Below are 72,089 nucleotides of genomic sequence, written 5' to 3' on the forward strand. Positions count from 1 at the left end.
GCACGGCTGAGATACACTTCGGCCCTCTGTCTTCCCCCTTCTACACGCTTCAGAGCATAGGCACCCCTCAAGGGTCCGTCCTTTCCCCCTTTTTCAGAATCAGAATATATTTATTGAACATCATGGCGATGTTGGGTGCACCGGCAAAAAGCCAGTGGCAAGGCTTGAGGAGGCCGGCGCTCCCTACAGAAGCTTGGCAGTGATACACTTGTTCACGTTAACAAAACAAACCAAAGAAACAATACGAGGGCACTTTCAGAGAAAAAAAAACGTACAAACACACAAGACATATAACAGTTGTTGGCAATATTTAGCTATACATTTATAAGGATTTCTTATTTAATAAATGTGGGAGAGTAAAGTTCCACATTTGATACCCGTAATTTGTGCGGGTCTTAGGTACAAACCAATTGAAAGCTGTTCGAGTAGAGTATTTAGACTCTTTATTTATCAGTCCAGACAGCTGTAACATAAAGCAATTGTTTTGTTTCATACCGTCTTAAGAGCAACGTTTCATACAACTGGGGAAGGGGGGTGATGCCGAGTGCCTGAAATATCGGGCCACTATGCTCTAGTCGCGGAGCATTCATAATGCTACGAACAGCTTTTTTTTGAAGAAGGTGCAAACGATTAATGTTGGTAAAAGACGTAGTGCCCCAGACCAAAAAGCAATAGTTAAGAACAGAAGAAAAAAGTGCGTTATACAGCATTTGCTTTACACGCTTCGGCATAAAGTACCTTAGTCGACATAAAATACCGACAACCTTGGACTGTTTTTCATGAAGTTCTCATGAAAAATCACACCTAAACTTTTGATGACTGGAACAATCTGGATGAGTGACGAGCCCAATCTTAAAGAAAGTGGCGATCCGTTAATAGGCTTATTGCGAGGTCTGAAGAGCACAGCTTTTGTTTTCTGGGTGGTAATGATTAACCAATTTTATTTAGACTATTCTAAAAGCGAGTGTAGACAATGTGATGCTTGTTGCTGAAGATCTTGTAAATGTGAGGCTCTAAAAAATAAAGTGGTGTCATCTGCGTAAATAATGACAGTTGGCAGCTTACTAATGCAGACGACGTCATTAACATAAAGGAGCAATAGGAGTGGTCCCAAGATACTGCCTTGCGGAACGCCTGAAGTGATATGCCTAAAATCTGAGGAGTAATTGTGTATGTTTACCTGTTGTACTCGAAAACCTAAATAAGACTGAATTATTTGAAGAAACTTTCCGCGAAAACCATAGTGCTCGAGCTTAGCTATCATTATTCTGTGATTCATGCGGTCAAATGCTTTCGAAAAATCAATGAAAATGCCAAGAGGGAGAAGTTTCTGTTCAAAGGACTCTAAGATTAGTTCTTTCTGAGTTAGAAGCGCGGTTTCCGTCGAGAAGTGTTTTCTGAAACCATGCTGACTGGGCGATATTATGTTAAGTTTGTCACAGAAACCAGATATTCGTCTAAACAGGATTTTTTCAAAACACTTTGAAAAAACAGGAAGAATGGATATTGGTCGATAATTTGACAGAATATTTTTGTCTCCGCCTTTATGTATAACCGTGACTCTGGCAATCTGCATTCTTGTTTAACATTACCCTCATCCCCCTCGCCCGAAAATTGGCAACTATTCCTCACCTGAAACACACTCTTTATGCTGACGATATCACCCTGTGGACCACCCATGGCAGTGACGGCGGCACAGAGAACACCTTACAGGAAGCAGCCACACTCACACTTATTTACGCACGGACCATCGGACTGTCTTGCTCTCCAGAGAAATCCAAACTCTTCCTCATTCAGCCTAAGAACCACCGCTGCCCCCGCTCACCCATTGCCAATGAACTGAATGGTGACCCGGTACCTGAGGTTGGCACCCTCCGTGTATTGGGCCTGCACAGCCAGAACGATGACAAAAACACCACCACCCTCAAGAAACTCAAGCAGGTTGCAGGCGCGATATCGCACCTCATCCTTAGGGTTTCGGGACGTCATAGAGGCATGAAGGAGCTCGACCTATGTCGCCTCATTCATGCCTTTGTCCTCAGCCGTGTGCTGTACAGTACCCCATACTTACAACTATCCAAACATGACATAAACGCTTTGGATGCTTTGATTCGCAAGGCATTCAAAGTAGCACTTCATCTTCCCCTCAAAACACCCACAGACAGGTTACTAGGCCTGGGCCTCCACAATACGATCGGAGAACTGATGGACGCCCACCGACAGGCCCAATACATCAGGCTCACATAAACCTGCACAAGTCGGTATATCCTGGACTCCCTCGGAATCAAAATACCAGCCAACGACCCAACCCTCCTCGCCATCCCACGATCCCTTCAACCGGAGCTCCTCATCAGGCCGCTCCCGAAGAATATGCACCCGTCCATGAGCAGCGCCGCAGAGCCCATGCGAAGGCACTCCATCGAGCGTACGGCCCCGAGCCGGACACCGTATGGGTAGACGCTGCCTGCACGGGTGATGAAGCGACAGCAGCTGTGGTGGACTCCTCTTTATCCGCCCTCCTCACACTACCTCTCCCTCCAGACACCTCCCCAGAAGCTGCAGAGGAAGCCGCCATTGCACTTGCTATCGCCCGCACGGAAGCCCGGTACATTTTAAGTGATTCTGAAACTGCGATTCTAAATTTTGCTCGAGGCCGAGTCCATGTCCCTGCTTTTGGCATACTGGACTCGCCCGGTGCACCCCCGCCCCGCCAAGTGGAGCTGACATGGGTGCCCGCGCACACCGGGAATCCCGGAAACGAGGCCGCCAACCTTTTAGCCCGAGGTTCTTTAAACCGGGCTCAGTTGTCCTCGGATCGGGGATTCACGAATTCATTCAGCGAGCTGACGCAGGCCTACAGAGCCTCACGCCAGCTCTACCCCCCGCCCCACTCCTCCCTAGATAATAATCAAACAACACTCTGGCGCAGACTACAGACACACTCTCTCCCCTCTCCCCTCACCCCTTACCCTAGCCCACTATCATTCCTCCTTCCCCACTCCGGCATGCGCCCTATGCCCAGAACCCTTCGCTTCTTTCCTCCACATCCTTTCCCTCTGCCCGGCGGACCCTGCCCCGCGGGACCTAGAGAATGTCAAAACCTGGGAGGACTGGGAGACCCGCTGCGCTCGGAGGACCCGGGTGTGCAGACCATCGCCACCGGCCGGGCTGCCAGTGTTATGGACCCTGGGAACATAAACACTTGAGTGCAGTGGGGTCGTGCGGGGGCACTGTGGCGTGCCCCAAATTCCTCTTCAAATAAAGCTTTTCTCTCTCTCTCTCTTATTCTTGCGCTGGTTATTTCTTGCCCTCCTTCGTCTGTTACAACGGTGATCGTTTTGCGTTGGTATCGGTACTTTGCTGCGTCCGTGTAGACTACGTTGGGATTGTCGCTGAGTTCCCTGCTGAGGGCGCGATGCCTAGCCTTTTGAAAGCAACGCTTTTTTGAGGAAAGTAAATGGCCCAGTAATTCTCTGTCATCTCGGTGGACACCCGAACCGCACCGTACAGGAAGGGAGGAAGTGGGAGTTAAAGAAGAAAGAGAAAGAGGGGCCGTAATGTAGAAACTGAAAATTGTATTTGAGGAAAGGAAATTACGCAGTAACTGTCTCGCATATCTCGGTGGACACCCGTAAAAACGAGGACACATCTGCCAATACGGCTGCCGACACGGCTGCTAACGACAGTATGAGGCATTAAAGGCTTCCGCCTTAAAAGCTTTCGCCTTAAAAGACACATAATTGGTCCCCTGGGACAGTGGGCACCCGAGTCGTGCTTTAAGCTAAGCGGCGGTAGTGGCAGGTACGCTCTGCATGCGTTTGCATTTATAACGCTGTGGCAGAAACGCAGCCGTGAGGCCGTCGGCGTTCATTGTGTTCATTGGCGTTGGCGTTTACAACGTTCTCCACTCCGATATTTTAAGGAAAGGAACTGGAATCCTAAATCGCGCTTTGAGGTACGTGAGGTGGTGCGAGAGAGATTTGGGCTGCATTGGTTAGCGCTGACAACGTTGTGGCATGCACGCGGCACACACGCAATGGCGAACGGCGGCGGCTATGCATTTCTGTTTGGGCGTGCGGGATGGCGCCAGGAGCGCGCACAGACAGAGCAGTGCGCTTCCCCGGCTGCGCAGCTGGTTACGAGGGACAACGGCGACGCCGCGAAACGCAGGAACGGGCGCCAAAGTACCCGGGTTTGAACCCGACCGCGGCGGCCGCGTTTCGATGGAGGCGAAACGCAAGAGGCGCCCGTGTGCTGTACGATGTCAGTGCACGTAAAAGATCCCCAGGTGGTCGAAATTATTCCGGAGACCTCCCCTACGGCACCTCTTCCTCTGTTCCTTCTTTCACTCCCACCTTCCCCCCTTCCCTTACGGCGTGGTTCAAATGTCCGCCGATATATGTGAGATACTGCGCCATTTCCTTTCGTCAAAAACCAATTTACCAATTTATTACCAAAGAACTGCTCTCGAAAACATTCGGCATGGTTCAAATACTCTTGAATCTGGTCATATAGCGAAAGCTATGGCGTATAGGCGTCTATAACGTTGAGTGCGTTCCGCACACTGTATAGGCAGCGCGCCCACCCTGCCGCCCTGGCAGGGGGCAGTTACAGTTGATCGCGAGAGTTTGCTCACCCAGTGAGCACTGCGGCCTATTGCTGCAGTGCCGCGTCCCCGCCACAACATTGTCAGCGCTAACGCTTGCAGCCCACATCTCTCTCGCATCCCCCCATGTACCTCAAAGCGCGATTCAGGCGTCCAGTTCATTTCCTTAAAACATCGGAGTGTAAAACGTTGTGAACGCCAACGCCAGTGAGCACAGTGAATGCCAGCGGCCTCAGGGCCGCGTTTATGCAGCAGCGTTGCAAATGCGAACGCATGCGGCCCACACCTCTCTTTACCGCCGCGTATCTTAAAGAACGACACTGGTTTCCACTGTCCCTGGGGGCCAGTTATGCGCGTTTCCTTTGCTTCCGAAGCTACCGCTCTTCATCGGTTTCGTAGCTTAAAGCGCGTCTAAGGCTAATGTGTCCACTGCCCCAGGGCGGCCATTTATGCACCTTTCCTTTGGTTTATCTGAAGGTGATAATCCACCGGTCCGTGGCCTTGGCTTTACATGGCGTAGAGGCGCTTTTGCTTCAAAATAAGTAGAATGGTCTTTGATGTGCTTATAAAGCACAAACATAGAACCACAACAGATGTTGGTCAAAGGAGGAAGGAGCCTCAGGGTAGTTTCCAACGCTACCAAGCAGCCCGGGGCTCCCTGCTCCCTAGTTCACTTAGGGCTGTCAAGAAACCCATCGATCCGTTCTCTCTTTTTCGTACACCGTAAATATGAAAACAGTTGTACTGGTCGGCTAATCTCGTCCTAGCGATTCAGTTTTTTTCGCATAAGCTAAAAGACTAGGGCACTTTTCGAGACCTGCATTTGGGTATTCCACGCTTCGTTCTTATTGCGGTTAGAGAGCGTTGGCCGCTCTGCCAACTCTGTTAGCTCACTCGCCGTGTCAGCCAGTGGTTAAGCGTCAATATTGGGGATGGGGTTTAGTGTTACCAACATGTGATTAGGCTGTGCTTAGCTTACGCGCGTGAGGACTGACGCAAGGAGAACCAGTAGCAGCGGCCACCAGCTGCAAAAGGTTATCTCCGATTATGATGTCTGCTTTGCGCTGCGAATGGCATTTAATGATGCTCCGTGCTTCACAAGCCTCTCTTTACCAGCGTTCAGTGAGCAAGGGAGCAGCTGCAAGATGCAGACGCATCTAAACTGGCTCGTCTTTTTTGTGCAGGCTTTTGCTACATGCGGCAGTCCCTTCTACGAAGATGTTGCTCCACCGGAATCACCGTGTACCTGCCCCCCCAGTTCGCGTGCACCTGTCTTGACCATCATCACACGTCACAGTTCAGCGTTGAATTCGAGCGATGCGAACTTATCGGAACTTTTCCGTGCGCCTCATGGACAAGGCAGAGTGACATCGACATCGTTGGATGCGTCCGGAAACGCCCCTCAGGCGTTCTTCGTCAGTGAGCAAGGGAGCAGCTGCAAGATGCAGACGCATCTAAACTGGCTCGACTTTTTTGTGCAGGCTTTTGCTACATGCGGCGGTCCCTTCTACGAAGATGTTGCTCCACCGGAATCACCGTGTACCTGCCCCCCCAGTTCGCGTGCACCTGTCTTGACCATCATCACACGTCACAGTTCAGCGTTGAATTCGAGCGATGCGAACTTATCGGAACTTTTCCGTGCGCCTCATGGACAAGGCAGAGTGACATCGACATCGTTGGATGCGTCCGGAAACGCCCCTCAGGCGTTCTTCATCAGTGAGCAAGGGAGCAGCTGCAAGATGCAGACGCATCTAAACTGGCTCGTCTTTTTTGTGCAGGTCAGTAACAAGCAACACCCTGAATTTAAAAGTGATTCTTTATGTTTGGTCGTGCTCCCTTGCTCAGAAGTGCTATGTGAGTGTGTTGCGGGTTGCTTTGACTCATTTTGTCTACTGGTGCTCTTGTTGAGTGGCGATGTTGAAACCAATCCAGGCCCCACCTTGTCAATGTCTGATCAGTTGGAAACCATCATTGAAAATCAGAAAGTGTCTGCAACTGAGCTGAAATCTATCAGGGAGAAGTTGGATGGTCATATATCAGAATCAAACCGAAGGCTGGCTTCAATTGAAGGGAAAATAGAATCTATCACGCAGACATTAAAGAAGGTAGAGGAATGCGAGGGTTCAGTTCTGGAGCTACGAGAGCAGATTGCTTCACTGAGTAGCAAGGTTGATGACCTAGAGTACCGCTCTCGGCGTAATAACTTGATTATCTTTGGGGTCAAAGAAGATAGCACGGAAACTCCGAGGAGCCTGAGGGATGCTGTGTTAACAGAAGTGTTTGAAAAAAAACTAGGTATTACGGTGGGGAGCGTTGAACGCATACACCGCTTTGGCAGGCAAGTAGAAGAAAAGAATCGACCAGTGATAATGCGGTTCTTCGATTTTAATGAAAAAATGAACCTTCTTAGGAATGCGAAGAAGCTGAAAGGTTCAGGAATGTCATTATCTGAGGACTAACCGCTTAGAATTCAAAGAGTGCGGAAACTGCTGTGGTCAACTGTTAAAGATAATTGCAAACCTGAGGATAAGGTATACCTAAAGTTTGATAAGCTAGTTTTCAACGGTGAAACATACATCTGGGACGAAGAAAGGAATGGAAGACGGAAGCTTGCCGTTTTAAATGAGCGCAAAGATGATTCCGAAGGCGAAGATTCTGCCAGTGCGAATGCTGCCACATCACCGACTCGTGTTGTCACACGGAATCAGAAGCGAAAGACATAAATGACCAGCTGATAATGTCAGATCGTTGCGACTCGTTTGCTTCAACGCTCAAAGCATCGGAAATAAGACAGCCGAATTCGAAGGACTTCTTTACGACCTGGACCCGCACATTACGTTTCTGACAGAAACATGGCTTCATTCTGAAATCCCTGATAGCTTAATTGTTCCCCCCGCCTACCGAATATTGCGATGCGACAGACCGACACGTGGCGGAGGAGTCGCGATAGTACTTAAGGAAAGTATATCTGCTGTGATGCTACCGGGTATTCCAAGCCATGAAAGTCTTTTCTGTAAGATCGATTTCTGTGGCCACACTATTGTACTAGGTGTAGTATATCGACTTCCTAACGCGGATGTCGCCTTTCTTGAAGAGCTGTGTGACTATGTTCAACGCTTCCGGGGCGACCGAGTGAAGTTGATTTTAGGTCGCGATTTCAACTTGCCTGATATAGATTGGATGCACATGTGTACTATGACGGGTTCCAATTCTGGTCATTCTGAGCTCCTTATGGACACTGCCTTCACGTGTAATCTGACCCAGATTGTTGACAGACCAACCAGGATCTGTGCCTCTGCATCCCACATTTTTGACTTAGTGTTCATTAGTTCTGCCGTTAAGTGTATTTCTGTTGATGTTTTGAAGGGTGTATCTGATCAAAATCTTGTTTCCTGTGTTTTTTCCTTATCAGTTTACGTTGACAACAAAAAGCGTCCCATTGTTGTGAAAAATTTTAACAGAGCTGATGATGTAGAAATTTTGGATTTTCTAGAGACCCACCTTGACAGCTTTAGAGCTGAGGAGAATGTGAATGTGTTATGGTGTATGTTTAGAAATATATGCCTCGACTGCTTGACAATGTATGTCCCTAGTGTTATTAAGAAAAAAAAAACATAACCCATGGATTACGCGGGATATTATTCACGCTAAACGTCGGCTAAAGCGAATGCGGCGTTCACGTAATCGAAATGAGTCTAATGAGAGCATGCTAGGCAGTCTATTAAGAAACAAGATCAAGCAAGCTAGGGATTCCTTTTTTAATATTACGCTTGGGCGCTTTCTGAGTGAAGCACCGGAGAAGTTCTGGCGATACATTAATGGCGACAAACAACGCAATGTGTCACTAAAAGTTGATGGTTCACCTGTCACAGGGTCAAAAGATACTGCTGGTGTGTTTAATGAGTACTTCCAATCAGTGTATACCGATAAAACCTCGAGTTTTCCTTCTAAGCCAGACGACTACATTTCTTTAATGCCAGATGTTACTATCTCCCGCGAAGGTATTTTGAATCTTCTTCTGAAACTTGACGTAAAAAAGTCTAGTGGGCCTGACAACATCCCTCCAGCTTTTCTCCGCCGTTACGCAGAATGGTTATCACATTACTTACATATTATTTTCAACGCTTGTCTGTCTCAGTGCGCAGTCCCATCGGAATGGAAAACCGCACGTGTCGTACCTGTTTTTAAAAGGCAGTGACCCATCTCGCGTATCTAATTATGGCCCAATATCTTTGATCTCGACCAGCTGCAAAATGTTCGAGCATGTGATCTGCCGAGCTCTGACGGAATTTTTGGAATCGACCCATTTTTTATGTGATGAGCAGCATGGATTTAGGCGTGGTTTATCTACGGTCTCACAACTGATAACCACTTGCCATGATTTTTTTATTGCAGTTAATAACAAACAACAAATAGACGCTGTTTTTCTTGACTTCGCCAAAGCCTTTGATAAGGTTCCGCACACTAAACTCATTCAAAAGCTTTACACTGCCGGAATCAATCCTAATATTATTGACCTTATTAGAGCCTACTTAGAAGATATATTTCAATATGTTCGTGTTAACGATGAGTACTCTGATGAACTTCCGGTTTCATCTGGTGTTCCGCAAGGATCAGTTCTGGGGCCTATCCTATTTTTAGTTTACGTAAATGACATAATTAACGTGGTTGATTCCGAAGTTAAAGTTAAACTATTTGCAGATGACTGCGTTTTATATTCCTTAGTTAACTCCACACCGGACCAAATTAAGCTTAACAGTAACCTGCAGAAGATCTCAAACTGGTGTAACCAATGGGGTATGTTTCTTAACGTTAATAAATGTTCCGTACTTAGAATTTGTAAAAAGAAAACTGTTCTGATACATCCATATTGTATAGCTGGCGTACCACTTCCAGAAACCTCGTCTGTGAAATACCTTGGAGTTCAGAGAACTAATTGCCTAAACTGGGATGCTCACATCAATATTACATGCGGGAAAGCTCTGAAGACTCTGTGGTGTTTGAGGCGTAAACTGTCAAAGGCCCCAAAACATGTCAAACTGGCAGCGTATAAGGCTTTGGTGCGGCCTCGTCTGGAATATGCTTGTTGCTTATGGGACCCATTTACGGCCAAGAATATCTCCAAATTAGAAAGAGTGCAGAGGACAGCGGCCCGTTTCATTTGCAATCGATACAAACGAACAGATAGTGTATCAGCTATGATCAATTCTATTGGCCTAGAATCTCTTCAGACAAGGTGCACTGAAGCAAGATTGAAATTTTTGTTCCTAATATATAATAATCTGATTAGAATAAACACCCATGATTATATTACTCCTGTTTCACGAGCAAGTACGCGTTATAACCATGTAAAAATGCTGCAAGAATTTCGTGCATACTCTAACACAGTAAAACACTCATTTTTTTTCAAATCAATAGCAGAGTGGAATGAATTGCCGAAGTGTGTAGTGAACAGCCCAAATGTGGAAACCTTTGTCGATAATTTCAGAGCCTTTTCTATGTGAAACCCATGTCTTTTTGGTTTCTTTTTTTCGCATTATCGTTTGCTCTTGCATGAAGTTTGTGCATATCTTGTGTTTTTTTATTTGTATCTGTGCCCATGCCCGTGCTCATGCCTGCTTGGAGTCGAGCGACTCTGCAGTATGAAATAAATAAAAAAAAATAAAAAAATAAAGACTATGGAGCCCATCTTTTGTATCTCTCATGTGCTCAGTTTGCGCTCGTTCATAAGCGTTAATATTTATGATTACTGACTGTCGACAAGACCATGTGCACTTGAGAGCTTCATCGTGTATAAGGTATTTGGAATATGCAAGCTAGGTCACCGGATTTACAATTCACTCTAATCTGCGAACCGCTGAAAGCAAAAACCGCGGAGAGGTGACTTGTTACCAAACGTTTAGGATCAATTTTGGTGTGTGAAGACTTTGCATAGGGAGTGCAGTGTACAAATCATACCCAAAATACTAAAACGCACCAAACAGTATGCCAGCACGAAATAATGTTTTGTTTATAGTGCATCTACGGTCTACCGACCGTCTACCATCTACCGCGTACCTACCGACCGTCTTATCGTCTAAATGCCAATATAAGTTCAACGAAAACCAACTTTTGTAACCATGTTATGAAAACTTATTAATTTTGGGAAGCATTGAACACACGTATCTAGCGGAACAAAGAGATGCAACCTTGGCTCAGCTACTTTTATAACAGCACAGGAAATTTCGAAGGTTATTTGCATGCCTAACCACACTCACTGCAGCGCAAGCCTTGTCTCTAACATTCATTACCTGCTTGAGCAATTCTGGCTTTAGGAAAGGGTTCTAATTAAATTGAAGATAACATGGCGGGCTATGGAAAGGTAAGTGATAGGCGTAAAATTAAGAGACAGGAAAAGACACGGGAAAGCGGCCGCCGTTTAAGCGGAGGGCGACTTGCGGTTGCTCCTCTATATCCGCTGGAAATAAAGTTTTACTACCACCACAGGAAAAGAGAGGATCGGTAAGGGAATAGACGCGGATTAATGATATCCTTTCCGAAACCAAGAACAAGGAATGGGCTTGGGCAGGGCATGTAATGCCAAGGCAAAGTAATCGATGATGTTAAAGGAAGAAAAAGCAAGCATAGGCGGGAGCGGAAAAGGTTAGGTGAGCGCATAAGATAGTTTGCAGGGATCAAGGAACCGGAGCTGGGACAGGGCCCGGCTAGTTGAGGGGATATGGCAGATACCATTGTCGTGCAATGGGCGTAGTCAGGCTGATGATAGTAATTATGAAGATGATTAACAGTTGACTGTCTTTGTCCCATAGCGCGGTTTCCCAGCGCTCTAGACCAGCGTGCTCATGGCTGCGCTCTCGCACCGCCGCAAATCTTTCATCTGTTAGTCTATTAGTGATGACATAGAGTAAATCACCTACGAAAGCGTTTTGTACACCAAAATACCAGTCAAAGTGTTGCGTGCAACGCAAGCCTGCGCCCAAACAGCTTTATTCTAAAACATTTTCCGTCTTCAGTCTAATTATATCGATGCAAATATCATCAAAAACATACAGGTAGTTTCGTGCCTTTTCGTGTGACTATCCATCACCACAATGTACACCTGTTCTTCGGGTCCACGTGCATTGCTGAACGTGGCCTGCATCCGAAGACACGAGAGAAGGCTTTCATGTTTTTCATTGGTATATTGATCCTGAAAGAGAATGACCATGGATTCAGTGTTAAGAGGTAGTGTGCAAGACAGAGATACACGAGAGGTGACAGAACCAGTCCGTTTTCAGTTGCATGCTTGGTGACGTAGCACCAAGCAACAGCGGTTACATTGTAGGGAAGCTGGGAAAGCAGAGCCTACAATATACGGCCAAGCTTGAGGGTAATGCGGCCAGGTATTAAGCACACCGAAATTGTTGCTATTGAACACTGTCCTGCGGACGGTTCTTTTGAAACACAGCGCTGGCGGACAACGGACGAGAATGAAGACACACAGAAGACCCACAATGCGCTGTTGTCTTGTGTGTGTCTTCATTCTCGTCCATTGTCCGCCAGCGGTGTGTTTCAAACGAATGCTCCACCAACTCGCCCAGCATCGTGCCTTGCTCCTGCGTACGCGGCTGTCAAGAACAGAGTTTGCAAAGCGAATAAAAAATAAATCACACTATAGGTTCTCAAATTTGAGACGGATAAGCAAAATACCCTTCTTGGATTGTGCGTTTAAGGAACTATTAGGCGGCAGCGCACAGGAAGAGCGGCTATAGACAAATACGTTTAGAATAGGTTTATCCCATCTGTTTGGGCCAGAAGATTAACGGGGCGCCAGTGCGCATGCGCAAACGCAAATATATACCCCCACCCCCCCCCCCCCCCCCCGGGTCGTTCTGTTTTCTGTTTGGGGATGACGCTAACTGGACGGAACAGAACAGAACGGATGACGCTGCCTCACTACAAAATTTTTGTTCCCATATAATTCTATCGCGAGTTCTACTAAATGAAAGGCGAACCATGCTTTGGTTTCCCTCAGGATTCCCATTCTGCAGAATTCTAGCCATAAAACGCCTGAAATTTCGATTCCCCTAGGACTTAGACAGCTGCTAGGATTTGTTTGGTTGCCATGGCGCCAGGGAACGCGGGACGGTGAAAAGGTTGGTGGCTCTAAAATACAAAAAGGTTCTTAAACTGCGAAAATTTGACGTGCGGTTTCTTAAGCCAGATGTAAACAAACTGTAAATGGAATGATAACTGCCAGGTTTAGAGTTTAGAGTTTTGTGTTCAGCCCAGATGAAGCTGGCAGCGGTTAACGCAATCCGCACGCGGGCGGCGCCTTATTCTGAAGCTGTTCATAGTGCCCACACCGAGACGCCATGCACCGAGAAAATAGAAGGACGCTAAATTTGGATCTTTCTTGTAAACCGCTCTGATGAAAAAAGCTCTAAACATGGAAGGAAGGTAGATTCGGTACATCATCTCTACTCGGTACATCGTCTTTACATTGTCTCAGTGTTGTTCTTTGTTCGTTGGCGTTCTTTCTCATCATGATTCGGTTTTCAATTGTGTGTTGTGCTGCACTGTTCGACAGTGAGGCTAGCCGCAAAGTTCGGTTAAAACCGAGAACGTCAGAGAAATTTTCTGATATTCCATCAAGTGAGCCTTTTCATTCGTTGAGATATCTATTCCGTCCCGAAATCACGCGTCTCCTCTTTTTTTTTTTATCTGTACGAACAGCTCTTGGAATCAATTGTGTTCGCCCAGTGATCAAGACGTCCAAGATGTAGTCTATATTTGACTTTAATTCCACGTGGCACCATCAGTCACTGATGCTTCCAAATTTAGTGGTTATCGAAGAGGGGTACGGTTTTTAAAACACCGTAGCAACGTCGCAATAAATTAGAAGAAATGAGAAGATTCTGCAAAACTGTCGCATAATTAAAGCGCAGATCAAATGTGTACATTATCCTATTTTGGGCCAGTAGAGCTTGAATACCAGAGCTGGCATCACATTACAGATTTAATGATTCCTTTCTTGAGAAAGTAAGCTCGAAGAAAAAGTAAAATTTGTGTTAACTGCAGAAACGCACAACACCCTTGCTAAACACCAAAAACGGAGCGAATGCACTCACCTATAACGGCTCGGGCTATGCGGGTCGTACTGTATTAGGTGCTTCAATAGTTTGTCCCGGGATAAATTGCACCATACCTGCAAAAACAGAATTTGTAGTTTAAAGGGTATTGTTTATGGAGACGATAATACTAACAGATTGAAACATCGTACAGCTATTGCAGACGACACAAGAGACTCAAAAAACAACGGATTCATTTAATTCAACAAGGCCACATACCATGGCATTAGCAATGAAGAACAACTTTTTTCCAGAGAAGTGCTCGAGGCCGTCTAAGCGAGTGTCCACCTCGTCGCACTTCTGTCTCAACAACTTGCTGTACGCCTGTAAATATGAATGTGTCTCATTAATACAAAGACATGCACAACCGCGATGGGTAATTGACACATTTTATTGCTTTCTTTTTTTACCAAAATGACAGCCATTACCCTAAAAGTTACTTTAACCCGCTATTGTCCCCTAATCTTGTTTTAGCCAAGAAATAGTCTAATCTGCAGATCTTTTAATTGAAGCCGCATTAAGAACAAAGACTTACTTTACAGGCTACCCCGAATTTAAACGCTCTGAAAAGAACCATTCTGATAGTCTAAAAATATCAGGGATTCCGGCTTCCCACCAATAAATCCTGCATTCAATATGATCGCTCATCACTTGTGGATGGAAGTACTTACCTTGAAAGCTAATCGGATGCCGCCATTGTCCGCAATGTTTTCACCCACAGTGTTGTTTCCATTCAACTGCGTTTACCGGAAAAAAGGAAGGCGAATGTTATACAATCGGAAAGTAGTAAGAATTTGTAGTGCCCAGGCAACAATTATTGCGGAGTAAAACAGTATAAGAGGTTACGTTCAGTGTTGTCAAAAAGAGAATGAATAGCAAGTGGTGAAATTCTTTTTTAAATTTGCTTTCAGTGTTCTTTATATGAAAACAAATTTGTGCGATTAAGTTTAGGTTACTTTGATCTTTACATTAGCGTCCGTTATAGCATTATATGAAGAGAAGGTTGACTTCTGTAAATCTACATACTGAGGACCGGTGCTTTATTGTGCTTTATCGTGCGGCCAACTGGCCCTAAAAATTTCTGCTTTCGTTCCGTAAGCCTCATGTGAGAAATATCTTGGTTTCTCGTTCATTCATACTGCATCCCCTTTTCGTAAATCATAGTTCGTTAGATTCTATTCCCTCATCATTTTTAATATGACCAGCAGGCAACGAAAGTTAACCTATACTACTAGCGTCTCGAGATGGGTTTGAGGCTTCTGGTCAAGGGGATCGCTATAATCTTATAATCCCTGGACTGCGCAATACGCGCTATGTATCGATGTCACATGACCAATTCTTTTATCTGAACTTCTGAGGTCTCTGTATCAAGTATATATTGGTCATTATATATAAGGACCCCATCTAGAAGTTAAGTAAGATACTGTTTTTTAAATTGCCAGAGAAAACGCCTTGAGTTCATACCGTCATGTTCAGTTTTTTCACAAAGATCCGTCCATACTGACGCTTGAAACAGTCCGCCTTTTCGTTGAACCTACTGCGGGTTCGTTTACTCCACCACTTTTCCAGTCGACCATTGTGGTTAAACTGGCTTCCTGCAAAGCACAACAAATAGGGATCCTAGGACGTTGAGCGCGGAATATTAGCATTAAAATTTTATCAACAGTCACAGGTTCAATTCGACGAGAGTTTTTTAAGACTTAGGCTCTTCCGGGTGCTGTTAGGCATGTCCATAGATGGAGGTTTTTTTTACACAGTGTTGCTGCTCACTTAGCCCTGAAGAAACAAAGTGGTTTCTTATAATTTGATTAGTCAAAAAACAAAAGCTCTTAATCTCTGTATGCTTTATGGGCATCATAGCTTTCCAATCGAACGCATCAGTTGTCTACAGTTTTACCACACCTGTGGAACACTTGTAACTAAGACTAACGCGACACTTATGCCAGACTTGGTTGAGTTGTTTTCTCCGTACAGTAGATTACTTCCACCGAATTGCCAATCACTACTTGTTCTATTCTGTCTCGCGTTTCGTGGCGGGCTGCAATATACCGTGTTCTATACGTAATATACCTTCGGCGAGTCATCCTCTAACAACTTACCCTGATCGTCAAAGCCATGGGTCATTTCATGCCCAACGACCGCACCAATAGCTCCGAAGTTTAGTGAGCTGTCAAAAAAGTAAAAAATTATGCGTTTAAAAGTAATGTAATGAACATTTCACCGACGAAGCGAGCGCACTCCGTTTGGATGCCATGTTCGCGATCTCAACGATCAGAGTGAATTATATATGAAGGTGAACATTATAGCTGAGCTGAACAGAAAAGCTCCAGTAATAAGTGTTAAGGAAACCATTTGAGCTTGAGCACAACTGTTGAATAAAACACGTCAAGTACGCGACGAATAGATGCTACACTCATTCACTTCTTTAAGTGGCGAATGAAGTGTCGAGCTGGTTTAGCCAGACGTAGAGCTTTGCGCGCACATATAATATGCTGGCTATCATGCCATCAATCATCTCTGCTTAGCTTGGCCAAGATTTTCATATTGGTCGCCTAAATATCGCAACATACAAGGACAGTTTACTAAAAAGCCATTCTAGAACCTCGTGAAAAAAAAAGTGGATTGCAAGGATCTCCGGTGATGAAAGAAAGTGTTCTCTTTCAAGACTGCAGTAAACACTACAGATTGAATGTGTAAACTCACCGCGGAAGTCCATACTGGTAAAAAACGCCTTGAAGTATTCCCGAAGGGTAGACTGCAAAACAAATGTTACGTGGTGTGTATTAAAGGGGACGAATTGTAGTGCCTAGCAAAGACATTACAGGAATGAAATACGCTGACACGGAACATTAGAAAGAATATTTAGACTATTGATTCTAATTAATCGTCATTTTCTTCGCTCAATCCTTGTGTTTCAGAAATAAATGTTTCAGTCCTACGTCAACTCAAGGCACTACTTCTGTCCAAAAATTGTGTTTTCTGTGAGCAACACGCTTGTAGTGCTGTAAGAAATTTTTATTGCTGCTTTTTATCTGATCCTTTTCGTTGGACGGAAGGAAGAAAGATGTTCGTTACTGCCTGCTTGGATGTAAACATGAAGCTACACTCTGAGGTATTTCTAAGCACCTTACCCATTTCATTGCTGCTTGAGTCGTAAAAAGCGTTTACCAGAGCTGCGCCGACGATCCAGCTGGATTTGAAAGAGAATAAAGAAGTGTGAGGTTATAGAAGTTAACTACCATATACAAAACCTGTCGCCACTGCTTCTTAAAAAGATATCTGTGGGCTCAATTTGGGAAAGAGGAACGAAGCAAGCGGTTTTTGGTGCAGCCTTAGCAACTCACTAAAAACATTTGGATGGATTAGGAAGCGTTTTGCAGTAAATTGTGTTGGCACAGGGCAGCCCCATAGTTGCTTTTGCACTCTTGACATTGAATGCGTGCCATGCATGGTACGTAGCGATCAGGAACAAGCCATAGGCAAAAAAAAAAATTCTTGTGAACCAAAGATCCCAAGCTTCTCGAGTACCTTCAGGAGTATTCTGTGTTGCATGCAGGGCAGTGCTTCTCGCTGCTAATGGTTGAATGTGGAACAGACGATTTTCCTCTGTCATTTAGACGGATCGAGCAAGAGGGACAATTCCATACATGCAAGGCATGGAAAAGGAAAACACTGGGTGGCAGCTTGCGGTCTTCTCAAACGAAGTTCTTATCTCACATGCTTTAAAGGCGGCTACTGATTTGTAACCCTGAGCTTTCGGGCCGCGAGCCCCGTTCCAAAATCATCTTAATTATTGTTTGCAGCTCAGTTCATGACCGTACAGCGCTGGAAAGCTTGAAAACCACATTGCGTTAGAAACACATTCTGATGTATTTTGAAAACGTTGGGGGGGGGGGGGGGGGGCATGAAGCCAGGAAAAGCAGTTTTTTTCGGCCAAGTTTGCCGTGCCTGTGGACTAATCTTTGTTCAATTATATTTATTCCTATCCCCGCAACATTGCTACTATAGACCCATTTACTTCTTATGCAATTTTTAGGAGGCCCCCAAGATCAGTCTTAGGCTTGGTATTTAAGAACGAGGCCTGGTGCAAAAATGAAGTGTCCTAATTAGTTTAATCCACGAAATCATCTGTTAAATTTCCTCTTAACTAGGATGTTAAACGACGTCGGATGGTTTCCTAATGCACAACTGTGCTGTAAACAAATCAAACACGAAAATGGGTTCTAATGTAACAAGCATGTTGTCCTGAGGAACTCATATTTATAATTAGTGCTAGAATCGCCCCAGCTAGGTGCGAATGAAATTTATCGTGTTTCGTATCAGATACCTACTCCAGCTCTTTCTTATAGCGCTGACGTAGCTTTTCCAGCTTCTTCTTGCCGTTGTTTGCTGCTATGTGGTGCCACATTGTTAAGAAAGCGCTGTTGGGGTCAAGCTGTGGTACCTGTAACGGTAGAGAAGGTTCTCAATTCCATAGCGGTGAAAAAGGGAAAGACTGCTCATATCTTTTCTATTCACTCGACAGACAAAGGCCACTACAAACCCCTACGTTTTTAGTTTTGCGTGTATATGGTCAATCTTAACACTTTTAATGGTTTTTGTTATCGATATGCGTGAGAAAAATCGCACAGGCCGTTACAACTGATAGAACTACTTCCCGGCGTTGTCAAACGGCTCTGCACCTGTTTTAGAAAAATGCACATGCCATCCTCCTTAAACTTCTACCCTGCTGACCCGGACTATATCGCTGCTCTAGCGTTTTTCTGAGATATAGTTTAATCACCATCATTCACTTGGTGTTTTTACCAGCATCAAACGGAACACAGACAATACTGCTGCAAAGCGAACGAAGAAATATATTAGCTGTTGTAAAGCAAAATTTCCCTACGTTACCATTTCGTAAAATTGTTTTTTTTTTTACTGACGAACAAAAACCTCTGCAGCTAGTATTTAGTCTTCCTCAACTAAGCGTTTCTGTTCTTGCTGTGCCCGTAAAACAACCGCTGTGGAATTTCATTTCGGGCTGGTGGTAAAACGATTGCTCAATACGTTTTCACAACTGGCTAGTATATGTTTCATGCAAGTGTGAAACAAGAAGTTGTGGCACAGCGATAATTTTTGCATTTAATTCTCTGTGTGGCTCCCTGCTCGATAGTGTACTCATAGGGTTCATTAGCCTTTCGCTACAAATATGCTGCTCGCCACATAGCATCATAAAATTATGAGGGCGGACATTAAGCGCATCGATGGGACTTTTAACTTCACAGCTGAACACGAATTTTACTTCTGGTTGCTTCTTAAGGTTGCGCAACATATGAAAGGCACGGATTTCGCAAGTAATGAAGAGGCCGCCGATGGAGTGTTATTTTTTTGTGTAAGTATGCACATGTAAGCGGATGGCTTAAATGTGTGTATGCTATCACAATGTACAGGTGCCGTCAAAAGTAAATGGAAGACAATATTCACGAAAAAATTTAATCATCGGCGCCGCAATTCATGCATCCTTGAATACATATGCGCAGCCTAATTGTGTTTGTGCGAATTGCACTGTGCACCAACAAGCACGGACCATTATGCTTTAGATTTAAAGAAATTAAATTTTTTTGACTATGTCGCCTTCCATTTACTTTTGACGGCGAGTGTACGTCCAAAGCTATCTGATTTCTTAGACGGAGAACCGTCTGTACTTTGTAACTAAGCTATGCTGAATGACTTCACTAAACTACGATACAGCATAAAAACGATAAATTGGCGACAAATGTACGTCCAAAGCTATTTGATTTCTTAGACGCAGAACTGTCTGTACTTTATAACTAAGCTACGCTGAGTGACTTTGCTTAAGTACGATACAGCACAAAAATCAGAAATTGGCGACAAATGCTCTTGACCCGGAGAGCCTGTACCACTCTGCTAACCAATCACAAGAGTAAATAAAAGAAACATTAGATCATTTCGCTCCTAACATGGAAGCTCAGTGGATCTAAATTGTATCGGCTTTAACTTCACGTGGTGTCTGTCTAGCTGTTTGCTTCGGTAGGAAGGAAAGCTTTGCTCTAACGATCCCCTATTACCTAGTCATTGAAGACTGAAGTATGACGGTCAGGAATGAAGGCGTATTTGGATTATAGACGTGGGTTCTACCGGAAAACAGAAGTTACAGCCTCTAAAATAGGCATTCGTGAAGACGGACTGCGGTTGAAATCAGTCTAATACTTTAAGGCCAATGCATGTGTGTCGATATATTTAGCCGTTCTAACATTTTGCAATCCCAGTCTCGTGGTTCAGCAACAGAAAAGTGATTAAACAAGACCACCTTAGTCGTAGTAATTTCATTCAGTTCAATTTTTAACTGCTGCGGTTGTGCGTTTTTCCCACTGCTTGTCTCTAATAGGTAGAGACGCCTTAGTTGACCCCATTCCCAACCCCTCGGAGGAGCAGTGGGAGGCTATTCTGCTCAGCGATGATCCTGACCGTCAGCACTGGCTGGTGGGGAGGGCCAGCGCAGCAGCAGCAGCCAGTGGACTACCGGACTAGGCGGCCCACCCACATGTTCTGAGAACATTGAAGAAATAAAGATGTTTGTAATCAATCAATCAATCAATCAATCACACTGGAAGTTCGCGTTTTTGTGAAATGGTGGAAAGCAGACACTTACGTTGTTGTAGAGGCCTTCGAGAAATTCCAAATTGAGACCCCATGATGGGTAAGCAATTTTAGCTTCCATTTTTCTCAGCTGGAATAGGAGAAAAAATTCTGGAATCATGCATACTTCAATAAAGGCATTTCGTGGTTCCAGCCCAATCCCTTCGAAAAAAAGAAAGAAAACCTGTGTAGTCAACAAGTGCTGTCCCAAACTCCGCTGCCAACAAATTACTGTTTTTTTTTCATTTTTTTTACAGGTGGCAAACCACTGAGAAAGTGAAACTTTCTTTTCTCTTTCCAGCGGCTTTCACAGCTATTCTTCATGACCGCGGCGAAAAGCTAGCGCAAGTGTTCCATCATCCGAGTTTAGCTCCTTCAGTGATCATGTCTTAAAATAAAATACTTTCTAGGGCCACTTCGTAAGGCATCTCAAGAAGAAAAATGCACATCTGGGCTGGACCCTGGAAATAAGTTGGTATCCTCTCAGCTCCTTGCCTCCGTTCACTCATGTGGGGAATTTTCTCTGAAATAGCGATAATATCTTCCAGCATCGGCAACAACTACGTGAAGAAAATTTAATGTTTTTTAAGGCGAAAGCCTTTAATACCTCATACTGTCGTTAGCAGACGCTGTGGCAGCCGTGTCGACAGACGCGTCGGCAGCCGTGTCGACAGACGCGCCGGCAGATTTGTCCGCCTTACGGCGTCACTGCCTAAAAAGAAGCTGCGCCGAGGGTTGGAATCGAACCGGAGCCTTTGGCATTTGAAGCGGAGACGCTACCACTCCGCCACGAAGGCTCAAGGTTTGAGCATGAATAAAGGCGCATCTAGTGGATGCATGGGTTTCATAAATAAATTAAAAGGAATAAAGTGAAGGAAAGGAAAGATAAAAAAATAAAAATAAGAAAATAAACCAAAATGAAAACAAAATGAAAATAAGGTATGAAAATAAAAATAAAACAATAAAATAAGAAAAAGAGCAAAAAAATATGAAAAAAAAATAAATAGGAACAGACAGTGCGCCAGGAAACGCTTTCGCCTTGCAGCACTTTAGAGAGCCAAAGTGCCCCCTGAATTTCTGCTGTTCTTAGTATTTGTATCGTATAAGTAATAGTTCTTAGCTTGAAAACTGTCTACAAGGAGCGATTCAGTACTATCGCGCTCAGTATGAGCTACACCACGCAAGCGCCCGGGCAGACGCTAGCGCGGTGTAGCTCATACTGCCCGCGATGCGCTTCTAAAGACAAATTTCCGCAGTAACGAACGCTTGCTGCGCTCTTGAGCCTCATCTACCCAGGAGGCGGGCGGAAATTTCTTGAGCACTTTGTTTCGGCTGTGAACATATATGTTTACGAGCAAACGCGTTTTTCAGCAGGGACATTCGAAAGAGAGCGCATGCATTTCTATTTAGATCATGGCATCCACTAGAGCAAGAATACTTTGCCAAACACGTTATACAAGCAAGCACCAGTCTTGAAAGCAGAAGCCATCGTTTTATGCCACGGGAGTGATCCCAAGGTGTAACCAGAAAAAAGAGAAACATAAGAAAAAACAACCGGTGCGAAAAGAAGATAGCGACCAAAAATAATTTCTCTGCACTATAACGAATGCATATTGCCGAATCGGTTCTGTGCAGGTGCTTCATAACAGTGAACTGAATAAAACCTTGCGATTTTCTGCACCACGAAAAACAAAATAAATAACATAGTGAAATAGAAATGTCGAGAAATAGCCGTGGGGAGGGCACAACATTTTTAGCATTCACATATCAATTACAGCTACAAAACTTTGTCCAAGTTTTTTGTCCTGGGAAAACCGAGAACCAGGTCTGGTGAAAGCATGTCTCCATTATAGATAATTGAGTACCCGTCGGAACTGGGTCCAAACCACGGACCTCCTGCATATTCGGCGGATGCTAGAACCACGAAACAAAATGAGGTGAGGTGAACGCAGTTAACAAGGTAAGACCAAGGAAGGTATGTAATTTTGCATAACCTGTGGAGAAAACTTTTATTACGCACCTTAAGCAGCGCTTTGGCTTTAGTTGCTTTATCCATCCAGCGGTTGCCCTGAACTGACTCTTGGAATACTTCTTTCAGCCTGACGACTAGGTCTTCTACCTGAAGTAAAGAAACGTTTATTTATAACGCTAAATATTATTTTTCTTGGCTCCTGTGGCTTCCGAAGGTGACGTGACAGCTCATGGCTGTCACGTCACCAGGCAATGACACTGCACTGACTGTAGGGGCGCATTTTGACTCGAAAGATGCTGGTTCGATCCCGGTGCGGCGGTCGAATTTCGATGGAGGAGAAATTCTACAGACCCGTGTACTGTGCGATGTCAGTGCACGTTAAAGAACTCCAGGTGGTGGAAATTTCCGGAGCTCTTCACTACGGCGTCCCTCGTATCCTGAGTCGCTTTGGGAAGTTAAACGCCTATAAACCCATAAACCCATTTTGTGTTTTTTTGCAATGTAGTTCAGCAAAACAACTGATTCGATGAGCTGGCAACGGTGATCTCTACCTACAGTATAATTATACTTTGGGACCTGTCAATATTCAGTCAAGGGAACATTCTTCCTTTTCGACTGCGCTAGGGGAGGTCCGCTGATAAATTCGCGCTGATGCCTTGATGTGCTTCTATGATTTGCCCTGCCAGCGAGTCGTGGTTTCTGTCTATAACAATGCGCATGAAAAAATAGAAACAAAAGGAATTACTGCAGTGTATGCTGAAGATAATTCCTTCTCAAGCGTGGGCAATCCAATTTTTTATTTCGGACGTATCCGTTTGGAAGAAGACCCTTTGCATTTGACGACCACTACGATAGGGCCCTTATAGTTATTTAACTTGAGTGAGCCTTCTGTGTCTTCTTTCCGGTTTTCCGGCGTGAACAGGAACGCCTTTTTTACTATTGAGAGTATGAGATTAGCCTTGTTCTGAGGAAGTACAGATATTACTGTGCTATTTTTTTAAAGTTGCTCCCATTTTATTACTTGATAAGCACAGTACTTTCATCAACGACAAACCGAAAATTTCCTGCATAATACGTAGTTGACCAATCTTTACACACATGCGGAACGCCTGTGCTTGGTTAGGATTGGATAAGAAAATTTTGCTTTAGGTAATCAAGACGTGAGTCTAGCAGTATTAGGGACGGAATAAAGAAACCCTAGTAACATTCCGGTGTCTGCCAACACTGATAATATTATGCCACAAAAACCATATATTCCCCCCAAAAGGCCTAGTTTTGAAAATTCCTGAAACCCCTTCAACTAACACCTGGTATTTTTTTTCTTTCTAACATTCTTTACATGAAGCGCGTGATGCCATTTGCGGGCGTGGTGCCGGAGTTTCATTTTTTTTTGCAAAGGTAAAGTGGCAGTACTTTTCCTTCTCCCCTTCTGCACAGATGCGCAGTGGTAGGCTCGCGCAATAGAAAAGAAAATTTTCCGGGTTTACCTCGTTCTTCGCTTCGGGGCTGAATTTTTCTTTCACGTAGAGATAGCCAGTGATCTCCTTCATCGCTCTATTCATCAATACTGTGCACTCTTCCCAGCGAGGCCTCCTCTTCTCAATTCCTGATGTAGCCTTTCTGAGCTCGAAGAAAGCGTCTCTGATGCTCTTCGATGCATGCTCAGCCCATGTGAACATGACACGAAGACCGATGAAGTTGAACAACGTCACACTGCGAAGTTAACATATGCAGATATTATTTGTGCAAACATTTTGCATAATTTTTTTTTCATAACGTATTGCATTCTGTAGCTTCAACACTAAAACTGCTGCACACTTCAGAATAAAAGAAAAAGAAATGGCACCAAGTTTCAGAGGCGATAGACCGCATTCCCCGCTATTGAAATTCTTCTCTACACGTTCTCTGGGTTAAGCAAAAGGCTGTGAAGAGAACTGAACAAACAGGAGAGTTCGTTGGTAAGAATGGTCTTTTTGTGCCAAACCTGACCGTCACCCGTGATTTTTTGGTCGAAAAATTCCCCCAAGGAAAGAATGTTGACGCGATATAAACTTGATATTTTTTTCCAAAAATCATATATTAAGAGCTTGTAAGTCCAGCTTGCCTAACAACATTGGGCTCCGGAACTTGTTTCTGTACGTCGAACTCTCACGATAAAGCAGGACGAAGGATGTAAGCGCGGATTGTTTTTTCGTATTAGTGCTCCTCCTCAGGAAAGCGAACGAATAAAACAACGCACATCATCATCGTCATTATCATCATCATCAGCCCGACTCCGCCCACTGCAGGACGAAGGCCCCTCTCATGTCTCTCCAATTAACCTTGTCCTTCGCCAGCCGCGGCCACCATATTCCCGCAAATTTCTTAATCTCATCCGCCCACCTAATTTTCTGCCACCCCCTGATACGTTTGCCTTCTCTTGGAATCCACTGCGTTACCCTTAAGGACCAGCGGTTATCTTTCCTTCGCATTACATGCCCTGCCCAAGCCCACTTCTTCCTCTTGATCTCAACTAGGATATCATTAACGCGCGTTTGTTCCCTCACCCACTCTGCCCTCTTCCGATCTCTTAATGTTACACCTATCATTTTTCTCTCCATAGCTCCCTGCGTTGTTCTTAACTTAAGCTGAACCCTTTTTAGCCTCCACGTTTCTGCCCCATAGGTGAGTACCGGTAAGATACACCTGTTGTATACTTTTCTCTTGAGGGATATTGGTAAACTGCCAATCATGATCTGAGATAACCCGCCATATGCGCTCCACCCCATTCTTATTCTACTAGTTATTACCCTTCCATGATCTCGAAAGGCACAACCCAGAAGCAAACTACGTGCTTGATATCAACACTTAATTATTTTGGAGGCTCCTCCGAGCATAGCATTGGCGGTAAACCACCTTCTGGTTCTCTACAACAGCCTAACGACACCATGCCTCTAATCCCTAGAGCATTTTTACTCTAGTCCATTTTAAAGGGAAATGTGTGGTATATGCTCCTCGGGTCAAATATTATCATTCTGCATTAGGTAGTGAAAGATGGGCTGTCTAAAAGACGACTCACGATTTAAGGATCAGCGCGATGCGATCGTCTGCCACTTTGAAACCATTAATTTTCTCCACATGTCATTTTGGGTGTGGCCCTTCCGACCTAGATATTGATTGTCCAAAAACCCTCCAGTAAATCAGACATAGAATTCTCGTTCAAAAAATAATCATAGTATGCTACACTATTTGGCCTAAGTGGTTCATGAAATACAGTACAGACGCCAACAGTGAACACTTCAACGTTTTGCTTTTTTTTTAATCGACACAAGTAAACATCTGCTGTTTGTAATTTCTCAGAGCAGGATGATACTTATATTGCATGTATAATTATTTTACAGGCGTGTGCCTATTCTAGAGTACTACTTAATAGAACTTTCTTTATTTTCCGCAATGTCTGCAAACCAGAGAAAACATTGGCTTGCAGTTTAGCATTGATCACTGGAAAATTGAGCGAAAACAAAGCTTTTTTTTTCTGGTGGACACCACCGCTACGTACCTGAAAGCGGGATTGAGGTATCCACTGACCCAGGGAGCCAGTGACTCAGGGAGTTGGCGAAGTCGATGTGCAATACACAGCACGAAAGTGGGTTGCAGTTTAACATGCGATTTGTTCGGATGCGGTGATAGCCCACTGCTCTCGTGTAGTGGGCAGCAAAGCTGGTACGTTCGCGCCGCTGCGGGTTTCAATCCTCGTCGTTGATATTCACTTTATTTAATTTTATTTAACTTGGCGCACCACCTCGAACATCGCAAGATCTTGTTAGAGGTTAACCCAGCGAAACAGTGCTTCCCCACTAAAACGAAAAAGGAACACGGGCAGAGTGCGAAGCGCCAGAATGAAGCGTGTGCTCTCCCCTCTGTTCAGTGTTCTTTTATTCCTAATAATGTTTCGAAGTACCGATTGGCACGAACTTCTCCACTCCCGCTACCACTACCACCCATTTCTTGCATTTACCGCCCATTTTGCTGCATGACACTAGAGCAATTTCACTTTCTTTTTTATTGCGAAAGCAATACTACTTGCACTTTCACGCCTTTGCCGTGCCGCGGCCGGGGACCACCATCGTGCCGCGGCGGTGACCACCACTGACCTTCATTTGACCTTGATTGCATTAGATTGGATTAGATTAGATTAGATTGTATTGGACTGGACTGGATTGGATTAGATTAGATTAAATTGGATTGAATTAGATTAGATTGCATTGGATTGGACTGGATTGGATAGGAGTGGATTGTATTAGAGTTAATTGGATTTGATTGAATTGAATTGAATTGAATTAGATTAGATTAGATTAGATTACATTGCATTGGAGTGGAGTGGAGTGGATTGGAGTGGAGTGGGTTGGACTGGATTATATAACCGATGCATCACCACAAGTCTAATCACAAGCACCACCACCAGCTACGCTACCAGCTGTACCATGGCGTACTTACGGATATTGCTTTCACAATTACCGGGCTTAACCAAGCTAAGCCACAGCGAATTTTTTTACACAGCAGTAGGCATTTGAATTATAGTGGAATCCTTACGGATTGGTTTTCTCCAGCAACTTGACCATTTTTCTGTAGTATTCCAAAGCGTATACTTCTATTGTTTCGTCTTCTGTCAGAACTATGTCGCCTTTGATGAACTCCTTGTTCAGAACACCTAGAATAGGAAACTGGCGAGAATTGTGACGCATTAAAATTTTAGGAAATGTAAATTTGCACCTTAAACTACAAAAGCTAATGGTTTCTAGCATGTACTGACGTTGGGATGTTACAGAAGCACTTCTAATAGTGCTTTTGTTGCTGAAAGTGCCGATATGTTGTAAAGCTAGAGGCTAGTGATCCCGGAGGTTTTGGGTTGTTTTCAGCAAGCGATCAATGGTTGCAGAGTTGGAACAGAGTTGATTTTTATATGCAGCGGTTGGTTAAAAAGAAGTGGATTCAGTGGCGTCAGTGAGTTGTGTCTGCAGTATACTATGTGTGCACGGGTTCCTCTGCCAGTTTTTAATGGGGCAAATGCCCAAGCAGCCCTGGTGATTGGCCCAATATTGGAAATCACTGGTGCTATGTAGGATCCGCCTTTGCCAATATATTTTCGTTATTGGGCCAATATATTTCCGATTATTGGGCCAATTAGATGTGTTGTTGAGGTAGTGTTATAAAAGTGTTACATAAGAAGTGCTAAAATTGGCGGCACTCTTTCGAAAGCAGTATTCCCATTCTTTCATCCGCCATGTAACTAAATATTTCAAAGAAGATCAAGTCCTACATTCTTGGATAAAAATATCGAAAATTTAAAATTGTAAAACGCTGCTATGAAAATATTAAAGGTAATGGTCCATTTTTCTTATTATAAATAGCAAAATACTTCTTTTAAAGCGTTTCCATTGATAGCATCGAAAAGTTAAGACTGCCATAGAAAACCAAAGGGGGGACGCTTTTAACGATAGGAGAAGCGTTAATAGAAAAAGAGGTGCAAGGCTGCCGTCGGGTGATCAGCGGTTAGATTGATTGTTATAGCGAAATGTTATATTATCTGAAAGAATTGCGATCATAAACGGTTTCCCGCCCAAAATACTTTTGTCCAGAATTGCTGGGTATTATATGCATAGTAAAAATCCGTTGAGCACAAGATGAGTGGATGCTACAGGCGTATAAACCACAAGAATAGCGATGTCCCCATGTCTTTATTTTATCTGTATGTTTTAGTCTCGCAGTTGGTGGCCAAATTATCGCACACATTTGAAGAGAATTTTGCGCAGAAGGTGGTTGTAGAGGTTTTAATATCGGCGGTCTCGCGCAATTTTTTCCATCAGCGCCTGTGTCTCGTCTCTCCTTCCTGCGTCCTTCGTGAAGTTTGCGCTGTTTTTATTGCGAAAGCAATACTACTTGCACTTTCACGCCTTTGCCGTGCCGCGGCGGTGACCACCATTGACCTTCACTTGACCTTCATTGCATTAGATTTGATTAGATTGGATTGGACTGGGTTGAACTGGACTGGATTAGATTAGATTAGATTTGATTTGATTAGATTAGATTGGACTGGATTTTAGGTGGAGTGGATTGGATTGGATAGGATAGGAGTGGATTGGATTTGATTGGATTTGATTGGATTGGATTGAAATGGATTGGATTGTATAACCGATGCATCACCACAAGTCTAACCACAAGCACCACCACCAGTTACACTACCAGCTTTACCAGCGTAGGTACGGATATTGCTTTCGCAATTACCGCGCTTAATCAAGCTGAGCCACAGCGAATTTTTCGTTGTCATCGAATAGAACACGAGACAAGCACGTCTGCTTCCCGGAGCCATGCATTCAAGTACTTACGCTCGTGTAGTTCCTTTGCAGAGTTGTTATAGTTGTTCGATGATAGATAGAAAACATGTCTCTTCTTTCTTCATTGCTTCCAGTCAGCTGTAATTGTTTGAAAATTTGTAAAATATCAAGGATCAGTGTTTGAGCTCCATCATAGCGACCAGTTCATTGGTGCAGCACGGAGAAAACAGAACGCAGATAATCAAGAGCACATTTAAAAATATACTTTAAACTTGGTCCATTTTTACGGCTAGATATGTGCGCTGTTATCTCAACGTACCGCGATCGTAAAGAGCATCTGAACGAAAGATTTATTGTTACGCTGAGTAGTCGAGCAGATATGAAATCTTTTGAAGTAAAAAATATTAAAATGAACGACGATAACAGATCACAGGGCCAACGGCAGGGTTAGCCCACCGAAACTTGAAGCTTCAATGGCGCAAGGACTGCCGGATTACAGGACACTGCATTGCACACTGCCGGCTTGGGACTTTCGTTAATGTTAGGAGAAGGTAAGTGACGCCAACCAAGTAAAATACAGGAAAAACACGACGTTTCGGGACCGGCTCGGCCCCTTCTTCACGGTGTGACTACGGGCGAGCGCAGCTTGGCTTTTTAAGCCCCTGTGTGGAGGACCTGCGGGTCAATGGCCGCAGCCCATGGACGTAGGATGAGGGGAGAGTCCCCAGGGAACGATTAACATTCTCTCGTGTTTGCTGTATGTGCCACGACTCGAGTAGAAGCCTCCTGCGTGGGTTAGCTTCCGTTTCCAATACAATGGTGCTGTCGAAGTCAATTGGGTGGTCACACCCTTCACAGTGTTCGGCCACGGCGCTGCGTTGACGATTCATGTGACGGACGTCCGCTTTGTGTTGGTTCATCCTTTCCGCGAAGTTCTTCGTTTCCCCTATGTACGACGCCGGGCAGACGGAACACGGAATTTTGTACACGACGCCCTGGGCCTTTTCTCTGGGCTGCCGGTTTTTTGGGCGGGGGAGAAGGCGACCGATAGTGCTGGTCGGTTTGTGCGTTGTCAGCACCCCTTCTTTTCCGAGAATGCGACCGAGCGTCTCGCTCACGCCTCTCACGTAGGGGATGCAAACACGTTTCCGCTTCTGGCATGCGTCTGAGGAAATAATAGACCGGATTTTGTTTTGCCTTTCTTGTTTCCTGATAATGCGCCGGATGAATGAGCTTGGGTAGCCGTTCTTTTGGAGGTCAGAAATGACTCGGTTCTTCTCCTTCCTTTTTTCTTCACTTGAGGAACATATGGAGTCGGCTCTCTTCAGTAATGACGTCACGACAGATGCTTTGTGCGGGATGGGATGGTTCGAATCGAAATGTAGGTACCGTCCTGTGTGGGTTGGCTTCCTGTGCACCGAGGACTGCAGGCCTTTGTCGTGCCTTGTAAGTAGGACATCCAGAAAAGGCAGGCTGCCCTGCTGTTCATGCTCAACAGTAAATTGTATGGCCGGTTCAACTGAATTTAGATGACTCTGGAGGTTTTCTATCTCTGAGGTTTTCACCACACAAAAGCAGTCGTCTACATAACGGAGGAATAACTTTGGCTTGGGATTAAAGGAGGAGAGGGCCCGGCTTTCGACGTCTTCCATGGTTAGGTTAGCCACTGTGACTGAAATTGATGCCCCCATAGCAGTTCCGGTTGTTTGCTTGAAAAATTCTCCGTTGTAGGTGAAAAAGGTACTGCGCAGACAGAGGTCGAGAAGGCGACATACCTCATCGACGTTGAGTGGAGTTCTCTCGTGCAGCGTTTGGTCGTTTTCGAGTGCGCGGCGAGCAACGGACACAGCAAGGGGAACCGGTACGCAGGTAAATAGCGACACCACGTCAAACGAGACTAGGCCTTCGTCTTCCTCCACGGTAAGGTTCGAGACAAGTTGGACGAAATGCCGCGAATTCTGTACATGCGTGGGTGTTCTGCCGGCCAGCGGCGCCAGTACCTTGTGCAGGTAGTCAGAGAGACGTCGCAGAGGAGACAGGGTGAAGTCTACAATTGGCCGAAGGGGGACGCCAGGTTTGTGAGTTTTAGGTAGCCCGTAAAAACCTGGAATCCTCTGTTCTCGCAAAAGGACATGGATTCAACATATCATCTGGTCCCGCCCTCCCAAAACTAGTCGCGGCTGTTGAAGATGCGATCCAGCACCTGGAGCCGCACGTCAGGGAAGAGGTCCGCCTGAAAGCGATTGGTGTCATCGCCAAGGTACCCCCCAAATTTCCGAGCAATCTGTCTCAACTGGAACGAAAAGCCCTACGCGGTCTCAGGGACGACACCGACATCGTCATACTCCCGGCAGACAAGGGCAACTCTACAGTGGTGATGGACCGACGCGACTACGAGGAGAAGGCGTCAGCCCTTTTGAGCAGTGGGGCGTATGAGAAGGTTCGCAAGGATCCGACTTCAAACACTCAGGCAACACTCAACAAAACCCTGGCAGAGATGTTCAAGCGGCATCCTGATTTCAAATGGCTTTACCTCCGCCTCATCTCCAGAAACGGCTCAGCTCCAGGTTTTTACGGGCTACCTAAAACTCACAAACCTGGCGTCCCCCTTCGGCCAATTGTAGACTTCACCCTGTATCCTCTGCGACGTCTCTCTGACTACCTGCACAAGGTACTGGCGCCGCTGGCCGGCAGAACACCCACGCATGTACAGAATTCGCGGCATTTCGTCCAACTTGTCTCGAACCTTACCGTGGAGGAAGACGAAGGCCTAGTCTCGTTTGACGTGGTGTCGCTATTTACCTGCGTACCGGTTCCCCTTGCTGTGTCCGTTGCTCGCCGCGCACTCGAAAACGACCAAACGCTGCACGAGAGAACTCCACTCAACGTCGATGAGGTATGTCGCCTTCTCGACCTCTGTCTGCGCAGTACCTTTTTCACCTACAACGGAGAATTTTTCAAGCAAACAACCGGAACTGCTATGGGGGCATCAATTTCAGTCACAGTGGCTAACCTAACCATGGAAGACGTCGAAAGCCGGGCCCTCTCCTCCTTTAATCCCAAGCCAAAGTTATTCCTCCGTTATGTAGACGACTGCTTTTGTGTGGTGAAAACCTCAGAGATAGAAAACCTCCAGAGTCATCTAAATTCAGTTGAACCGGCCATACAATTTACTGTTGAGCATGAACAGCAGGGCAGCCTGCCTTTTCTGGATGTCCTACTTACAAGGCACGACAAAGGCCTGCAGTCCTCGGTGCACAGGAAGCCAACCCACACAGGACGGTACCTACATTTCGATTCGAACCATCCCATCCCGCACAAAGCATCTGTCGTGACGTCATTACTGAAGAGAGCCGACTCCATATGTTCCTCAAGTGAAGAAAAAAGGAAGGAGAAGAACCGAGTCATTTCTGACCTCCAAAAGAACGGCTACCCAAGCTCATTCATCCGGCGCATTATCAGGAAACAAGAAAGGCAAAACAAAATCCGGTCTATTATTTCCTCAGACGCATGCCAGAAGCGGAAACGTGTTTGCATCCCCTACGTGAGAGGCGTGAGCGAGACGCTCGGTCGCATTCTCGGAAAAGAAGGGGTGCTGACAACGCACAAACCGACCAGCACTATCGGTCGCCTTCTCCCCCGCCCAAAAAACCGGCAGCCCAGAGAAAAGGCCCAGGGCGTCGTGTACAAAATTCCGTGTTCCGTCTGCCCGGCGTCGTACATAGGGGAAACGAAGAACTTCGCGGAAAGGATGAACCAACACAAAGCGGACGTCCGTCACATGAATCGTCAACGCAGCGCCGTGGCCGAACACTGTGAAGGGTGTGACCACCCAATTGACTTCGACAGCACCATTGTATTGGAAACGGAAGCTAACCCACGCAGGAGGCTTCTACTCGAGTCGTGGCACATACAGCAAACACGAGAGAATGTTAATCGTTCCCTGGGGACTCTCCCCTCATCCTACGTCCATGGGCTGCGGCCATTGACCCGCAGGTCCTCCACACAGGGGCTTAAAAAGCCAAGCTGCGCTCGCCCGTAGTCACACCGTGAAGAAGGGGCCGAGCCGGTCCCGAAACGTCGTGTTTTTCCTGTATTTTACTTGGTTGGCGTCACTTACCTTCTCCTAACATTAAATTTCCCAACCAGACAGACTTCTGTCGAATGTTTTCTTTTGACTTTCGTTAACACTGCATACAAACCTCCCCCACTCGTATTTTATTTTATGTAAGGTGTTAGCCTGTCATTTTGCTTTTCATTTGTAGTATGGGGGGGGGGGAGGCACCGTTGGTGTTTCATATACTGGACTTTAAAACAGAGGCGCACAGTCAGATGAAATCCACATACCACCAAGCACTGCAGGTCAATAATATTTTTTATACTTTCCCCTATTTAGAAACTTCCATTCCCTGCGTAATCGCAAAATAAACCTGAATAACAAAACATGGAGCATTTACACTCATTAGTATTGAAAACACTCCTTCAAAGACCACCTGAAAAATTTGCTCCTCCCGCTAGCATTTTCTGCTATTTAAGCACAAATATTATGGAGCCGTAGTGAACTGAGCATAATTAATCATGCTCATCACGAATCCAACAAGCATCCATAACTATGGTGTACTAGAATATGGGGTAGTGTGTTCAGGGAGGACTCGCGGCTGTCGCTGTTGATGTCGAAAGCCACGAGACGGCGCCACCAGAGCACGGGCTGTCACTGCATGCACTCCTCCCGATACGCGGCGGTGCGTTCTGTGCATATTGCACCCAATATTTTTGGTCCTTTTAAAAGCCAACACTTCAGTAACGTGCCCTGTATATGTTTGTCGTTGTACATGCACGACAAATAAAATTAAATGCGATAGGACAAGTCGCACACCGAAGCAAAAAAAAGAGCAGTGACTAGCAGACGGCCGCGAAACAGCCAAAATTGCGGAAAAACAGCTCCGCTAATTTATTGTAACAATGTCATTGAATTGAAACAACGTTTTAAAAGAAAGAACACAATGAAGTCTGCAGGTCATTGTTAAAATACTAATTTTTGGCTGCCCTGCATTCTTCCCGACAACCTCATATTTTCTTTTGCTAAGAGTGCGGCTCCAAATTCTTTTCCAATAGCTGCAATGTGTACAGACGCAGAGAACTTGCAGTGGGTACCGCTGCCGAGGAAAGATAGAACACAAGGGTGCTGAACAAACTGTTGTGCATACTGCAGCGAGCAGGAAGCGCGACCTCGAAATCGTGACCAATTCATGATCAGACGGCCGCGGTGGCATGCTTATGAACATTGGCTGATTTTCGCATGCAGTTTTTTTTTCGCCCTGCCTCTTGCGACTGGTTGATGCCCTTGACAAAAAAATGACAATTAGCTCGGGTTATTGGGAAGCAACGTCGGCACGGTGTCCGGCGTCAACTCTGGTTTCCCGCGTGGTATGCGGACTTCTCCGTTTATAACATGCACGTAATCTCTGAGAATGCACGATGGCTCGAAGTGCAGTTCTTATACCGAGTACGCTTCATCCAGGGTCTTGTCTTTCCGGTGCAAGTTCCCCTCCCAGATCTGCCTGCACGCTTCATCTTTTGGAACAGCGAAAAGCGACGGCTGCTCACCCTTAGTCCAATGGTAGCCTGTTGTGTACGTAGGTGTAAAGCAGTGCCGTTGCCGCCGACGATTCGGCATTTCTTCACTGTCGGACGGCCAGCGGCAATTATAGCACGAGAAAGGGATCACATGAAAAACTTTCTGTGAGCCGCGTACCACGCAACCGCGTCAATGCACGCGTACGCGTCACTGACTAGCAGACGACAACGAAAAGCGCGCCTTTTCCCGACAGCCCATGCTACAGCAGCGCCGCCGCACTTTCGACGCGCGCCGCGACACGCCAATGCATGGTGAGCGGCGGCGCCTGAACACACTACCCCATCTTCTAGTACACCATACCATAACGCAGTGGACTCTTTATGGCCACTATGGCACTTGACTGCAATCCAGATATATCGTACATACATCGCACAGTAGCAAATGCGATAGGAAATGAGAATACCTACGAATTTAGCAGAAGCATGTTTGTGACAGAGTACAGTTCGTTAAACTGCACTAAAGCTACAGCTGCATACGCGAACAAAGTTGTTTGCAGAAGCACGACATAGCCTCTTGGAGAAGACGCACCAAAACCCTAGACTACAGTAGGCTCCGCAGTCAATACGCCTAGTGCACGTCTTAGGGAGGCATAGAGCAGTGTGAAACAAAATTGGCTGTCTACTTACGTTAGCCAGTTTTCCTTCGAAAGAAACAAGCCTGTTAGCAATATTCTTAAGCTCCGAGTGACTAGTTTTCGGAGACATGAATTTGAGGGTAACTTCTACTAGTCTTTTGTAAGCGGCGATGATTGGCTTGTTTTGCTTGGTCTTTTGATTGATTAGTTGATTCCGCCCCACAACCGGAAAGGTCATTTGGTCAATCTGAAGAAAACAAAGTTCATTTTTACTGAACGATCGACATCATACCGAACCTAAAGGGGTATAGACACACAGTTATTAGCTGTCTGTTTCTTTTTTTTTAGAGATGACTGGTCGCTTAGAAAATCAACTCAAAACACTAAGGAGCAATGTGAATAACTAATAAAAAACAATTTGTACCAGTGGTTTCAGTGCCTCTCGACTCCAGAGACGAAGTGAAGGTTTAAGCCACGACCTACATTACCACAAAACTGGTGATGCTGCCGCAGCCTGCAAGCCCTGGTTGTTTTCAAGAACACCCACTACACTCAGTGATGTCACAATTTTTGGCGTAAGTCTACTTTCACATTACTCGACGCAAGTGGAAATGGCGAGCGGCTCCTCAGACAATATTCAAATCGTATTATTATATGTTTCAATCAGCGCAAGCAACTCAAACTTGCTAAAACGTATCTTCTTATGGCAACGAAAGATATCTCACCGCTTCTTCCTGGACACCGGAGATCATTGATTTTTCATTTTTGAAAACCTCCAATGACCTGTGGAGCCAGTGGTCTTTTGGCGTGCCAGAAAGCTCGTTTGTGGTTATTTTTATTTTACTTTGGTGGCTAGTGTGTAGGCGAAAACTAAATCCTGTGAGACACGGAATTATCCATACTACTCAAGTCAGCACAACATAGAGTCAAGAATATATATGCACAAGAAGTAATATGAATCAACCTAAGGCATGCTACTGCACACTGTACAAACAGGAAGGCTTAGTTTAAGCTGGTAAATTTTCGTGAGTGCACTCAAAAGAACGCAGGGAAGGATAGCAGGACAACAATTCTTTTGCGTGCCAACCGTAAACGCATTCCTTATTTAGGAGAGGCACAAGATATTTAAGGAATCTTAAGTGGCTCATTTCCTTTACTTAATTAGAGCATTCGTGACTCTCGCGGCATTAAAGAAACACTTTGGATAAGTTAATTACCTTTTTGTTGCGAGCAAGATCAACATACGTACGCGTTGGCGTCTTCTACTGACAAACGTGGCGGCGGTCTTTTGTGACGGTACTGACGTTTGGCAGCAGAAAACACCTGCAGTATTGACCACTCAGAAGCAACAGATGATATCTTCTTTCTTATTTAATTAACACTTGCAGCGTTGGCAGTGAAATCGAGTTGCAGAGATTTTTTTGTTTAATTTCAAAGTTTATCTTCTGTTCTCATTTTAATTGCTTCAAACAGGAAACGCTGGTGCTGAAGCAGGTATTTCCTCTTCAAGCTGTGCTATAAATAGCACCTTGTACTTGCGGGAAACGCAGGTGGTAGCTAAATATGCCATTATTTTTTTTCGAGCTGATACCAGATATGATTGTCCTTGAAAAATTTTCCCTGTCCCCACAAATGTGTATTAATATCAATGCTGGCCAGCTCTAATGCTGCTGAAACAAAGGTTCTATTCGGAACCCTTTAAACTACCAACAGCTCTCATTCGTATGGGTCGAGGCTTAATAAAGCTTTTATATTTTTATTTGCTGACAAAATAGACAGAATATGTTACTGCATAATAATTCTCGGCTCTTTCGCCTATTAACCTGTACATGTCTATTTTATGGTATATTCGAATCATACAATAATGATGATGCTTTTAGCTCCAAAAAATGCGGCAGAGTACAGTTTACTTAATTGTATACCAAGACAAGAAAATTTGCACTGCTTAATACACACTCGCTTCCTGGTTTTACTTGGTAACTGTTATTGCTCGGTTGTATTCTTCTTCAGCGCGGTATTGAATAATCTTAGGATGAAGGCTGATTTGCTCGTACTCTGCTTTGACGGTAAGTTTCTTACCTGAATGACGTATGCCGTAATGTTCTTGCTGTCTCGTGCAACGTCATAACGAAGGAGAGCACCCATGCCAACCTTGAGGAGAACATCAGCGTAGTGCTTCATCCGCTTTGCGTCGCTTACACTGTTGCTGGTTACCGGCCAATCGGCGAGTGCTGAAACGTTCATTATCTCGAAGAGAGCATCATGCCTGTCGGGCATTTGTGGAACTTCTGCAAATGAATAAGCGTTGAATGTGTCTTAAAGTAGTTGGTAAAGAAGTGTTATTTTTGCGCCGCGAAGAGTACTATAAAACCAATACTTCTATAGTCGGAGTGGTTCATATATGATTTAATTTTGCCTGGCTTTTCGACATTCCACCAAATACAGGTGTTCGGAGCCACGTTATGCACGCAAGGATCAACCCTTTGATTCAGGTTATTAATGCTCATGCATCCAGGCTACTTTAGGAGATCAAAGTATCCCAGGTAGAACCATCGCAACGAAACTAGTTTTCTATTGATTTTGCAAACATTGCGTTCCTTCATTTACTTACTGTTTTTCACACCAGCTTTCGAAGACTAGTCGACCATTAGCCATGGCTTCTAGCATGAGGCAAACGTGAAGCACAGTAAACAAATATTCAGACAACATTCGCTGTGGGCAGCTCTGTCCCTGCCCTCAGCATTGGAGATTGTTTGGGGCACACTTTTAACAATTCCGCAGAATTTAGAAGATGGGTCTTGCGGCGTCGTTGTGCGTTCGCGATTCCGCCATTCTCAGTTGATATCCTCAGGTTGATATCCTCTGTAGGATTTCGTCATTCACGGCTGCCACCCTACCCGCCGCTGCTTGATGCTTGCTACGACTGCAAATATGCGCTATTAACCATGGTCTTTTAGGTAATTTAGAAAATTTGGTGTGAATCCCTCGTTCCGCTACCAAGCGCGTTGCGCTAGGCGGCGCTTATTACGTGCGTAACATTTATGTGCATGTGCTTTATGTCTGATTCCACATTGCTCATTCTCACGTCCACGTAATTTTTATATACCGTTTGTTCCAGAATTAGCGCAGGCAAATACGTTTCTTTGTGGGGCGAGCCCCCCGGCTACTATCGCACCCTAGTGATCTCAGGCTGGGGAAGGTTAGAAGAACTTGGCCTTTTTTTCCTTTCCGACCTTGCAACTTCCAGAATTGCTTCTAAGGGGCGTATTCTATCAGCTTTTCATTTTTCGTTGTCAATTTCGTGCCCATTCGGTCCCATGTCAGCTGTCACCCAGCATACCCATGGCTTCCAAGCGTCTGTGGCAAGTCAACCGGCCATTCGGTGGTGAGTCACCGGTCATCACCATTGGCTGCATATCTTAGCCAATGGCAGCCAAGGGTTAGGTCGGTTCACCTGCTATTGACAGAGCACGGCGATGCGCACCTCATCACTGTCTGTATATTGCATCCATTTTCCGCCAATGGTAAGCTCCGGTCGGCAACCAATCAATGCCCTGGTCCCTTGCCACAGACGTTTGAAAGCCGCGGCTATATTTGAGTGACCAACGACAGACGACTGAATTCACGCGAAATAGACCCCAGAAATTGGTTAGCTTATAGCATAAGAACTCAGATCTCAGCAACACAGGTAAAGGGCTAACCCGGGTGATCAGAGTTTCGAAGAACAGCGCACGTGCCCATTCAAGTAGAAAAATAATCCGTATATTTTTTTCACTGAGCGCAGGCCTTATCTCTCCTTTAGCAAAGTAAGCTGTTTGGAGGACTTCATTTGGTTATTTTTTAATTAAAATGGTTAGAAAGGAGCCTCCGGCAGTGCACTTGAGACGTTGTGGTGAGAGCGACTGTTTATTATCTGTGGATGGGGAAAACTTAGGTTCCCAATCTGAGTGCTTTCAATTGAACTCTTTCTTCCAGTTGTCCAATTTTGGTCGTCAAACAAGCGCATCGTGCCTAATTTGGAGCATCGCTGTATGTATTTGCACCGATATAGGCTTCATGCCAGTTTGAACCGAGTAACTATAAGCACCTTGGAGTATCACCGAACAAAATTCAAGAAAGTGGTTTCCACTGATGAATTTCTGGCATGCGTAGTTTTTCCGTATTTTGAATGACCGAAAGTTTTAAGGAGCTGAATAGAAATCTTACTGCAACCTAAAAAAGAAATTGTAATTGGGTCTTTTTTTAAGCGCATATTGCGGACACTTATGAGGCCAGAAAACTGCCATCATTATTTCGAACATTTTGATCAAAAAAGGCATATCGACCATGATGGTCATACTCCTCGTTTCATGAATGAGGTCTGCAGGTCTAGCTTTTAATGTGGTAGCATTGACACTAGAAATTTTTTTAATCTCCGAAAGGGAATGCTGAGAAAAATCGGTTCTTCTGTGTAATTATATCACTGATACGTCCGTAGTTGGAAAGGAGACATTTCACAAACTGTATTTCACAGTCATTTCTGTTGTGTTATGGAATCATCCTTACTGCTCCACATTTCACGTGCACTCCAAAGAGCGACTTCATCGGAGGAGGAGTAAGAAACAGTAATATCATAAAGACCCCAACAGGGTTCTGACTGAACAACAGAAATAACTTACTTTTGCAGGCCTCGTAGGCCACGGCTAACTTCCCCAGAACATTTTGAGTTCCCGGGCGGACTATTATTCTGTCCAGTAAACCTGTGGAGGAAGATATTTTGTCATGAGCAGAATGAACTTTCACTGCACGAAGCTTATGTATTTAGTTGTGGTTAGTCTTGGCTCTCTACTGGGTAATTACTGCACAGTGTCAAAGCGGTTGTCAACGCAACGCCTGTCAAAGTGAAAAAATGAAAACTGTAGAGTCGTGACGTGTCTTCATCCACTAGCTAATGCAGTGCGCATAAATTGTACACATCTTTACACTTTTCCTTCAATTTTTTTCCGTCTAATGCGTGTTTCAAGTATCCAGCCTCAATTCCTAAAGAATTCATTCGTTCTTTGCACCGTTCGTAATTGCATTTTAGACATCTGCCAAGAAACAGAAGGTACACCACTAAAGAGACTTTAGTTTTTTCTTAGTGGTTCCTCACTTATTCTGAAAACCCAGCCAGAATACCTGCTTACTTTTCCTGTTATTTACGAATAAAAAATTTATGTGAATCACCTCTGCGTCTTATCATCGTCTTTTTGTCGTCTGAAGAGAAAGCCGTAACGACAGGTAAAGACGGGCGGCTAGAAGAACGTTTAGCGGTTGTTTTCACATCCCAGTGGTTAATCGGATGTTGCAAATGTTTTTGCCAACCACGCCCATGTCCAATATTCTGGGACAAAAATTTTGAAAATTTGAAAATTAGTAAGACACTATTATAGAGTTATCGAAGGAAATTATTCATTTTTCTTGTATGTAGAAAAATCTTCCTTTTCTATTGTTTTCATAGCTCGCATCGAACAGTTAAGACTGCCATAGAAAATCAATGGGGAGCGTTATTGATAACAGCAATAACGTTAATATAAAAAAACACATGACTGCCGTCGGGTGATCTGCGGATATATTAATTGGTATTGTGAAATTTTTCATCATATTAAAAAATTTTGTACATAAAGGTGTACCGATGAAAAATCCATTTGCCCAGCATTGTTGGGTACCATAGTTGCGACCTCGATTACGTGACGACTAACGCAATGTAGGCTGCACGCGCAATGAGCCGGCGACGGCGTTCGCAACAGGAAGATGTTGCGAACGACGAAGATACGTAGCACCTGGATGCACCGAGATAACAGATGTTCCTTTTAGTAAAGTTACGTTACCTTCGACGTCCCTGCCTAAGCCCTACTCTGCGGTGGAATTCGAGTAAATCGTCGTGAATCTGTTTTTATCATACACGTACGGAAGAAAGGCTCTGAGGTGCGTCACCATCAACGCGACCAAAAGCGGGAATCACCAAGCAGACTATCCTGAAATGGCATACGGAATAACTAAGACGTGGTTGGCGTGGCCCGCAATGCAACAACAACTCGCCCACCAGTGTGCGCTTTTGAGGAACAGACGCCAGCCACCAAGCCCGGAGGTACAGGCGCCCAAATCTTTAACTGGCGTGCGCGAGCAGCGACTTTTCTGTGCGTCAGCGCCATATGACGGGGCGAAGCTGGAAACAGGATGAGGCTAGGCGCATGCTCACAAAGCACGCACGGCTGGGCCCGTCGTCTGCCAGGCTGTTCCTTCTTAAGGACGTCACCCCTTATTATCGCGTTTCGACGAGCAGGCAGCGTGAGTAGACGAATGATTTTGCTCGCATTTTACGTTCCGAAGAACAGCGTTGTAGCAATCAAGCGAGGAAATAAAACTGAAAGATAGGCCGCACACTACCAGTCATACGATAAGCCGGAGAACATATATCGTTCATGTGTTACTTGCTAAGGCGAAAGCTTTTTTTCATCGGCACGAAGGGCGCTTATCAACACTCTGCGTGCTTTATGCTTCAGCGTGGCGACGAAACTAAAAGGCCGCTGTGAAACTGAAGTGAAGCTGCTCTGCAGCCGTACTCGCAGCATTTCGGAACAGTTATCAGGATGCCACTCCGTGTATGTGAAGTGGCAAGACTCCGTATTATAGGCATGTCATTGGGCGGCTCATCGCAGAAGGAGATTCGAAAGCAACTGGAGTGACTGGGGCTTCAGTGGGCAGAATCATACGTGCCTACTGGGACGAAGGTCGAATTGAAGATCCTCCTCGCTACCTCAACAGGAAAACAAAAGAAGAAGACTTGCAGATTGTTGCCTGGGCTAGTGATAACCCTTTCATAACGATAATGACCCATGTTCTCCATTCATAATGATAACGACCCATGTTCTCCGGCTTATCGCATGATTGGGCGTGTTCGTCATATCTTTCAGTTTTATTTCCTCACTTGGTTGCTACAACGCTGTTCTTCGGAACGTAAAATGCGAGGAAAACCATTGGCCTACTCACGCTGCCTGCTCGTCGAAACGCGATTAGAAGGGCTGACATCCTTAAGAAGGAACAGCCTAGCAGACGACGGCCCCAGCTGAGCGGGCTTTGTGAGCATGCGCTTAGCGTCATTCCATTTCCAACTTCGCTCCGTCATATTGCGCTGACGAACAGAAAAGTCGCCGCTCGCGCACGCCAGCTAATGATTTGGGCGCCTGTACGTTCTCCTAGATCGAAGGTGCTTGGCTCACAGCTCAAGTAATTCAACATGGCGATGATAGTATGTTACGGTGAGAATTTCATAATGATCCGTTCTGTTTCCCGTGTTATGATTGTGAGTTACTGTGATTTTACAAGTACATCGCGTCTCGCCTAGAGCCCCTCCGTTAAGCTCAACTGAGTTCAATCAAACACAGAGATATCAGTACGCGGATGAAAACTCTCAAGTGATAAAGAGTAAATTGAATATAATATCGTTCCGCTCTCCATCTAAGGCAAGCGATAGACTATCGAATATGCTGGATTTCAGTAGTGGCGGCACGCTTGACCAACTCATTTTTCACTAACAACTTAGGGAGGAGATGATAATCACCAATTCAGTCCTGAATCAAATGTCTAGTTTGGGATAGTTGGCCAGTTGCAATATACAGATGAAACCGTTGCGATTGAACGGGGACATAAAACAGACACAAAACACAGGACGGGCCCTCAAATTCGCATAATTCATAGTCACCTAGAATTTTTTCTCGCGACTAGTGCAACAAAAGTACCTTTCTGTTCGGGGCAATATTTAGCAAAACGATTCTGGTTTTATAAAGTTGCTGCAAAATCTAATCAACGCGTGGCATCATCATTTGGTCTTCCGTGCTGTCAAACTTATTAATATAAAATAAATTTATCACTGGTTGTTTGCGATGCCGGCCACCGTGATAAGGGATGGAAATTAGGACTTTATGGATTTATGTTTACTTTCACTGCTGTTGGCTGGAGGGTCATGAGGAGGAGAGGAGGCATAACGTAGATTAAATATAGCATGTGATCGCGAATGACAATATTCATAATTCTATCCCAAATGTTGTAGAAAATAGGAGACGGCCCTGGAGCAAACAAAGGAAGACAGGTCAAGCGGACTAAACGGGCCTCCCAAGCTGTACAGTCGGAGACCACAACACGACGACCGGCCGATCTAGGAGGCCAATCTTGGCCAGATCAAGTTCCAGGGTTATCCTCTTTCTCTACCTCCCTCTAAACACACCCTCCCTGTTTTCCTTTCCTTTTAGCCACTTTTTTTTGCATGTGTTTTTTAGAGCGCAGCTCTTTGGCGTCCGTTCCTGGGTTTCGCGTCGTCGTCGGCGTTGTCGTCGGCCTCGTAACCAGCTCCGCCCCCCTTTCATCCCCCCAGCGCTAGCAGCGACCGACTGATACCGCTGGATGCCGCTGACGCCGCTAGAGAGTCAAGATAACGTGACTGCATAGAACACCGTCGCCGCCATGCAGAAAGAGGAGGAAAGGGTCCCCCCCCCCCCCCCTGTTCTTGTGTGGCGGATAGGGTGCTCTTCAGTTGCCGACGCGCCGGTTATTTCACGTAGGCCCCGGCACGTCGACGAATACGTGACCACCTTCTCACGGCTAGACCTGGTTCTTAGCGCTGCGGAAGCGAGGGTATCATATTGTTTGTGTCGGCATCGGCGGCGTTGTCCCTGAAACCAACTCTGCAGCTGGGGTTGACTCACTATCGAAAAGGTGAAACAGCTTATTTGCTGCGCTCAAATTTCGCATTAGGAAGTAACGTAATCGTCGGTAATTTTTTTCCTTCTCATAGTCTATTGTAAACAAACCAGTGTTCACGCGGAATCCAACTGTATGCATCGCCCCTCGGAGGGTCCTGTCCGCGCTTCCCCGCCCCCCTAACATTCTCCGCAGTGTCCTGTTGTAAATACGAGCGGCACAGCCGTTACATGTCGCTCCTAAAGAGAACACGAGCATTTACGAACATTTCACCGCAGATGTCATTCATGCGGGTTCATAAGCTCTGATCCTAGTTTGCGCACTATCGTGGTTCAAAACGTTCTCACGCTCACAAGAGCTCCCCCTTGAGCTAAGGCAGTGAAGTTTGTCGCAGTATCGCAAATATTGAAGCGCAGTCCTCTTGCTCGACCTAATGGCATTCACTATATTTAATTAGTCGCAACCACGGTGGGTATAATATTATGAAGCCGTTTCGTTCATAAAAAGACAATCTACTGTCTAAAAGAAGCTCGAGAAAGGCGCAAGCGGCAGCAGCAGCAGTAGATCTGGGCACAGCCATTTTGCCTACATCTGTGGTGTGCGTCACGCTTGACGCCCATGTGCGCAGACAAATAAAAAGCGCAACCCGCCGCGTTGCTGGCTGCTGTTAAGCCGCAAGCAACGACGCCGCTGCCGACGCAAGAGCGCAAAAAACAGAAAGAGGAAAACTTTCGGTGACAACAATACGAAGTCGAAGTTGCAGAATGGAAAGCCGAGAGAAGGGACGAATAGAACCATTGGAAAGTACCTCGCAAACAGAAGACAACAAACTTATGACGCCATCCGTCATCCACCACAAACTCGGGCTTAACAGCTGCGCTCAAAGGTCGGTGCACAGTAGTTAGGCAAGTGTTTCTTCTCATGAAAGGCAAGAAAATTTCACGACAAACGCTCAGGAAGACACAGAAACAGAAAGGAAGCGGGCACGGATCACTGTCAGACAATCACAGCACAGAGAAGCGCGCCGAAGTGGCGCTTAAATTTCAAACTTCTCGCACTAGGCGGTCAGGTTTTGCCTGTGAAAAATTGATGTCTATCTTATGTCCTCCTTTTACAAAACGCGTAGTGTAGTGAGGCACAGGGATAATAATATGGTTAGGTATTACTAAGGAATAAACTTGATATTCTTCTTATTCTGTTGTACTCTGAAGCAGTGCCTGATTTTTGTGCTTTTGCGGTGTTTCCCTTCCATGTTCAAGCTGAGCTCTGAACAGGCCGTTCAAGCTGAGACATACATGACGGAAGCTAGCAGTCACCGAAACCAAAGAGCATATGGGCTGTCTTTTATTTGTAGTTTTTCCTGTATGCCATAATGAACACCTCTTTCCATTCCCTTGTCTGCTGAATAGTGCATCGAGGGCCTGGAATATGGCAGTCTTGATTCCATGTATAGCATAAGGTGGTTGTCGCACAACCTCTGTCCTCATTGCTTGATCACTTTCCGCCGTGGCACTCGGGGTAGTACAGAACGTACTACGCCCGCCGCTATGGACGGGGGTGGCGCTCGTGAACACTGTCAAGGTCCGGTTACGCTACACATCAATATCTCCGAAAGCAAAAGAACGGACAACCGTCGCCGTAGCTCAGGCGGTAGAACACCGGACGCGAAATTCAAAGCTCGTGTGTTCAGATGCCGTCGCGGTATGTGGTTGTTTTTCATTAGTCTCCCAATAATGAAAAAGTAGAAATTAAAAAAACGAGACAGCCCCTATGCTCCTTGCTTTCGGCGTCTGTTGGCTTCTGTCATGCACTAGAACAGTAGATTCAAGAAATGTATTCCGAGATAATGCAATCATAGCAATGGGCGACAGAAATTTAGATGGGCGGATGAGATTAGGAAGTTTGCCAGATAGGCCGGCCGCCACTGGCAGGTTACAGGGTTAACTGAAAGGACATGGGAGAGCTGTTTCTTCGTCAGGGGACTTAGTTATGCTGCTCCTCCTGCTGATGAAGACAGTGATGATGTACCGGGAAGAAGCGTGCAAGAAGATAACTCTGAAATGTGTGCGGTGTATGCGATCGCTTTGAAATGAGCACAATTTCTCTTAGTTATCTCAGTTAATCGGCTGCTGACCCGAAAGACGCGGGTTCGATCCCGGCCGCGATGGTTGAATTTCTATGCAGGTGAAACTCTAGAGGCCCGTGTACTGTGCGATGTCAGTGCAGGTTAAGAACCCCAGGTGGTCGAAATTTCCGGAGCCCTTCACTACGGCGTCCCTCATGGCCTGAGTCGCTTTGGGACGTTAAACCCCATAAACCAATCTTAGTTTATGGGAGCGAAGACCGCGCCAACCGACCACTGACGTTTTTAAGACGGCCCTTCTGCAAAATGTGATCAGGATGCCCTATGGACCGCCGGGTACAGTGAGTAGGATTGCTCAGCCTAGGCACTAAGGAACAAAAAAATCTTTGTTGTGGCCTGAAGCGCGACATTACAAAGATACATTACATTACAAAGATACATTACAAAGATGAAGTTAACTTCACCTCGTATGATGGTGTCGTTTCAATGTTACTAAACCTGAAAATTAAATCATCCCCAGGGCCCGACGATATTCCTAACGGTTTTCTTCGGAGGTATGCTGAATCTCTGGCCAGGTTTTTGGTTATTATATTTCGCGTGTCATTGTTAACCGGGTGTGTACCTGAAGACTGGAAGATAGCCCGAGTCGTACCTGTATTTAAAAAAGGCGACCGCCTTCAGGTGAGCAATTATCGACCTATATCCTTAACGTCATCTTGCTGCAAATTAATGGAACATATTGTCGCAACTAGCATTAATGAATTCTTAGATCGCAACAACATTCTGACAGATTACCAGCATGGTTTTCGCAAAGGGTTTTCCACAGTAACTCAACTACTTTCAGTTATCCATTCATTTGCGGCATCACTTGACAATAACAGCCAGATTGACGCGATCTTTCTAGATTTCAGTAAAGCGTTTGACAAAGTTCCACACCACAGCCTAATTCTAAAACTAAAAACTATTGGACTTCCGCCTATTTTTATTTCCTGGATAAATGATTATTTAACTAACCGGAGTCTGCATGTTTCAATCGGTCGGCACCAGTCTGGCTGTCTCCCACTCACATCAGGTGTGCCACAGGGAAGCGTACTGGGGCCACTACTCTTTCTAATATACATTAACGACATCATCGATGAAGTTTGCCCTGGCGTACATATTCGATTATATGCTGATGACTGTGTCCTATTTCGCGATGTTAGCAATGAAAACGATCAGAGTGACCTACAAAATACGCTTACTAATATTGTACAGTGGTGCAAGCGCTGGGACATGACACTGAACGCAGATAAAAGCGTTTCTCTTCGCATAACTAACAAGATAAACGCTCTAGAATATGTATATAAATTAGAATCATCACCATTGCAACAAGTAGCGTCCGTAAAGTACTTAGGTGTAACACTTACTAATAACCTTTCTTGGAACTCTCACATAGATAACATCTGTTCACTCGCATTCCGTAAGCTCTGTTATATAAGGCATAAACTTCGAAACGCCCCCACTAACGTTAAGCTCCGAGGTTATAATACTCTAATTAGACCCAAGCTTGAATATGCTTGCATAATTTGGGACCCGTATACTAAGTCTAACATAAGAAAACTCGAGAACATTCAAAGGAAAGCAATTAGATTCATATATTCAAAATATCTACCCACTGACTCACCCTCAGACTTGATGCATGCTAACGGTATTGAAGAACTACAGGTAAGAAGACGAAATTTTCGTTTAGAGTTTCTTTCATTACTTCTTAACAATAAACTCAGACTTGACCCTTCTGCTTATCTTTCCCCAATGCCAACACGGAATACACGACACTATCACAAAGCTCTTTTAAAACCATATTTTTCCCGGACTAACTCGTTCAAGTTTTCCTTTTTCCCACGCACCATATCCGACTGGAACTCATTAACCGAACCTAATCCACCCTGAAAATCAGACGCGTTCCTCAGCCATCTTTTTTGATATTGCGTGTTATGTATTTTTTCTGCTTTGTCTTGCATTGCTGTATTGTTGTTTTACTACATTATCTTTGCTGTATTGTTGTATTTTTGTTGCTATAATTTTGCTTTTTGTGCACCTGCCCTTCCTGCTTGGACCTAACCATGGTCTGCAGTATGTACATAAATAAAAATAAAAATAAATATGCCGAGCGCGACGAGCGCTGGTGAGTCAGACCGCCTTAGGTTTTCCGCTCTTGTTAAACCTTGGTGCGTATTGGAGTACTGTTTCAACCTCGATGTCGTCTTACGCCCATTTTCTCCTTTTCGCCTGAAACGAAGCAAAATTAGCAAAACACAAAAGGCCGCGCAGCAGCGGGGCGAAAAATCGATGCCGAAATCAAATTATAGCTGCAATGGGAAGGCGATCAATAAACACCTTTAGCATACCCGTGTACCGTGCTACCGTTAGCGTTACCGCAGTGCAGGGAGCCCACCCACAGCCAATGTGCCCTGGCCTCCGAGATCACCCGAGGAGCTCGTTTCTAACTAGCCCGGGTGGTTAATCTCGGAGGCCATTATCACGCATAAGCAGATCGCCTCGAGGGTGCCAGATGGCGCCAGGTACCTGGCAGCTGCAGGCACGCCTGCCGCATCATTCGTGCGCTTCTCGCTCACATTGGGCCGGATTCCTGAACTCTGGTAACGGTAACACTGTGCTCGGTATGCTAAAGATGCCTAATGTTAAAAGGAAAATGTACGACCTGCACTGCAAAGTATTTTTTGTCGCATGACATCGTACGATCGCTTGTGTAATTATTTTTCGCTTTCTTTGTGAAGGACGGTACGAGTTCCTCGCCCAGAAATTATTTCTTGGTTTTGTATACCCTTTTTGAGGCGTAAAACTGCCGTGTATCCGGATAATGAAGGAGCTCCCACAATATCTTCGATAGAAATGAAGATCAAACAAGCTCCCTTAAAAATAGGCCACGTGGCACTACTGCCATTATTGACTGCAAGCGATTCATAAAAAACGGAGAATGGAAGTAGTGCCTAGTAGCTTGGAAATTATTGCCCTTGGGCAATGGACATGAAGAGACAGGGTCTTCCTCACGTTAGAATCTATGACACGGACAAAGTTCAATGCTTAAGCAATAGCAGTGTTCACGTTCCGGTGCATGATGATAAAAAGGAGTGTCTCACCTCTCAATATTTTCAACAATTCGTCGTTCAGGATGTTAAAACTGCTGTACGATGATTTTTTCTGTGGTATCCGCGTCCTTCGCAGCCATCCGCCACAGGCGTAGGAGTAAAAGTCCTCGCAAGGGTCCACATAGGGGTCAATATATTCTCTTATGAGCCTTGCTGGAAGAGAAGTCAGAATCAGAATCAGGTTTTATTTCCCACTAATGAATCACTGGGCGGATTCCTAGACTGAAAGCCAGATATGTGGCTTCACTAAGTCAGCAGAGTGACTTCACTTTCTCGCCAAAAGATCTACTTTAGAATCGAGCAGCAGCCTATTGGTGACCTCCTTTCCAAACTACGTACGGCGGCATGAAGCATTTCCAGGTGGCTAGTGATATTTTTTGTGGGCTTTTGTTCGGAATACCAAGCGCGGTGTTTATTATTTTTTCCTCCTCTTTGGGCAGTAGTTCTGCAGCGCCTCAGTGAATTTAATTGTCATTCCGACATTAACGCCTTCGTTATCATTCTGAGGAGCTTTGGTTTGTAAATTGAAATTTAATGACGCATAAATGTATGCCATTTTTGTTTATCTTCCAGGTGAATTAAGAGTGTATCCAGCTGTACCTTATTTTTTAAACGACTGTAGCATAAACAGCAATCCGAAACAGCGTTGGTGTTTTGTTACCAGTTGCTGGTTCTTACCGGTACTCACCTAAGGGGAAGAAACCTGGGGAACAAAGTAGTGGGTTTAGCTTATGTTAAGGACAACACAAAAAATTTACAGGCGCAACATTTCGAGTTCGGAAGCGGGCGGAGTGGGTAAGGGAACAGATGCGGATTAATGACATCCTAGTCGAAATCAGGAGGAAGAAATGGGTTTCGGCAGGGCATGTGATGATAAGGCAAGAGAATCGCTGGACCTTAAGGGTAACGGAGTGGATTCCAAGGGGAAGGCAAGCGTAGCAGAAGGTGGCAAAAAGTTAGGTGGGTGGATAAGATTAAGAAGTTAGCGGAAATATGGGGGCCTGCAAATGGGAAAAGATAAGGTTAATTGGAAAGACATGAAGAGGCCTTTGCCCTGCGGTGGGTGTAGTCAGGCTGATGATGATGGCGATGATTCTACAAGATTAAACCAGAAGCGTACAACTTCTTCGAATTGAATGTCGTGTGGAGCGGTAGGATCAGCGCCCTGTGCGAAATTATCTTCAAACAAATTGTGCGGGGTCACATAATTTACGATTTCAACATGTGATATTGTGACGAAGACGAAGCTGGCAGTGGCGCGGGACGGAGCGCTCGCGCTAGGCCAGCGGACATTAAAATCATCTCATAGCCATCGTTCACCCCGCCTCATTCTTCGGCTGGCCGCCACGTTACATTTGGTGTGGGGTGCTGGGGTCCCTTCATCGCCATCCTGGTCACGGAGCTTCGGCGTCCTGGGCCTGCCGTGGACGTCGGCCGTGAGTACCTGGTCAGCGCCGCACGGCCGTGCCCCAGCCCGCCCGACCTGAACCGACCTCGACGCTCACCCCAGCCCCGTCCCCCGCCCGGACCACACTACACGACGACCCAAGACCCGACGGACCAAAACCCGACGGACCCAAGACCCCACCGACCCAAGACCCCACTGACCCAAACGTGAAGACACCGTCCCCCTGCCTCTGCCGTTCGGTGCGTCCAGAGACCTCGGCCGTCAGCTCCTGGCACTCTACGGCCCGGATGCTTCGTGGACGGGGACTCATTCTCTCATCTTTCTCATCGTGGCGGCCAGCACTGCACCATCTTCTACATATTGTTCGATCCTTCACTCAAGACCATCGCCATTTCGCCGTCTGTTCGTCACCGATCGGGACGATCGCTCGGAGGCCCCGGGTAGTGTGACGAAGACGAAGCTGGCAGTGGCGCGGGACGGAGCGCTCGCGCTAGGCCAGCGGCCATTAAAATCATCTCATAGCCATCGTTCACCACGCCTCATTCTTCGGCTGGCCGCCACGTTACAATATTTCTGTTTGGCTATCAAGACTGCTTCTTGCCGCGAACTGTTTACTCCCGTCCATAACGCCTCCTCTTACTAAATCACAACAATGAGCAAGTAAGCGTACACTGCGCGAAGTGCGTTTAAATGAGTCAGCTTAAAACCGACAGGAGCCAGCCAGGAATGTTAAGAAATTTGCGGTGACAGTCTAGGGCTGCATAAAATTCCTTTTCTAATCACGTTATAGAAACGAAGTGCTTCTCAAACTTTTTCACATATCGCGTACACACACCAGTTTACACAGCTTGCATGCACAAGAGAAATGTGAGCGTAACCGTGCAGCTTGTTAGGATTTTGTGCCTTGTTCAAGAAAGTGCTGACTGGGAAAATATGAACAGGCACTCAGTTCTCGACTAGCACGTGTCCAGAAAACTGCCTGTATAAGAGGAATTTCCAGTCGCGAACTATTTCATAGAATGTAGATTCCTCGAAGCAAGATTCACTACTATTGTCCGCCTGAATTCGGCTTAATAGAAACAATGAAAAGTTTGGTTTGGTTTATGGGGTTTTAACGTCCCAAAGCGACTAAGGCTATGAGAGACGCCGTAGTGGAGGGCTCCGGAAATTTCGACCACCTGGGGTTCTTTAACGTGCACTGACATCGCACAGTACACGGGCCTCTAGAATTTCTCCTCCAAAGAAATTCAACCGTCGCGGCCGGGATCGAACCCGCGTCTTTCGGGTCAGCAGCCGAGAACCATAAGCACTGAGCCACCGCGGCGGCAGAAACAAAGAAAAACTGCAAGGTTTCACATTGGTGGTAGGAGGCCGAGTTGGCTGTTGCCTATCGTTTAAACATTTCAGAACAATAGACCGCTTTCTTGGAGTGTCATGGCTTGGACATCTCGGATTACGTTGGTTTTTCCTGGGGTTTGGTGGCTTTCTTGGAGGTATTGCTAGCGATGAGCTTTTATAGCTTTTAAGGACAAAAAATACCTTTATAAGTACCTGAAAATTCTCAGCTGCTTCTAGAGTGACAATGCTCTCTTTTTTTGGACATTTGGTATAAGTTAAGGGTAAGCAACACTAACGCTAAGGAAGTAAATTAAGGCGAAACCCGGAAGGTGCCCATGTGCCGTCCGATGTGACCCCGCCTTCAAGAACCACAGGCAGACTAAATTAATCCCGAGTTCTCCACTACGGTGTCCTTCGTAGGTCTCATCCCTTCCGAACGCAAATACCACAATTTTAATGTCTTCACTTTCCCGCTGTTTGTTTGTGTACATTTCAGGTGAGTGAAATATTCTCCTAGCTAAAATATTCCTTTTGTCAGTATAATCATCCCGGTGATCTTCCGATAGGACGACATTAGTCTCGATTACTAAAAGAAGGACCTGATCTAAACAAATGCGCATTATTATCCCTGCACGTCTCAAAGGTATTCCTTTCATCGTGTTGAACGCGAAAATTTCGCTCCCCTGTTTAAAAATTGAATTTTTTGCACGCCTTGGCATTAAGCATTAAAACATGTACCAACCAACCCGTATTTGCCCTCTTCTGGCATTAAGCAAATTTACGGAATAAACTGGTGTAAGAGCCACATTTTTTAAAAGTCAATAATAATTTTTAGGTGCGGCCGATACAAGAAATAAAAATAAAGCATATCACCCTCTTATGTTCTCATTTATGTAGTCCAAACCAGGAGGTGTTGCCCATGCCCGAGTGTGGACCCTACACGAGATTCTACTGCATAGGCTATATTACATTCGTAGTGATTCGGAAAATGAGCTCTTTCAGCTTTTCCCTTGTGCTCCGCGGATTGTACTTTTCGGATTGGGGATTTAGCTATTAAAACTAGCGCGGCTATGGGGGGGTTGCCCAACATTCAAAGACAGATGAATTTCAGGGTCACGCCGTCTTTAATTGGTGCATTATACCCGGTGAACGCGTACTTTAGGACCTTGAAACCTTTCGCATGCGGTTTGAAGCCACCACGTCCGCAGCTCGTGGATCGGATGCGCCTTGCGTTAGGTCATGTCCCATTTCTCCGAGTGTGAACGCTTAGGCTGACGGGATGTCCCTTGCCCTCCTTCCGCTTTCTGTCGCATGCGAGCCCTTTAAGCGCCACGTCCTTCACGCTAGTTTCTTAATGGCGCTGTTTCTGAATGTGATTGGCGCAAGCTACACCCGCACAAGACAACTACGGGGCTGGTAACCGAACGTCAGCGCTCCCCGCAAATGAGCTTTATCAAGCAGAGGTCAACTCCCTACTGGAAAGAAAGAAGTCTTGCGGAAAATAATGCAGTTTCGCTGTTCTCATTTGCTTTCAGGGCAACATTTCCACCTGTACGCTCCTGTACTTATGATTGCGGAGAACTGCACTGACACGCGTCGCCGTGCTGAGACGACTCTAGACATAAAAGCAAAGGCTAATAGGCGCTAGTTTTAAAAGTACCTCGGTTAGAAGGAATTGTTTCCAAAAGACGAGAGGGTGTGGCTTTCCGTCTAGTGTTTGGAACGATGATTTCTGCTCCCTACTTCGCTTGCCAGCCACATCTACATAAAGTGCAAATATATCCTTGAGCGACTGCAGATCGTCGCAAGTATGCAGTCATTTTCAGTTCGCTTTGCATAACACAAATAGTCAAGACTCACTGCACGTCTACGGGCCAACCCTTTTCTATTCGAAGCTCTCTTTACTTCACCACATATGTTCAGAGAAACGCCATACTGAACGTAAATGGCCGTCTCCAACTGCGGGGGGGAAATCTGACTGTGCAGCCTGCTCGTGGCCCCCCCCGCCACCGAATACGGGCCGGTGTAGTTTCGGCTACTAGGCTTTGTTTCGGTGCAATGCCAGCAGTGGGGATGGGATGGCCGGGACCCATCCTCTGGGGATGCAAACCCCCAATGGGAGTGGCAGCGACTCCCAGACGACTGTGAGGGCCAGTCGTGCACGTGAGGTCCGATGCCTGAGCGGAGGCAGGCCTGGGTTTATACTCAGGTTGGACCCACGAAATCCGGCCCGGAAGGCATGTCAAAACGCCAAAAGGTTTTCAAATACATGCTACCTTCCTTCCTCTGCGCGCGGGGGCGTGCAAGTCTGGCTACCGACGCGTCGGTTTCTGGTTACGGAGAAACCAGGTCCGCGCGGGGGTTCATAGTGGCCAGGCTCTGAGGACCGCCGCCTCGGGGAAGCGGCCTTACGGCCGGCCGCAGGCTTAACCGCCTGCGGGATGCCGGGGGATGAGGGCTTAGTACTGCCTCGTAAGAGTCTGGCGAAAACCGAAGATGTGTGGAGTACCGGTGGAGTAGGCCCGGGTCATCTCATCCTAAGCCACGTTCTTGGTTAGTGGCCCGGTCGCCCAGCCTTGAACACTCACTCCTCAGTAGGAGAAGAGTAAGCTAGGAGAGGAAATAAGTGCATGGATGGTTGGAGGAAGCACAGATGGTCCCCCCGGAGTCTGACCGGTTCTGAGGCCGCGAGGCCGTTGACGAACTGGGCGTCCACTGGCCGGGATATCACACATACTTCCGGTGTCCGAAAAACCGCGAAAAACCTTCGACGGCTAGTAGCCGGCAGGTGGGAAAAGCCTTCTAGTGAGCGATGAGGAGCCCCAGGTAGCTACTGACCCCGTGTTAGGTTTTCCTGTCTCCGACGGTCGGAGCCCGTTGCGTATGGTGGGTGGTCGGGCATCCCGTGAGTGGGGCCGCACCATTGGGCAATCTCGATGCTCTCCCTGCCCTGGCCAGGCGGGCCAGAAATGGAGTCGAGATAATTGAAGGATCAGAGCAAAAATCTCGCTGTCCCCATTCCCTTCCCACGTCCCATTTCCCTTTCCGCTACTTCCCAGGGGAGGTCAGGGGAGCCTCCCCGGGCCCGCTCTCTCGGCTGTGGGTCGCTAATGTAGCATTTTCCCTAATATTTTATTTTTCCACCCACGGGTGGTCAAATTACAACTTGCCTACAGGCCTCCTCTTTTATTTTTCAATTGGGTTAAGCCTGTTGTGTGTAAACGGTGCAGGCAGGGGCCTATTATTTTTATTTCCTTTTCGGTTGCCCCAACCTATTCAATGTATATTTTTTGCGTGAGTGATTTGGTTCACAAGTGAAGGCTTTTACCTGATTGTTGGGCCAGTGAAGGAGGCTAGATAAACGATTTAAAAGTCTTCTGCCGTCAAATGCGAAAGGCAACAACCTAGTTACAACGAAAGACGATTTTTTTTTCTCGATTCAAGTGCCGAAACGAATTCTGCGTAGTATGCGACATAAGTAAACCCAGGCAGAAAATTAAGAAAGTGTGCTTATCAGACATAATTATAGAGCAATCATGTATTAAGTCCTTTGCTTGTCTTCCTATCCTTTTTTGAACAACCAATACCAATTAAGGCTTTTTGGAACATTTTCCTTATTCATGACAAAATAGTACGTTACCAGCACGACAGAAAACTGAACGATTGTTTCTTGGGACAAATTCAATTGAATAAGCGACAATTTCACGTCTACTCAACGTACACATCAAAACGGATAGCTTACCTCGCTGTTTGCAAACGCGGCTCCGGCAAACGTGGTAGCGTTCTGAAAAGAGAAGGAAACAAACCACTGAATAGAAAAGGTATGGATATATGATACACTAGACAGGCACCAGCACCACGAAAACACCACGAAGACAAGGCAATCCATATTTCAGATATCAACATTCCTTTAGGTTTATGCCAAACATTCAGTCCATTTACCTTCAATAACATGTTAGAGTGCCACATCTTATTAGCTCGTTATTAGAAAAAGGAGCAGGAAAGGTGGAAAAGGAAGCGGAGGAGACTATGTTAGCCGACGGGTAGCCTAGAGACTTGGCATCAGCCTCTGCAGCTGCGAAAGGTGGTCGGTTCGACACCCACCGCTGGAAAGAGATGGGTAAAAAGGCCTCCGGCCTGGCGGCTGGCTTTTTTAGGGGTGTGCACTTTGAAGAGGCTCTGCCAGGTCCGCTACTCCTTTTCGGGGATAACACCAGCTTCAAACACCGCAGCCAGCGAAGGCGTTTGTCGTTAGTGCGTTCGCACGGATGATCAAGCTCAAGTTCTACTATTCATAGTATCAGAAACAAACGAGTTTTCATTTAATAGCCAATACTTTCTTCTTAGCTATATATTTGAAGTAAATAAAATTTACCATACTTTAGCAAACTTACCATACTGCCATGGAGGCCCCCATGAATCCACTGAACACAGCCATAAGAATATGGTGAACAGTGTTATAATATTCATAGCCTGAATAAATTTCGTATTCTAACAGCGAACAAACTCCCCTGAAAATGAAAAGACAAGTTTTTGAAATGGCATACTAGGAAGAAACTTCTACAAAAATACGTTATTGATTCTTCAACGCAGGCGATTACCACAATGCGGCTTTAAAAACAAAAATTTAAAACGAAGTTCACGAGTTTATATAGTCCGACAAAGGTATCACCAAAGCACAATCACGGTATTTTTAACAGTGACTGCACTCAGAGCTTGAGCATTTCTTCGGAATGAGGTTCTAAGATTATGCGTGCTTTTTTTTTGGTATATACACCAGCTTGTAAATGCGGGCTCAGTGGCATAACCACGTTTTCAATCTCCATTCTGCTCACTCTGATGATATTTATTACCCAGTTCTACATTACAGAGTTCACAGCGACTCACAATCAATTATAAGAATGCAGTTGGATAATGTATAACATGGAGATTGCGGATAGTCAGTATAGTCTGTTTGATACCAAGTAACTTCGCTATCAAAGTATTCGAGCAGCCACAAAGAGCTACATTTTACTTTCGATTGGTAGACCCCTTGCTTAAACACATTCGTGATGTTTTATTGAAGGCATAACCATAATGCCATAAATAAATTGATAATTCATAAGTTTCAAACTTGATGCGCAGAATAAAAGTGCCCAACTTGCATATCAGTAGGCCCTAACCTGGTTTATGCGACTGGTGGAAATCATTTACAACTTAAAGCGTTTTATGAATACTTCTGTGCAGTATAATCATCATGGTTGATATTCCTTGCATGCTGGTTTCTAATAAACGATCTGCGTGGTTATTATTGAATATCAGTACTTCCTCTTCACGTTACGGCTTGTCAAAGCATCGTTTTTTCCGGCTATCATCGTAAAGGGCGCCTAATTTTTGGGTTAAAAATACTTTTTTTTAGTGGGAGGAACTGCAGTGGGAGTAACTATTGTAACTGCCGGCCCTTTACTGGGGCGATATTTTAAAAATTGTAAAATGGTTGTAGTCGCAGAATCAGCGAAACTCTGGTATTATAAGCGCAACTTTATGATCTGGCCACCTTCGTACTGCTGGTCACCGTACAACCAAACTAAACAACCTTATTAAGCGGTGTATAGAGTGTGGACATGTATTTCACAAAACAAGTGTCCGTGAGTTTCGTATAGCTATAAATATGTGTTCTTTGTTCATGATCGTCACGCCATTTCTTATTTACTTCCGGTTCGGTTAATGCATTGGTTTCTCTAACACTTTTCAGATGCAGGTGTTACAAAGAAATGCTTTCTCCGTTCGCTTTCGCGAACCTTTTCAGTTTACCGCCTAATACTTTACTATACTCTCGTTAAAGTCAAGTGGTATTTTTATTTCTATCTTCCGCTGCCAAATGCCGTTTAAACGAGTATAGACATTTAAATTTGGTGGCATGTTTTCTTCTGTACAATGATGCAGAAGACACTGCTATGCATTAATCATCTTGGGGTGTACGCCTACTACCGCTAACTAATTTATAATCGAATTTCTCAGTCATGCTCTTTCGGTTTCGGTTTCAACCGCCGAACAGTGTGATGTCAAAGTGTGGCTATACGTCCTGTGAGGCATGCAAAAACTGCAATATAATTGCTGTTTCATCGGTTTAATTCCCTGCAGTGCTGAAGCCAGTCTAATTGAAGAGCCGTAATGACAACGAATGTAGAAGCAGCGACTACATTTCAGATTTTGCATGCCTTACGTGCTCTATAACAACACTTCGACGTCACAGTCATCGTTCTGCTGTTGAAACCGAAACCGGAGCAGTACGAGAAAGAAATTGGATTATAAATTATTTAGCGCTCGTAGGAGAATACCACGTGCCACATCATGTATAATAATACCTTTCGCATCATTAAAAATACGTAAACAGGCACCCAAAAGTTAGGTGTCTATGCTGTTTTAAGAAACCGCAGGAACTGCACTACAGAACCCAACCGCTAAGCATTCCCTGCTTGCATCCGCGCCTGTGAACAAGTTGGTGACAAAAGCGAAATGGTCTTGTATAATTCCGAGATATTGTTCTGTCGAGTACAATGGATGCTCCTCTCGTGCCTCGGAGCAGCAGCTTCTTTCTAGAAGCTCAACGGCTGCAAGTTGCGCACGGTACAGTGGCGAGCCAAAAACATTACCGAAAGTGACCGATCACCGGAGAGACGCGATGGCAGCCCGCGGCGCTGCGCACTCTAAACAGAAAGCAGTAAAAAGGTAGTAAAGCTGTTTTGTAGCGCACACCCTTAAAAAAACGGGTGTCGGCTAGAGGACAACTTACTCCCGTTTTAAACCCATATAGGTGTATTCGTATTTAGAGTGTGCTGCGTCGGCACGTCGCCAGCGGGAGTGACAGGCCGTTCCCATGGTTCAGTTTAGGAAAGTTCAAGAGATCGTCGGCAAAGAATTCCTGTTACTCCCAATTTTTCGGTGAACGGATTTTTGCGATAAAATGATAACAGAAATGAAGTCAAAGCTGCTCACGACAACCGCGATAAAAAGAAAGGCCATCTACTCAGTCACTCCTAGCGGCACTCCGTTGCTTTGCAAGAGGTGGAGAAGACAAATATTGTTTCCTGCCTGCCTCAACTTGTTGCAAACCAACCTGGCACTATCATTATCAGCCTGCTAGAGAACGGGGACAGCCCGCGGTGCATTTGAGATTTTGTGGTAGCCTGTAACTTATGCTAATCTTTTATACTCGCCACTGCAGATCAGCCGAAGGAAGAGTAAATGATGTCCCTCCTTTATCAGCTGCCGGCAACCTCGTGACCGTATTCTTCAAAACTAAGTTTCAAGCCTACTTCACCTTCGGCCAGCTGATAAGATTAGATTTTGTCCTCGAGATTACGTTCAGTATGCTGGACAAACAGTGCACTTCAGTTACGGAAGAAAGCCTTCTGTGGAGATTGCAAATAAAGCGTTGCGGTGTTTTTGAAAGGGGGGTTGTGAGGCATTTTTGAGGCTTAACTTCTTTTAAAGCTCCATAAGCACAGCATAACTATAAGTTATATACAATGCCAGTTCGACGCCTTCAGTGCTGAAAAAAGTGTTTTAAAAGCACGTTTCCAGCTATCTAGCTGTCTCTTAACTCCCTGCCATTGACATGCCTAAACTCTAATCCTAACTTCGCGAGGACACCTGACGTCAGTGCCCAATGTACCACAAGGGCGACATCCAAGTAGTTGCTTTGGATTTTAAATATAAAGGCACCATCTATCGGTCCATGAAGAAAATTCCCAAGACAAGGAGTTTGTAAACACTAGCGGTGTATGGCGAGAGCGAGCACATACCGCATAACCATAAGTTATATACAATGCCAGTTCGACGCCTTCAGTGCTGAAAAAAGTGTTTTAAAAGCACGTTTCCAGCTATCTAGCTGTCTCTTAACTCCCTGCCATTGACATGCCTAAACTCTAATCCTAACTTCGCGAGGACACCTGACGTCAGTGCCCAATGTACCACAAGGGCGACATCCAAGTAGTTGCTTTGGAATTTAAATATAAAGGCACCATCTATCGGTCCATGAAAAAAATTCCCAAGACAAGGAGTTTGTAAACACTAGCGGTGTATGGCGAGAGCGAGCACATACCGCATAACCATAAGTTATATACAATGCCAGTTCGACGCCTTCAGTGCTGAAAAAAGTGTTTTAAAAGCACGTTTCCAGCTATCTAGCTGTCTCTTAACTCCCTGCCATTGACATGCCTAAACTCTAATCCTAACTTCGCGAGGACACCTGACGTCAGTGCCCAATGTACCACAAGGGCGACATCCAAGTAGTTGCTTTGGATTTTAAATATAAAGGCACCATCTATCGGTCCATGAAGAAAATTCCCAAGACAAGGAGTTTGTAAACACTAGCGGTGTATGGCGAGAGCGAGCACATACCGCATAACCATAAGTTATATACAATGCCAGTTCGACGCCTTCAGTGCTGAAAAAAGTGTTTTAAAAGCACGTTTCCAGCTATCTAGCTGTCTCTTAACTCCCTGCCATTGACATGCCTAAACTCTAATCCTAACTTCGCGAGGACACCTGACGTCAGTGCCCAATGTACCACAAGGGCGACATCCAAGTAGTTGCTTTGGATTTTAAATATAAAGGCACCATCTATCGGTCCATGAAGAAAATTCCCAAGACAAGGAGTTTGTAAACACTAGTGGTGTATGGCGAGAGCGAGCACATACCGCATAACCATAAGTTATATACAATGCCAGTTCGACGCCTTCAGTGCTGAAAAAAAGTGTTTTAAAAGCACGTTTCCAGCTATCTAGCTGTCTCCTAACTCCCTGCCATTGACATGCCTAAACTCTAATCCTAACTTCGCGAGGACACCTGACGTCAGTGCCCAATGTACCACAAGGACTACATCCAAGTAGTTGCTTTGGATTTTAAATATAAAGGCACCATCTATCGGTCCATGAAGAAAATTCCCAAGACAAGGAGTTTGTAAACACTAGCGGTGTATGGCGAGAGCGAGCACATACCGCATAACCATAAGTTATATACAATGCCAGTTCGACGCCTTCAGTGCTGAAAAAAGTGTTTTAAAAGCACGTTTCCAGCTATCTAGCTGTCTCTTAACTCCCTGCCATTGACATGCCTAAACTCTAATCCTAACTTCGCGAGGACACCTGACGTCAGTGCCCAATGTACCACAAGGGCGACATCCAAGTAGTTGCTTTGGATTTTAAATATAAAGGCACCATCTATCGGTCCATGAAGAAAATTCCCAAGACAAGGAGTTTGTAAACACTAGCGGTGTATGGCGAGAGCGAGCACATACCGCATAACCATAAGTTATATACAATGCCAGTTCGACGCCTTCAGTGCTGAAAAAAGTGTTTTAAAAGCACGTTTCCAGCTATCTAGCTGTCTCTTAACTCCCTGCCATTGACATGCCTAAACTCTAATCCTAACTTCGCGAGGACACCTGACGTCAGTGCCCAATGTACCACAAGGGCGACATCCAAGTAGTTGCTTTGGATTTTAAATATAAAGGCACCATCTATCGGTCCATGAAGAAAATTCCCAAGACAAGTAGTTTGTAAACACTAGCGGTGTATGGCAAGAGTGAGCACATTTAACGTGCACCGTGTGAAATGCTGACATCAAGGTGGTTTTATAGTGTTTCATTTATAATATGGGGAGGGATGTTTCTGAGTCCAGAACGACCGCTTCTTTTGACTGTGTTGTGTGAATGTTGTGTCGTATCTGGATTTATTAAGATTTTTCACCTTAAGCCCCACCTCGATAGACACTTCCGAGGCGCACACGCGAAGCGCCTACGCGCACGGGCGTACGCTGGAGCCTGTCTGCGCATGCGCAAGGCGCGACGCGCGAGCAGGCGCGAGCGGGGCGCAGATATCTGTGCATGTCAGATATCGGCGCCTGCGCACGTGCGCTCGCGCGCGCGTCGGAAGCGGGGTCCGGCTTACAACAATGGGAGGACCGCGGGGCTCTCGGGGACTCTTTTCTTCATAGCTTCGTGTTCCCCGAACTTTTCTTCGCGGTTTAATTGGTCCTTTCAGCGCCCCCCAACCCCTTTTCTTCACGGCTTGACATTTTTTCAGTTGGCTCGCGAGGGGGAGCGAGCCAGCACCAGGGACATGGAGGGACATGCCACTTTCCGACGTCCGTCGCGGCGCGTGCTGGGCGCGCAGGCGCTCCTCCCGTACGCCTGGGAAGTGACCATCGAGGTGGGGCTTTAGCGTGGCGCAGCGCACTGAGGGTATCTAACTCTTTAAAAAATAAAAGAAAATTTGGGCAAAATTGTGTGGTGTTAACGCGCAGACCATAAAAAATGAGCAATTTGCCGCCTCCATACCCAGTAAAATAACAATAAAAATATCGTTAAAGAAATTGTTCGCAATATGCAATAATTTATATTACATTCTTTTAAATGACGCTATTATAGACAACAAGATTACTAATCTGGAAGTTTCAGTTTCTCTAGGCCCGTGTTGTATCTTCTTTCGCTTCCAAACAACATTAAAAGTATGAGTACTTCATGCATCGAGCATTGCACATTATGTAACCGGCTGCGACACTGCTATTACAGGCAGACCAGACGAGTCCATCGCCAACTTTATAATGAAGTGCTTTCTTGACATGCCGAAAATTAGCTGGTATAAAATATATGAATGTAAAATATAGTTCACCACCAAGCCACCTGTATGTTCCTGCAGAGAAAGCTGAAAGACTGAATTCTGATAGATTTGCATTGTGCCGCTGGTGGTTTTTCAATATGTTTAATTTGGGCGCCTCACTAATCACAAGATTGTAGTTCTGCGATTCGCTACGACGAAAAGAGGAAGTTAAGTACTCTCCGGTCTAGTTTGAATCCGCACGCGTCTTATGCACTGCCTCTAGTTCCCTCCCCCTCACTGCCTGGTACTCCATGTGCTTCTAATTCTCCAGTTTATATCTAAGGATCAGGAAAAGCAGGAAAGGCAGGGAGATTAACCGGAAAAAGAAATCGATTTTCTACCCTGCATTGGAGGCAAGGGATGAGGGGATACAAAGCTGAAGAAGAAGGAGGAGATATAAAGTTTAAAGAGAAGGAGGAAAGATGAAGGAGTCCATATGCCTACGCTTTGCTACACGTCCCATTGTGTTGCGCGGATAGGAAATTCAAACACAATACCCTGATGGTTGCAAAATTCAATAGCTGAAAATACTATGCTTCCCCTTAGTGAGGTAAGCTTGCTTTGTCGTTAGAGGCAGAAGTTCTGCCTTCCTTCTTTTTAAGAAAGCAGCTAAGATCCAGCTAAGCGACTGCAATGCTGACACAGCTATTCTTACACCGTGGCTGCCACGCAGCTTTCCTTGTAACAATGACCATGTGTTTCCGCTGCAGTGCCGCGGTGCGCATGTGTTTTAACTTTGCACACTTGTAAGGAAAATGGCGAAGACGCTTCCAGCAAATACACTGCAGCAACCACTCGCCGGGCATTGTTACGGGTAGCGTTTTGCTGCGTCAGCCATGAGTTTTTAAAGCTAACCAGAACGACTCAGCCTAGTGAAAAATCAAGATTTCCTCTCCTCATTCTTTACATTAAAAGTAAGAAGATCGTGGGCTTGGAAGGCTTTTCTCTTCGATTACTTTAACTTATTTTCCAAACCACACAAAAGTGAATTCAAAGAGCTCTTCAAGATGACCGGGTTGTTCCTCAGGCCATTGATAAACGAAAAATGCTGGAAGCAATCTTACGTCCCTGACGACGTCCACTACCTGGATAATCTTGAAAATGAACTAATTTCAACTCTGTATAACTCATAAATTAGGAAGTGTGGATGGAATAATTTGATTCTAATGGTTCTTTGCACAAAGGCTCATTTATAAAAAATGCAGGTGAACGTATTTCCTATGGCTAAATGACGGTCCAGAGCAAATGAGTGCCTTGCCAAACAAAATTCTAGATTCTTTGATATTGCCTGTAGTTAAATGAAAGTTAACATAACCGAGTCATTAAAGTTACTTTTTGTAGATATTCATGTCTCGTTAATGACCTGTTTATTGCGAACCCTTTCCTTTGACTTTTTGGCAGTGCGCGGTCTGCACATTGTTACTCGTCCCTTGACCGGGTACATGAAGGCTGAATTTATGTGGCCCCTTTATAATGGTATTCTTCTTCACCAGTATAAGCGCGTGACTGCATGCCCTCACCCATACAGAAAAATGTCACTACATTGCGATCAGGCTGCAAGGAGCAATGATCCGTACGGCTTTGTCTGCTTATCTATTGTGTTTGATCTGCTTGATGGCCGACATTGTGCATAGTTAATAGCAAGTTAAGGCACGACTGAACAACGGGTACTCATAGCGCGCTAAACTTCAAGGTATAACAGGATATGAATGGTAGCCGACGCAGAGACAAAATATAATGAACTGAGCGCACACAAATGCAAGAAGGATTTGAAAACGAGCTGCTTTGCTCTTGCATTCTCCTGACCACGCTGCTCTGTAGGTAGCATGAGGAATACCCACACCAGTCTTACTGGCAAGGAGAGAATGTTGACCAAATGTTTAGGGGACACCCCCAAGGAAATCTTGGGGGTGTCCCCTAAACATTTGGTCAACACTGTTCTCACTTCGAGTTATTGATCAATTCGCTCTCGCCCTACCATTAGCTTGCCGTCCCGGTGAGCTCAATTGGTAGAGCGACTGCTCCGGTGCAGCGGTGGTCCCGGGTTCGAACCCCGGACCAGGACGAATTTTTCATTAACTACAGAAGTTTCTCAGAAAGCTGTATAGCTTTCCTTAGTAGCCGTATGGCTGCGCTCGGGTGGACGTCAATGAGTAATTACTCCCTTATTACAAATCTACTCCACCTTTGGGGTTTCCCCTAAACATTTGTTCAACACTGTTCTCACTTCGAGTTATTGATCAATTCGCTCTAGCCCTGCCATAAGCTTGCCGTCCCGGTTAGCTCAATTGGTAGAGCGACTGCTCCAGTGAAGCGGTGGTCCCGGGTTCGAACCCCGGACCAGTACGAATTTTTCTTTAACTACGAAGTTTCTCAGAAAGCTGTATAGCTTTCCTTAGTAGCCGTATGGCTCCGCTCGGGTGGACGTCAATGAGTAATTACTCCCTTATTATAAGGAGAGAATGTATCACACTTGGTGAATTTTTTTGGTTGGAAAAAAGCTTTGCAGTTGGCAACTAATAAAAGAATGGAGATATAGGTAGGACCACGGATATATTGGAAGTTTGTGCGACATATCGGACATTTTTGTTATTCTGTTCATATCCGAATAACAAAATCGAGTTTGGAGCATTTCCGCATGTTTGAAAAACGTACGAAAAAAAAGGCGCTGGCTAACCGGATATATGTGTATGGTTTCCGCAACCAGTTGTGAGTGGCGCTCGTTCCCGTTCACTTGTGTGTGTGTGTGTGTGTGTGCGTGTGTGCGTGTGTGCGCGTGTGCGCGTGTGCGCGCGTGTGTGTGTGTGTGTGTGTGTGTGTGTGTGTCTGTGTGTGTGTGTGTGTGTGTGTGTGTGTGTTTGTGTGTGTGTGTGTGTGTGTGTGTGTTTGTGTGTGTGTGTGTGCGTGCGTGTGTGTGTGTGTGTGTGTGTGTGTGTGTGTGTGTGTGTGTGTGTGTGTGTGTGTGTGTGTGTGTGTGTGTGTGTGTGTGTGTGTGTGTGTGTGGTTTTTGACGCCTTTTTTGAATTACAATGAAAAACATGCAAATAATCAGCAGCAGTCGATTATCTTCGGGACTGAGAAATCGCACTAGAGAAAAACGCAATGTCTGGGTAACGTATCCGAAGACCTAGCTTAAAGTGCCAGAAAACCAATGACAAGGCGTCTTCATCTATTTCTTCTACACCATTTCATCATCTATACCTACACATTCGGGCAGTGCTATGCTTGTACGCTGCGTGCTTCCCTCTTTATCACCCATCATGGGAACAACGCAGCCGACAATCCTCTTAGAAGAGTAGAAACCGAAAAGTTGGCGGCTTTTTGCTTGATCCTTCCATATTGCGTTACGTAATTGACACACAGAACTTATTTTCACACTACCAGATTATACCATTTCATAGCTTATACCAATATTATTTAGCAACCAGATAAAAAAATCTCTACAACATCATAATCGAGGGTTTCTAGACTTGACTTGCCTCACACTCATAATGTACATGCGTATACCCTGCGCAATACAGAAAAAATGGTTCATTCATTTTTGCCGCACCAACTGTTGGAATAAGATGTTACGTTACAATACGCCACACTTATTAAACCACTTACGGTCTATGAATGTCGAGTATTTCAAGAAGCAGTTTGCGTGAAATTAAACCACTTTTACAAAACGTTGTTGTTATATTTTTTAATTGGCGTATAAAATATTTTGTATGTATATCTCTTTCTATGTAAAAATTTTTTTCTATAGTGTTGGCCCTACTACCGATGTTTGAAATTTTTTACAAAATACTCATATATCCTGTTGTGTGCCATTAAAGGGGGCTCCGGGGGTTCCTCAAATCATCTGCGATCACTTTTTACCCGGACCTACCCACATCTATGATGTAAATAAAATAAACTTGAAACATACTCATGACACTCGGCCTATCGACTTCAGAAGCTTCCTATCTTTAGCAGCGCCATTTTGTGTCCGTCATCTGTGCTATGCGGGAAAGCCCACTTTGGAGCCTTCGGACTGGACTGCCGAAAAAGGACCCAATTGTGAGTCACCGGCAGGCCGAGCCATAGTGGAAAAATCCTGAGCATTGTTGTATTGTCGCCCGTAAACCTCTGCTGTGCTTCTGACGGCAGGCATGAAGACGATACGAGCGACCTTTCTTGCTGGAGTGAACAATAGCCTGGCCATGTAATTTAGGTTTCTGAGGTTCCCTGCCAGATACCGGCGGCGGCTAGAGGTTGCGAATTCTGCAGCCGTTCCAAACTATCTGCGAGCTATGTTAGGACAACTGGCGCGTCATTTGTGATTTCTATATACTTTTTAAAGCAGTCCCGCCGGTCGAACGTCACTGCGAACGTCATCAGTGTTTTCCACGATCGGCGCTGCTCATTGTGTTTAACAACCATGTTTGCAGCTTTTCTCTTTTTTGCCTTGTGGGATGGCTTAAAGCTCGGACTCGACCTCTGAATACTTCAGTATATCTTCCAGTCCTTTCCAGATAGAATTACTGAGGTTATACAAACCATGACGCTACTTTCAGTTGCCACTCATCTGCAAATCATAAATTCGATTTTGTCATTCTTCTTGAATGACCACTTCGTAGGTGTTATTTTGTATGCACGCCAAACTTCTATCTTGGCTCTGCTTCTGTCCATTTTTGTTTACTTCGGTTGCAAAACCGTGCGCTATTTTGAAACAAACAAGAAGATATTTTTCAAAATTTTTTTCACACTGAACAAGTATTCGTTATTCGAAGGAATTGTTTCTTCATATTCGTGCTCCATTCACCTGCTAAAATTTCGGCGTTCGCACACCCATGATTTCGTGGCACTCACGTTGCACAAGGCACTCGTCCACAACACCGACAACCTCAAGGACCGGAAGAAATTCTCAGTGCAATTTACTTTTATATATTCTTTAAATACGAACAGTAATTATTAGTGTTGAAGAGCACTGCAGCGGTGCGTTCACAAGACCCCGGCACACCGGAAATATTGGGGAGCACTCCCGGTGTAGCATGGTTTACATGCTCTCGAAAGCTGTAAAATTCTCATTTCCAAGGAGGGTCACCTAGTGTTCACCTGCGTTCGAACCATTTCGACGCGTCTCAAAAATTACTTTAGAAGTCAATACTAAGACAATTTTCTCATACCATCGCTTTTATAAACTAATATTTATCACTTTTTTTCTCTACAGTTCGGAATAAAACTGCATGTGCAGGTTTCTAAAGACTTGTGGAATTGAATGCAAGATAATCGAAACAGTTTTTTTTTTGCGTTGTCGAAAAGCGCCAATTTTTCGTCACGTACTAATTTGTGAAATTTCATACAGCAAGAAAAACCAGGACATCTCTAGCGACCTAACTACTGGTAGTTACAAGGAATGCCTAGGTCGAAGTCGGAAATAAGGTATCTAGGCGTTCCTGCCCCGAAATATGTCTGAAAAGTAGTTTTACTGCTTGCAGGGAATATAATAGAAACACTCACGCGACGGTGTTCTCGGCTTTGCGGGTGACAAACGTTTCCCTGCTGCAAGAGACTGCACTCGTGCGGCAGAAGAATGTAAAGAGAACCTCGCACAGCATATACCTTTCTTTTTTCATTTTATTGTGTGCGGTGCTTGTTCGCCTTGAAGGTTAGAAAGGAATAATGTTCTTTGTGGCCGTAGCTATAGCTTTCGATATGACCACAATAGAAGTCCACGTCCCAAGTTCACGCGGTCGCTAAGCAACAGTTCCTCTTTCGTTTTTGCCACTGTGGGTCACCCCTCGCAGCCAATTTCTGAAATGATCACAATGAATCCGGGTGCACATTGGACGCTTATTATCAGCGGTAGGTTGAGCAACTAAGTGTGAAAAACGTTTCAAAAAAGAACAAATTTAGCCATCATGTAGTGAACGCGAGATCACTGTACAATCTATACAGGCACTATAAAGCAGCCTATTAGAGCCGCATTATTTAACATACATAAGAACTCATTACTCGTTTAGCGGTTGCTCATAGAAGAAATTATCGGAAGACTTAGTTTGGAGCACTTCTATTGGAATACTTGCCAATACAATATATAAATATGTGGTGTCCTACCAGATGCCAAGTGGCATCATTCGATGGTACCGTACCAGGTAACCCAACCGGTAGCAAACACGTATACTTATAAGCAACACTCAACTACAGAATATACTGCTATACTTTCGTGCCCTATAAACATCCCAATGTGCAAATACCCGAATTGGACCACTGAGTGGTAACATTGGTAACTATCTAATTGGCGTAGATGTTATAAGTGCTACCCGACGATTGGGCGTGTTATGGAGAATAAAATTACTAGTCGTATCCAAGCTTAGCTTATTATAGGGATTCGTACCGACGACTTTGCTCTCCAAAACCATTATTTCTTGAATCTTCAGACGTCCATTACGACCAAAACTACTTGGGGTAGGACATTCGAAGTGGTGTAAAACGATCTGTCTTCTTATGCTGTATACGTTGGAGCCAAAACGTTTCGTGCTTAACAAAAAAAAAAAAACTTACATTTAACGATCGAAAATACGCTGCCTCAGCGTGTGGCACTTTTTTCACACCGAAAGAAAGAACAGCTTCATTTTAGCATGGCATTGACCCGTTCTTGCCTGCATCTCAACTTCGCTTCCTTCATTTTTTATGCAGTTCTGCACGAGGTATTCCTTTGTCTCCTCATAAAGCGATACCTAAAAAAAGACAAGCGCACCACCCGTGCATGAGCTAGGATGATTGTTGCATGGTTGCTGTCTCGCGTTCGCAGGCCGTTCCCCAAAACCCCTTTGCCTTTAGCTAGATTGTGCATCTATTCACGTCGCTAAAAGCGCGCAAGCCTTGTGGAAAAAAAGTGGTTAAGTTTATTGTTCCGAAGAGACAAACGGGCTGTGAGCGAATCCAGTAGGGAAGTTTTAGGATTTGTTTAGACGACCCGGGTGTTCATTGCTGCACACTCACGATACGCAGGTTACGGCCATTTTTGTATCTCGTTTCCCTTGAAATACTTCATCCGAGGCCGAGGTTAAACCCGCGACCCTGACCCTGGAACTAGCGCGGAATCGAATGCCAAAGCCAAAGCTAGAGCCACAGCCACGGCTCCACTCAAGAACAGCTGCGCCAAGCCATTGAGGGCCAGCATGGAATCGTCTTCGGGTAGTGCCCAACTTTCGTCGACACCTTCTACGATTCCACACCGAGTAGAACTGCTAGAGTTAGAGCACTCGAGGAGGTTCACTCATATTGAGCACACCGACCTGCGCGATTATCACTTTACCACTTAGGGCTGCTGCTAGGACTCCTCTATACAATCTGCCTCCTGACTCCTTCAACGCGTCGTGCTGTACTCGTACAACATCCCGTTCCTCTCGCTCGTAACGCCTCCCACGGCTCTGACAACCTCGCGAAATATGTGCATAGACCTCGTCTTTGGGAACCAGGCATTGGTGCAGCAAGTCGAGCATATATCTATCTATTTCTCCGACCACAAAGCTTCCTTCATGACAGTCAAGAACTGTTAGTGGAGTGTTTCTTCAAGAAGGAAAATGTGTGAAAAATAACAAGTTGTCTGTAATTGTACATAAATGTCTTACTCGAATTCTTTGCCTGAGTCTATCGAAAAGCTGGAACAGCTGATGAGCTGCGCTCAAATTTGGCATTAGGAAGTAACGCAATCGTCTGCAATTTTTTTTAATTCGATCGTTCATACCAAAATCTGTCCTCAATTTCTGCGTTCTTATTTAACGCATCCATATGTCACTTACTATTCTACTTTGTCCCTGTCCTGCCTCGTTTCTTTGCAATCACAGAGCGATGCATCAAATTTCAATTTCTGCTTTTTATTTTGCTGCTCAATATTCCACACGTTTGTATCGCTTAAATCAATGTGCGGCTTTCTTTAAACGCGTCGGTGCATCCTTTCCGCCGTTTCAGAGGAGGAGCACTTGAAATAATGCGGTACGCGTTCTGAGAAGACAGTCCACACTGAGATGTAGGTTGGAAGAAATAGTAGACAGTGAATTTTTTTTCGCACTGCAAACTTGAAAAAAGGAGAACTGCTAGTGGATCAGGTCCACTCCGCGTGGCAGATTGTTGACGAAAACGCCGTTACCGTAACGGCGAAATGTGTGTCGCAAGTAAATGACAAGGTCATTGAGACGTGGAATTCAAGGTAAATACCTTTTTTTTCGGCACGGCCGTGTTCGGAAAATACTTAAAGGTGCTCTGATGGGGCCCCCAATAAAGTTGCGGTATGCCTAGGATGTTGAAGGACGCCGCTTCACAATTATCCTCCACCAAGAATTTACGCGTGTTCGCCCCTTTCACTCTCCTCTCGTCACTTTTTGCACGCTGACGTGTCGGCGACTCCGCCGGCTCCTCCCACTCGGTCCGTCTGCCGGTTGCCGACGCGCGCGCGAGGAAGAGGGGCAAGGGCGGAACTTGCGGCCGTGGCCATGGGAGCTGCGTGACGTCACAAAGAGGCGTCACGGCGACCCAATGGCAGCCCTTCGCTAGTGACGTAAAGAGTGCGGCATGACGCGTTGCGCGCGGATTCATACGAGAGCTCGGCACTGCTGGTCGCAGCGAGGCGCGGGAGCGCGAATTTTTGAAATTATATTGAATATGATTGGTTCGCTTTGAGGTCCAGTAAGCGGCATGAACACTCGGTGGCCTGTACTCTACAAAATGCAAGCGTATTACGCAAGCGATGAAAAAATTTCAACATTTTGCTACATATAGAAAGGACGGACCATTACCTTCAATATTTCCATTACAGTACCTTATAATTTCCCAATATTCAAGTTTTTTTTCCAAGAATGTAAGACATGACCGGGAAATCTATAGGGTTCCCCGGGCAGCTGCTGGCCCTTGGTGTTCAGAGAACTATTGCGACAGCCCCGGACACAACAATACCTTTCTCCACTCTGAACGCCGCGGAATTCCAGCCATGACTCGCAGTGAGCAGCAACACCTCTTTTGTGCACCTACGAGCAGGACGGCACGTGCTCACAATGAAAGGGGCAGTGCCAGCGGAGCGAGCAGCCCGCGTACCAGTCTCAGACGGTGCTGAGTCGATGCGCTGCGCCGGCGACGCGCCCCGACAGAAGTTCAGAAATGAGAGCTAGGGGACAGGCGGTACTGGTGCAGTGGGGGCCAATTTTAGGTGCGCTTCCCTCTAGGCTCTCATTCCTGGACTTCGCCATTGTCTGTCCAAAGCCCCCAAGGAGCGCGTGGGTTACCATGGAAACTATTAAGGCGAAAGCCTTTAATGCCTCATCGTTGTCAACAGAAGGTTGTCAGCAGAGGTGCCACACTTTCGGGTTGGTCGAAATGGTTATGACGTCCTAGTGCGCGGATTCGAAGTAATGAGGTCACCCACGGATGCCTGATGCCCCCTTTTGAAGCACACGACAACTAATAAAATAGTTGTCGTCCGCTCCGACAGGCGGCGTAAGGTGTCCGTGGGTGACCACGTTACATACCTCATTTCTGCGAACAGAGCCATGGATACAAAGGAACTCATCGAAGCAGAGAGAGAGAGTCGTGCTAAAGAAGTAGTGTAGTTAAATAAAGTTAAGTGTGTAGTTAAATAAAGCACTAGTACTGCAGAAACAGTCTCGCAGTCAATGCCAAACAGTGCGCCAGGAAAGGCTTTCGCCTTGCTACACCTAAGAGAGCTAAAGTGGCCCCTGAATTTTTTTTTCTTAGTGCAGCGTCCCTTCGTAGAAAAACTGATGCGGATGGTCGCGGCGTCTGAAGGGGAGGTGAAAGAGGGGGCTCTGAAGGGCACGGCGGACACAGTTTTAGTTTGGCACCTTAGGGGGCTGCAGAAGCTCCTGGTATGACGGAAATGGCGACGGAAGGGGGACGAAAACTTGCCCT

At 45.4% G+C, this 72,089-nt stretch overlaps 1 protein-coding gene across 1 annotated transcript; it reads right to left on the bottom strand.

The window, feature by feature from the left end:
* Positions 1 to 11,570: 11,570 nt before the first annotated feature.
* On the bottom strand, positions 11,571 to 56,022 carry LOC149366290 (neprilysin-1-like). The gene is made up of 20 exons (XM_089550092.1): positions 55,947 to 56,022; positions 55,295 to 55,336; positions 48,798 to 48,959; positions 39,515 to 39,595; positions 36,936 to 37,144; positions 34,909 to 35,103; positions 28,696 to 28,782; positions 26,903 to 27,033; positions 23,818 to 24,043; positions 22,379 to 22,477; positions 20,372 to 20,449; positions 18,048 to 18,160; positions 16,848 to 16,906; positions 16,420 to 16,471; positions 15,816 to 15,883; positions 15,181 to 15,311; positions 14,388 to 14,453; positions 13,936 to 14,040; positions 13,717 to 13,793; positions 11,571 to 11,795 (listed from the first exon to the last, which is right to left on the bottom strand). Exons 1-20 carry the CDS (start codon positions 56,020 to 56,022, stop codon positions 11,690 to 11,692), a joined length of 2,163 nt encoding a protein of 720 aa, XP_089406218.1. The 3' UTR covers positions 11,571 to 11,689.
* Between the last annotated feature and the right edge of the window lie 16,067 nt (positions 56,023 to 72,089).

Source organism: Amblyomma mixtum, chromosome 1 (genome assembly GCF_055824585.1).
Source record: "Amblyomma mixtum isolate Tamu chromosome 1, ASM5582458v1, whole genome shotgun sequence".
Taxonomy (NCBI): domain Eukaryota; kingdom Metazoa; phylum Arthropoda; class Arachnida; order Ixodida; family Ixodidae; genus Amblyomma; species Amblyomma mixtum.

What these genes read in the sequence shown, in the direction of transcription:
- LOC149366290 (XM_089550092.1), bottom strand. Translation starts at nt 56,022, where the DNA reads ATGAATATTATAACACTGTTCACCATATTCTTATGGCTGTGTTCAGTG. An exon ending in GCCCCGAAGCGAAGAACGAG is followed by an intron (nt 22,478 to 23,817) that starts GTAAACCCGGAA and finishes TCTTTACTTCAG; the next exon opens with GTAGAAGACCTAGTCGTCAG. An exon ending in TGAAAAAACTGAACATGACG is followed by an intron (nt 14,454 to 15,180) that starts GTATGAACTCAA and finishes CGGTAAACGCAG; the next exon opens with TTGAATGGAAACAACACTGT.